This window comes from Rana temporaria, chromosome 12 (assembly GCF_905171775.1).
Source record: "Rana temporaria chromosome 12, aRanTem1.1, whole genome shotgun sequence".
Lineage (NCBI taxonomy): Eukaryota > Metazoa > Chordata > Amphibia > Anura > Ranidae > Rana > Rana temporaria.
Genome location: NC_053500.1, coordinates 489,692 through 550,639, shown reverse-complemented (window position 1 = coordinate 550,639; position 60,948 = coordinate 489,692). Strand labels below are relative to the sequence as shown.

The 60,948-nt window shown below is 48.4% G+C and overlaps 1 protein-coding gene across 2 annotated transcripts; it reads left to right on the top strand.

The window, feature by feature from the left end:
- Positions 1-2,301: 2,301 nt before the first annotated feature.
- On the top strand, positions 2,302-36,494 carry LOC120919416 (sterile alpha motif domain-containing protein 9-like). Of its 2 annotated transcripts, none has more exons than XM_040331580.1 (3): positions 2,302-2,427; positions 17,599-17,640; positions 31,641-36,494. In XM_040331580.1, the coding sequence occupies exons 2-3, from the start codon at positions 17,637-17,639 to the stop codon at positions 36,407-36,409; spliced, it is 4,773 nt and encodes a 1,590-aa protein (XP_040187514.1). In that variant the 5' UTR covers positions 2,302-2,427; positions 17,599-17,636; the 3' UTR covers positions 36,410-36,494. The 2 variants fall into 2 exon arrangements, with proteins under 2 accessions (XP_040187514.1, XP_040187512.1); XM_040331578.1 differs by having other exon boundaries at positions 2,302-2,463.
- The last annotated feature ends 24,454 nt before the right edge of the window (positions 36,495-60,948 follow it).

Sequence of the window (60,948 nt, the reverse complement as noted above, 5' to 3'; positions counted from 1 at the left end):
TCCAGCCCACTGTCTCCCAGACTTCAGGACTTCCTTCAGCCCCCTTGGACTTGCTAGTCACCTCAGGTCTACCAGCCTCCCAGTCCGTCAGGCACAAAGTCCCCCCCACACCAGGGATGTCGTCTCACACAGACAGCTTTCCACACCCAGGACTGTCTTCATACCGCTGCACACACGCCACCTTCCTCCACTCTCTGCTCTAACTAGCTCCTCGTTATTTGGGCTGTGTGCACCTGGGCACACAACCTGCTAGCTATTCATAAGACCTGGACACAGGGTTGGAGATCCCATCCCACCCAAGTCTCTGCAGGATCTCCAAACTACACAACCCCATCCGAACTTAGCAAAACCCGGAGAAAGCTGACAAAACAGTTTCCTCCGTTTCAAAGCTATGCCATGTAGTTCTGCATTCCGCTGACATGCAGACTCTGGGCCAGATTCTCAAAGAGAATCAGTCGCATAGATACGACCGGCCTAAGTCAGAGATACGACGGTGTATCAGGAGATATCAGGAGATACACCGTCGTATCTCTGACTTAGGCCGGTCGTATCTATGCGACTGATTCATAGAATCAGTTACGCATAGATATGCCTAAGATCCGACAGGTGTAACTGTGTTACACCGTCGGATCTTAACTGCAATTTTAAAATTGCCGATGGGGGCGTTCTCGCTGATTTACGGCGACGATATGTAAATCAGCGAGATACGCCAATTCACGAACGTACGCGGGCCCGACGCAGTCACTTTACGTCGTTTACGTAAGCGTTTTACCGGCGTATACTTACCCCTGCTTCTATGAGGCGCAGACAATGTTAAGTATAGCCATCGTTCCCGTGTCAAATTTTATTTTTTTTACGTCGTTTGCATACGTCGATTCACAAAACCGCTCTTCGCAAGTTAGGCTCACGCCGAAACCAATGACGTCCTAGCGACGTCATTGGGAGCATTGACGGCGAATGCGCAAGTAAATCGGCGCGGGGACGCGCCTGATTTAAATGCTACACTCCCCCTGCCCGCGGAATTTGAATTCCGCCGGGGGATTTAAGATACGCCGCCGCAAGTTTGGAGGTAAGTGTTTAGTGAATTACCCACTTGCCACTAAAACTTGCGGCGGCGGATCTTAAATCAGATAGATCAGCGGATCTATAGATCCGCGTAATCTATCTGAATCTAGCCCTCTGTGTCCATTTTTTGCTCCCTTTCCATAGGGACAGGGACTCTCACTATTACGTGTATATTAAAGCTACGTTTTTTTTTTAACATCTTTTTATTAATGTTTCAGAAAAATACAAAGAGAATAAAACAACACTAATGCCGCGTACACACGATCAGAATTTCCGACAACAAAAGTTCTTGTTGGAAATTCTGATCGTGTGTAGCCATTTCTGACGCACAAATATCCTATGCATGCTCGGAATCATTGTACTTCATTTTTCTCAGCTTGTCTTAGTGTTGTACTTCTCGGCGTTCTTGACCATTGGAATTTCCGAGCAACATTTGTGCGACGGTGTGTATGCAAGACAAATTTGAGCCAAAAGCTGTCGGAAAAAACCCCTCACTGTTTTGTGGTCGGAATGTCCAATTGTGTGTACGCAGCATAACATTCTCAAGCTCTTAGCCCACGCAGGGACATCATGTAAGTAAACAAGTGGCTCGAGGTGGCTGTGAGCTGCCATGAGTGAACAACACAACACTACAATAGTATAGGTGTGGCTTGTGTACAAATAAAGGGAAGTATAAGCATGGCATCACATTATATAACCAAAAAGAACCCAGGTACAGTATGTAATTGGTTGCATGAGGATCATCTGTTTATTCCTTATTGCTAATTTTTATTCACTTTATTATTAGCACTATTAGTTTGTTATTGATGCACTTTATCACGCATTATTGTGCTTATTAGCTAATTATTGCACTAAGTTAATGTTGTTATATTTATTAATTAATTTTAAGTAGTAAGCGCCCCAACACCCCCCATTCCACAAAACAAAAGAAAGTTCCATTTGTGGGAAAAATTGACATGAACGTTATTTGTGATCGGCATCGCACGACCGCACAATTGTCAGTTATAGTAACGCCGTGCCGTATCACAAAACATGGCCTGGTAAATCTTCCGGAGGTGGAGGGGTTAATATTGTGGGCAGTACACAGGCGGGAGGAATGCGAGGATATGAGACCCGTGATCAATACACACAGAATGGAGGAGACTTCTATATAAATAGAACACACACGCTGATCTACAGGAACCCATGGAGATGTTCTATCACTCCCCTCCCACGTCCTACAATCCCCTCCCATATCCTACAATCCCCTCCCCCTTCTCTGTCCACTCAGGCTGGGAAAACGAAACTAAGAGAGAACAAAACACCAACCGAGATCAGGAAATACTTCTTCATATCACAGAGAGGAGAGCAACTCTGCACAGGGTAAGGGGGAGAGATGATCTGCAGATCTGTAGACAGGTCAGTGATGAGATAATCTGCAGAATATATCAATATAGATCTGTCAGCAGGGGGAGGGAGCAATGCTCTGCAGAATATATCAATATGGATCTGTCAGGAGGGGGAGGGAGCAATGCTCTGCAGAATTCTTGGGGGGGGGGGGGGGTCAGTGATGGAATAATCTGCAGAATATATCAGTATGGATCTGTCAGGATCTTTATGGGTCAGCGATGGAATAATCACTATAGATGGTAATTGGAGTGACAATGGCCCAGCTTCGGGGTGCACTACAATAAGATAAGTTGGGGGGATTGTGTTTGCAGAAATTACATTTTGGCTGCCATTTATATTTGGGGCTGTATTATGGGGTGATGTCACCCCGCAGTCTCCTTGAGGGGGGGGGCCGTAGTCTCCTTGGGGTGAGATTCCTCCGTAGTCTCCTCGGGTTGAGATTCCTCCGTAGTCTCCTCGGGGTGAGATTCCTCCGCAGTCTCCTCGGGTTGAGATTCCTCCGTAGTCTCCTCGGGGTGAGATTCCTCCGTAGTCTCCTCGGGGTGAGATTCCTTCGTAGTCTCCTCGGGGTGAGATTCCACCTTTCTCTCCTGCACACAGTGTGACTGTTCTCATTCCTGGAGAGCGCTCCACACCCAGGTCACACCTTCGGTAACCAGAGTTCGGCTGCATGAAATGTCTTCTGTTAGTAGAATCGGGAGCCACTCTTCTTCTTCGCAGGTCAGATCTCGTGTACAGCGTGTGTGTGGTCACAGTGTGTGAGATCCCAGGATTCTGGTGTGGATGGAGCCGCTCTTCTTCGCAGGTCAGATCTCGTGTACAGCGGGTGTGTGGCCGCTCTCTTCGCAGGTCAGATCTCGTGTACAGCGGGTGTGTGGCCGCTCTTCTTCGCAGGTCAGATCTCGTGTACAGCGTGTGTGTGGTCACAGTGTGTGAGATCCCAGGATTCTGGTGTGGATGGAGCCGCTCTTCTTCGCAGGTCAGATCTCGTGTACAGCGTGTGTGTGGCCACAGTGTGTGAGATCCCAGGATTCTGGTGTGGATGGAGCCGCTCTTCTTCGCAGCTCAGATCTCGTGTACAGCGGGTGTGTGGCCACAGTGTGTGATATCCTGGGATTCTGGTGTGGATGGAGCCGCTCTTCTTCGCAGGTCAGATCTCGTGTACAGCGGGTGTGTGGTCACAGTGTGTGAGATCCCGGGATTCTGGTGTGGATGGAGCCGCTCTTCTTCGCAGGTCAGATCTCGTGTACAGCGTGTGTGTGGTCACAGTGTGTGAGATCCCAGGATTCTGGTGTGGATGGAGCCGCTCTTCTTCGCAGGTCAGATCTCGTGTACAGCGGGTGTGTGGCCACAGTGTGTGAGATCCCGGGATTCTGGTGTGGATGGAGCCGCTCTCTTTGCAGGTCAGATCCCGTGTACAGCGTGTGTGTGGCCACAGTGTGTGAGATCCCAGGATTCTGGTGTGGATGGAGCCGCTCTTCTTCGCAGGTCAGATCTCATGTACAGCGTGTGTGTGGTCACAGTGTGTGAGATCCCAGGATTCTGGTGTGGATGGAGCCGCTCTTCTTCGCAGGTCAGATCTCGTGTACAGCGTGTGTGTGGCCACAGTGTGTGAGATCCCAGGATTCTGGTGTGGATGGAGCCGCTCTTCTTCGCAGGTCAGATCTCGTGTACAGCGGGTGTGTGGTCACAGTGTGTGAGATCCCGGGATTCTGGTGTGGATGGAGCCGCTCTTCTTCTTCGCAGGTCAGATCTCGTGTACAGCGGGTGTGTGGCCACAGTGTGTGAGATCCCGGGATTCTGTTGTGGATGGAGCCGCTCTTCGTCGCAGGTCAGATCTCGTGTACAGCGGGTGTGTGGCCGCTCTTCGCAGCTCAGATCTCGTGTACAGCGTGTGTGTGGCCACAGTGTGTGAGATACCGGGATTCTGGTGTGGATGGAGCCGCTCTTCTTCGCAGGTCAGATCTCGTGTACAGCGGGTGTGTGGCCGCTCTTCTTCGCAGCTCAGATCTCGTGTACAGCGGGTGTGTGGCCGCAGTGTGTGAGATCCCGGGATTCTGGTGTGGATGGAGCCGCTCTTCTTCGCAGCTCAGATCTCGTGTACAGCGGGTGTGTGGCCGCTTTTCTTCGCAGGTCAGATCTCGTGTACAGCGGGTGTGTGGCCGCTCTTCTTCGCAGGTCAGATCTCGTGTACAACGTGTGTGTGGCCACAGTGTGTGAGATCCCGGGATTCTGGTGTGGATGGAGCCGCTCTTCTTCGCAGGTCAGATCTCGTGTACAGCGGGTGTGTGGCCACAGTGTGTGAGATACCGGGATTCTGGTGTGGATGGAGCCGCTCTTCTTCGCAGGTCAGATCTCGTGTACAGCGGGTGTGTGGCCGCTCTTCGCAGGTCAGATCTCGTGTACAGCGGGTGTGTGGCCACAGTGTGTGAGATACCGGGATTCTGGTGTGGATGGAGCCGCTCTTCTTCGCAGGTCAGATCTCGTGTACAGCGGGTGTGTGGCCACAGTGTGTGAGATACCGGGATTCTGGTGTGGATGGAGCCGCTCTTCTTCGCAGCTCAGATCTCGTGTACAGCGGGTGTGTGGCCGCTCTTCTTCGCAGGTCAGATCTCGTGTACAGCGGGTGTGTGGCCGCTCTTCTTCGCAGCTCAGATCTCGTGTACAGCGGGTGTGTGGCCACAGTGTGTGAGATCCCGGGATTCTGGTGTGGATGGAGCCGCTCTCTTTGCAGGTCAGATCCCGTGTACAGCGTGTGTGTGGCCACAGTGTGTGAGATCCCAGGATTCTGGTGTGGATGGAGCCGCTCTTCTTCGCAGGTCAGATCTCATGTACAGCGTGTGTGTGGTCACAGTGTGTGAGATCCCAGGATTCTGGTGTGGATGGAGCCGCTCTTCTTCGCAGGTCAGATCTCGTGTACAGCGGGTGTGTGGTCACAGTGTGTGAGATCCCGGGATTCTGGTGTGGATGGAGCCGCTCTTCTTCGCAGGTCAGATCTCGTGTACAGCGTGTGTGTGGTCACAGTGTGTGAGATCCCAGGATTCTGGTGTGGATGGAGCCGCTCTTCTTCGCAGGTCAGATCTCGTGTACAGCGGGTGTGTGGCCACAGTGTGTGAGATCCCGGGATTCTGGTGTGGATGGAGCCGCTCTCTTTGCAGGTCAGATCCCGTGTACAGCGTGTGTGTCGCCACAGTGTGTGAGATCCCAGGATTCTGGTGTGGATGGAGCCGCTCTTCTTCGCAGGTCAGATCTCGTGTACAGCGTGTGTGTGGCCACAGTGTGTGAGATCCCGGGATTCTGGTGTGGATGGAGCCGCTGTTCTTCTTCGCAGGTCAGATCTCGTGTACAGCGGGTGTGTGGCCACAGTGTGTGAGATCCCGGGATTGTGGTGTGGATGGAGCCGCTCTTCGTCGCAGGTCAGATCTCGTGTACAGCGGGTGTGTGGCCGCTCTTCGCAGCTCAGATCTCGTGTACAGCGTGTGTGTGGCCACAGTGTGTGAGATACCGGGATTCTGGTGTGGATGGAGCCGCTCTTCTTCGCAGGTCAGATCTCGTGTACAGCGGGTGTGTGGCCGCTCTTCTTCGCAGCTCAGATCTCGTGTACAGCGGGTGTGTGGCCGCAGTGTGTGAGATCCCGGGATTCTGGTGTGGATGGAGCCGCTCTTCTTCGCAGGTCAGATCTCGTGTACAGCGGGTGTGTGGCCACAGTGTGTGAGATACCGGGATTCTGGTGTGGATGGAGCCGCTCTTCTTCGCAGGTCAGATCTCGTGTACAGCGGGTGTGTGGCCGCTCTTCGCAGGTCAGATCTCGTGTACAGCGGGTGTGTGGCCACAGTGTGTGAGATACCGGGATTCTGGTGTGGATGGAGCCGCTCTTCTTCGCAGGTCAGATCTCGTGTACATCGGGTGTGTGGCCACAGTGTGTGAGATACCGGGATTCTGGTGTGGATGGAGCCGCTCTTCTTCGCAGCTCAGATCTCGTGTACAGCGGGTGTGTGGCCGCTCTTCTTCGCAGGTCAGATCTCGTGTACAGCGGGTGTGTGGCCGCTCTTCTTCGCAGGTCAGATCTCGTGTACAGCGTGTGTGTGTGGCCACAGTGTGTGAGATACCGGGATTCTGGTGTGGATGGAGCCGCTCTTCTTCGCAGGTCAGATCTCGTGTACAGCGGGTGTGTGGCCGCTCTTCGCAGGTCAGATCTCGTGTACAGCGGGTGTGTGGCCACAGTGTGTGAGATACCGGGATTCTGGTGTGGATGGAGCCGCTCTTCTTCGCAGGTCAGATCTCGTGTACAGCGGGTGTGTGGCCACAGTGTGTGAGATACCGGGATTCTGGTGTGGATGGAGCCGCTCTTCTTCGCAGGTCAGATCTCGTGTACAGCGGGTGTGTGGCCGCTCTTCTTCGCAGCTCAGATCTCGTGTACAGCGGGTGTGTGGCCACAGTGTGTGAGATCCTGGGATTCTGGTGTGGATGGAGCCGCTCTTCGCAGCTCAGATCTCGTGTACAGCGGGTGTGTGGCCGCTTTTCTTCGCAGGTCAGATCTCGTGTACAGCGGGTGTGTGGCCGCTCTTCTTCGCAGGTCAGATCTCGTGTACAACGTGTGTGTGGCCACAGTGTGTGAGATCCCGGGATTCTGGTGTGGATGGAGCCGCTCTTCTTCGCAGGTCAGATCTCGTGTACAGCGGGTGTGTGGCCACAGTGTGTGAGATACCGGGATTCTGGTGTGGATGGAGCCGCTCTTCTTCGCAGGTCAGATCTCGTGTACAGCGGGTGTGTGGCCACAGTGTGTGAGATCCCGGGATTCTGGTGTGGATGGAGCCGCTCTTCTTCGCAGCTCAGATCTCGTGTACAGCGGGTGTGTGGCCGCTCTTCTTCGCAGGTCAGATCTCGTGTACAGCGGGTGTGTGGCCGCTCTTCTTCGCAGGTCAGATCTCGTGTACAGCGGGTGTGTGGCCACAGTGTGTGAGATACCGGGATTCTGGTGTGGATGGAGCCGCTCTTCTTCGCAGGTCAGATCTCGTGTACAGCGGGTGTGTGGCCACAGTGTGTGAGATACCGGGATTCTGGTGTGGATGGAGCCGCTCTTCTTCGCAGCTCAGATCTCGTGTACAGCGGGTGTGTGGCCGCTCTTCTTCGCAGCTCAGATCTTGTGTACAGCGGGTGTGTGGCCGCAGTGTGTGAGATCCCGGGATTCTGGTGTGGATGGAGCCGCTCTTCTTCGCAGCTCAGATCTCGTGTACAGCGGGTGTGTGGCCGCTCTTCTTCGCAGGTCAGATCTCGTGTACAGCGGGTGTGTGGCCGCTCTTCTTCGCAGGTCAGATCTCGTGTACAGCGTGTGTGTGTGGCCACAGTGTGTGAGATACCGGGATTCTGGTGTGGATGGAGCCGCTCTTCTTCGCAGGTCAGATCTCGTGTACAGCGGGTGTGTGGCCACAGTGTGTGAGATCCCGGGATTCTGGTGTGGATGGAGGGGACGGTCCCGCTGCCGCAGCCTGGAGAACTCGGAGGCAGAAAGCTTCTGTGGTTGGATGGTGCCGGGGTGGTAATAACATTTAAGGCATTATGTACTGAGGACCAATGGCAGCAGTCCGTGTGGGTGCACACATCTCCATAGTACCACCCCGTGGCTCTCAGTGGAGTCTCTCTGGACATGTGATTGGTTAGAATGGGTTGGACTGGGTTTGATGGTCTTGCCATTTGTTTTATAACATTTCATTTGTGTATGAAGCTCACCATACACATCACAATCTGACCATACAATCTACTTTAGATTTACCAAACGATGTAATATGAGGGACCTCCCCAATATATTCAATCAATTTGTATCCAATCAGGCAGACCCTTCTACTACATAGTTGTCGATTTCTGATACCCCGTACACACGATCAGAATTTCCAACAAGAAAAGTCTGATGGGAGCTTTTGGTCGGAATTGTGTGTAGGCTCCATTGGACTTTTCCTGTCGGAATTTCCAACAACAAAAGTTTTAGAGCAGGTTCTCAAATTTTCTGCCGGAAAAAATTCCAATTGGAAATTCCGATCGTCTGTAGCAATTCCGACGTTCAAAATTCTGACGCATGCTCAGAAACAATTTGACGCATGCTGGGAAGCATTGAACTCCATTTTCGTGGCTCGTCGTAGTGTTGTACGTCACTAGCGTTCTTGACGGTCGTAAGTTCAGAGAAGTTTTGTGTGACCGTGTGTATGCAAGCTGAGCTTGAGCGGAATTCCGTCTGGAAAAGCATCCAAGGTTTTTCCAATGGAAATTCCAATCGTGTGTTCGCGGGATTAGGGTTCCAATCAGACTGATCGATCTATAATCAACAACCCCTCTGATCAATATCCCGCACACAGCAGAGTGGATTTTGATCAATAGTTAAGATCTGAATGTAACTTATCATCGATCACATCGCACATTTCCACCATCTCACAATCTGATCGATCAAAATACAATCGTATTCATAAACAAAGCATCTCATTGCTGCCAATCGACTGATCGGTTTCCACCTTGTTTGATTACTTCTGATCTAAATTGAGTGTAAATGAATTGAAAGGGAAGTTATGGCTCCTCGATTGTTTGCAGATTTGTTTGGATTGGCCGCCATAGAGGAGATCGTACGATCGGACTGTAAAGTGGTGAGATTGTTTGAGTTTTGGTTCTCGGTATGTAGAGTGGTGGTAGGTGGCCTAAGAGAAACCAAAGTCTAAATCTGGTCCTGTACACGGCGGTAGTAATAACGAGGCGCGTTCCTCGGTGGCGGAGGATGACCAATACGATCATTACTGGTTCTGGTCATAAGAATGCGTTCGATCTTCTAGAAGATTTGGTGATCGGAGGAGGCCACAATCATATCCTCATATAACACATCGTCCTATCGCCTAGAATTGTACTGGTTCCTTACCTGCACTCCTCACATCCAATCTACACCTCTGGGGGGCACCAGCCCAGTCCCAACATGGAGCCGCTTCCTCCCGTCCCATGATGCCCTGCAGATTGAGGAACAATACCAGAAAATTCAAACATTGTTTCTTATAGTCCTACAGTACAGGACACAGGATCTGTATTCATCACCATTGGGTTATATGTAGCTGCCTTCAGGTGATTGGACACTGGAAAAAGAGAATGATGCAGGGACATTCCCCTTCTATAACCCCTCCCATATTCCAAGCCAGGACATCGCCTTCTATAATCTCTCCCATTCCCAGCAGGTCATTCCTGCTATATAACTCCTCCCACACCCAGCAGGGACATCTCCCTACATGACACCTCCCATAACCAGCAGGGACATCTCCCTATAAAACTCCTCCCACGCCCAGCAGAGAAATCTCCCTATAAAACTCCTCCCACACCCAGCAGGGACATCTCCCTATAAAACTCCTCCCACACCCAGCAGGGACATCTCCCTATAGAACTCCTCCCACTCCCAGCAGGGACATCACCCTATATACCCCCTCCCACTCCCAGCAGGGACATCTCCCTATAAAACTCCTCCCACACCCAGCAGGGACATCTCCCTATAAAACTCATCCCACACCCAGCAGAGAAATCTCCCTATAAAACTCCTCCCACACCCAGCAGGGACATCTCCCTATAGAACTCCTCCCACTCCCAGCAGGGACATCACCCTATATACCCCCTCCCACTCCCAGCAGGGACATCTCCCTATAAAACTCCTCCCACACCCAGCAGGGACATCTCCCTATAAAACTCATCCCACACCCAGCAGAGAAATCTCCCTATAAAACTCCTCCCACACCCAGCAGGGACATCTCCCTATAAAACTCCTCCCACACCCAGCAGAAAAATCTCCCTATAAAACTCCTCCCACACCCAGCAGGGACATCTCCCTATAAAACTCATCCCACACCCAGCAGAGAAATCTCCCTATAAAACTCCTCCCACACCCAGCAGAAAAATCTCCCTATAAAACTCCTCCCACACCCAGCAGGGACATCTCCCTATAAAACTCATCCCACACCCAGCAGAAAAATCTCCCTATAAAACTCCTCCCACACCCAGCAGGGACATCTCCCTATAAAACTCCTCCCACACCCAGCAGGGACATCTCCCTATAAAACTCCTCCCACACCCAGCAGAAAAATCTCCCTATAAAACTCCTCCCACACCCAGCAGGGACATCTCCCTATAAAACTCCTCCCACACCCAGCAGAGAAATCTCCCTATAAAACTCCTCCCACACCCAGCAGGGACATCTCCCTATAAAACTCCTCCCACACCCAGCAGAGAAATCTCCCTATAAAACTCCTCCCACACCCAACAGGGACATCTCCCTATAAAACTCCTCCCACACCCAGCAGAAAAATCTCCCTATAAAACTCCTCCCACACCCAGCAGGGACATCTCCCTATAAAACTCCTCCCACTCCCAGCAGAGAAATCTCCCTATAAAACTCCTCCCACACCCAGCAGGGACATCTCCCTATAAAACTCCTCCCACACCCAGCAGAGAAATCTCCCTATAAAACTCCTCCCACACCCAGCAGGGACATCTCCCTATAAAACTCCTCCCACACCCAGCAGAAAAATCTCCCTATAAAACTCCTCCCACACCCAGCAGGGACATCTCCCTATAAAACTCCTCCCACACCCAGCAGAAAAATCTCCCTATAAAACTCCTCCCACACCCAGCAGGGACATCTCCCTATAAAACTCCTCCCACACCCAGCAGAGAAATCTCCCTATAAAACTCCTCCCACACCCAGCAGGGACATCTCCCTATAAAACTCCTCCCACACCCAGCAGAAAAATCTCCCTATAAAACTCCTCCCACACCCAGCAGGGACATCTCCCTATAAAACTCATCCCACACCCAGCAGAGAAATCTCCCTATAAAACTCCTACCACACCCAGCAGGGACATCTCCCTATAAAACTCCTCCCACTCCCAGCAGGGACATCTCCCTATAAAACTCCTCCCACACCCAGCAGGGACATCTCCCTATAAAACTCATCCCACACCCAGCAGAGAAATCTCCCTATAAAACTCCTACCACACCCAGCAGGGACATCTCCCTATAAAACTCCTCCCACTCCCAGCAGGGACATCTCCCTATAAAACTCCTCCCACACCCAGCAGGGACATCTCCCTATAAAACTCCTCCCACACCCAGCAGAAAAATCTCCCTATACAACTCCTCCCACACCCAGCAGGGACATCTCCCTATGAAACTCCTCCAACCCCCAGCAGGGACATCTCCCTATAAAACTCCTCCCACACCCAGCAGAGAAATCTCCCTATAAAACTCCTCCCACACCCAGCAGGGACATCTCCCTATAAAACTCCTCCCACACCCAGCAGGGACATCTCCCTATAGAACTCCTCCCACTCCCAGCAGGGACATCACCCTATATACCCCCTCCCACTCCCAGCAGGGACATCTCCCTATAAAACTCCTCCCACACCCAGCAGGGACATCTCCCTATAAAACTCCTCCCACACCCAGCAGAAAAATCTCCCTATAAAACTCCTCCCACACCCAGCAGGGACATCTCCCTATAAAACTCCTCCCACACCCAGCAGAGAAATCTCCCTATAAAACTCCTCCCACTCCCAGCAGGGACATCACCCTATATACCCCCTCCCACACCCAGCAGAGAAATCTCCCTATAAAACTCCTCCCACACCCAGCAGGGACATCTCCCTATAAAACTCCTCCCACACCCAGCAGAGAAATCTCCCTATAAAACTCCTCCCACTCCCAGCAGGGACATCACCCTATATACCCCCTCCCACTCCCAGCAGGGACATCTTTCTACATGACACCTCCCATAACCAGCAAGAAAATCTCCCTATTAAACTCCTCCCTATATGACACCTCCCAAACCCAGCAAGAATCCTCACCAATATAACTCCTCCCACACCGAGCAGGGGCATCTCCCTACATGACACCTCCCAAAACCAGCAGGGACATCTCCCTATAAAACTCATCCTACACCCAACAGGGGCATTCCCCTATAGAACTCCTCCTACAGGAAGCAAGTACATCCCCCTATATACCCCTCCCAGCAGGCACATCCCCCTTAATACCCCCTCCCAGATAGTGTTCTTAGGTGACTGACCTTCTTCCTATGGATGTTCCTCTCTATCGCTGGTGATTCTTTTATCAAGGTTTCTAACGCACCATAGCCGCTGCAGCTCCTACTGCATCTTCCAGATGGGCTAACTCCTTGACAGAGCCTTGGGGGGGATGGTATCCCAGCCCCCCTAGAGATTGAAGAAGCGGGGGGAGTTGTTGGAATACCTTGGATCCTTCTGTAGGGGCTCCTCTTGGCACATAGTACAAGGCATGTCGCTAACCACACGGTGCTATATTGGTTCAGGGGTGTGATGTGCCAGCAGCAGAGCTTTGTCCCTGAAGACCCCTGTAAGGATAAGTCCATAATGAAGGGTGGAGCTAAAAACCCTGTTTTTCAACACCATGCACAATGTGGATGCCCTTTAAAAATTCACGCCCAGAGTGCCTTTTATCTCCTTCACAAACCCTGGCACTCACTATACCCGCATGCTTCAGTCTCACTACTACAGCTGTGCAGCCTCTTCCACCTTCTGGGCACAGCTCCTGGCTCCCCTCCATTGGCACAGCATAGCGGTTTCTCCACACTACCTGGGTTCACCTTAGAGCCTGACACGGAGTACTTCCCCCGTCTGCACATCTACAGAGGTAGTGAGGACCCCTCTGGGGAGAACATTTCACAAAGCATGTCAGATTAAAAGTGGAAACGGGTCACATGGACTTGGTAGCCGGGACTCAAACTTATTGTCAGGTGGAGTTTCTTAGTCTTCAGCATCTGGGTCCCGGAGGAATGGAGTCCCCATCTGGAATTGTTTCAAGCCTTTTGCCACAGGCGGGGGGCGCCAGACGTGGATCTTTTTGTGCCCAGATTCACCAACTGGACAGATTTGTCACCAGGTCCAGGGACTCTTGAACCTTTACAGTGGATGACCAGGCGGGACCACTCTACCCCTGAAGCTTCTCAGAAGGATCGAGATGCAAGAAATTCTGGTGATTTTCATTGCAGCCGTTTGGCCCAAGAGGTCATGGTTGTTGAAGTCCTCAGAAATAGGGGCCTATCTGACTTGATTTTTCTATACAGTGAAGGCCAATAAAATAAGCTTCTGACAGAGTCTATAAACACACCTAGAAGGCCTATTCTTACTCTGTGTGACATATTCCGTCCTTCCCCCACGCTCAATCAGCATCTCGTTTAGAGTACCACGAAAGAACAAATCTCATCCTTGACACTTCTGTTTGAATAAACCCTTGGTCATCAAAATGGGACGCGTCTCAGAACTACTGATTGGTTCCTTCTTTAATCAGTAGTTCCGAAACGCGTCCCATTTTGATGACCAATTTCCTGTTTGCGGTCCACGCTGGTTGTTGCCCCCTTCCGCTGATGTCATTTCTGGGATCCTTGTTCCATTTTTGGGGATATTAAAAGTTTTTAATTCTGCACTTAGAGGCGCCTTTTTCTTTTACCTGTTTTCTATTAGAGATCGCTTTCCTCTTTGAGTGCGGCCTGAACTGTTTGAAGATCACATCCTCTCAATACCCTCATCCAATTCCGACATTATCTGCTAGGTCCTGACATTTCGCAGCGCTCTTGTTACATGTTTATCTGGATTTATCTTTAAATTCTTCATCAGGCATCCGTCTCTGAGATTTGCAAGGCTACCACCTGGGCTTCTGTCCGCACATTTGTATAGTTCTGCCGGTGGATGTACAGGCCTCCAGATGCCACGTTCAGGCATAAGGTGCCACAAGCTGCTCTCCAAGTCTATTGAGCCTTCTCGATCCATTTGTTATGTGGGCAGCTGCCCACCCCAGTTAGATATTTTTTGGGTGTTTTATTGGTAATGTTACATGTTCTGGAAAATGTATAGATAGGCAACTCCTATCCTCATATTGATCAATGGTTCCAAATAATTAAATTGTGCAGTAGGGAACAGACACAAAGATCCACGCCACATCTTTCCAATAATTGTTCTGTTTATTTGGCACAATTGAAGGTTTTTATACACGTGATTACATAGGGATCACAATATTACAATAGTACTTTTATGGTAACAAGGGGCGTAACATAGGCAGGCTAATTCTAACCAGAACTTCAAAGAATGTAAACATAATCTAAACATTGAGGGCTAGATTCAGAGAGGAGATACGCCGTCGTATCTGAGTGCGGGCCGTCGTATCTATGCGCCTGATTCATAGAATCAGTTAGGCATAGATTTCCCTAAGATACGACCGGCGTAAGTGTTTTACACCGTCGTGTCTTAGGCTGCATATTTACGCTGGCCGCTAGGTGGCGCTTCCGTATATTTAAGCGAGGAGTATGCAAATGAGCTAGATACGCCGATTCAGAAACGTACATCCGGCCGGCGCATTTTTTACGTTGTTTACGTTAGGCTTTTTTCGGCGTATAGTTACCCCTGCTATATGAGGCGTATCCTATGTTAAGTATGGCCGTCGTTCCCGTGTCAAGTTTTGAAAATTTTATGTCGTTTGCATAAGTCGTTCGCGAATAGGGATGTACGTAATTTACGTTCATGTCGAAAGCAATGACGTTTTGCGGCGGATTTTAGAGCATGCGCACTGGGATTTTTTCACGAAAGGCGCATGCGCCGTTCATAAAAAACATCAAATACGCGGGGTCACAGTTAATATACATAAAACACGCCCACATCATCCACATTTGAATTAAGCGGGCTTACGCCGACACAGATACGTTACGCCGCCATAACTAAGGGCGCAAGTTCTTTCTGAATACAGAACTTGCGCCCTAAATTACGGTGGCATAACGTATCTGAGATACGTTACGCCGGGCATAAAGATAGACAATTCTATCTGAATCTAGCCCTATTAGTGCAGAGTGCAATACATAGACAAACCATACAAAATAGAGATTTAGGCCCCTTTCACACGGACGGACTGTCAGTTTTGACGGCGGACCTGAACGGCCGCTCCATGCAGTCCTATGGAGAGTCGAATGTCAGTGGAGACATGTCCACTGACATCCGATCCGCCAAAATCTGACGTATGGCGATACATACATATCCATCCATGGCGGATTGGGTGAGATCTGATGAAAATAGACATGCTGTCTGTTTTCATCAGATCGCTCCATAGGAATCAGCGGCGCTACACAAGCCCCTCCCCGCTCAGTAAGCAGAGAGGAGCATGTCATCCGTCGGCTCAGCGGAGATCTGCGGACTGATCTCCCGCTGAGCTGGCCGGAGCAGGCGGACTCCGCCTCGTGTGTAACTGGCCTTATACAGAATTTACAAATATCTTTTACAATACAGATCTTGCGTCCCATACTGCGCTCCAAGAAACTAATTTCTTTAAGGCTGCTTGCACTTTTGTGTGTGGGTTTAACCCTTTCTCGACTGCTAGTGGGGGTTAAAACCACCCCGCTAGCGGCCGAAAATCGCGGCAAAAACGACAGTAAAGCACAGCTAAAAATAGTGGCACTTTACCACCGACGCACCCAGCGCTTCAGTGTGAAAGTACCCTAAGAAATCTTGGTTTTATCTTCGCTGGCCTACCTGATGTCAACTCTGCCACCTTGACCCTACAGGTCCATAAAAGAGTAATTATCATTCCCTATAGGCGTTCCCACCTCTCTGTCCTCGTTGTTATCGGTAACTGAACTCTAGATCTGCACTGTAAATACACAATTTGTTTTGCTGCAATACTCAGATGTCAATCTCGTAGCTTTTCCCTCCCTCTTTGGTAGCTAGCTATGTCCCACTGACATAAAGTAATCTGGCTGATCCTCATGTCAGTTCAGTTCCCCCCTGGGTGTCCCATACGGAGCGATTTGTCTATGTGGGGTGATAAACACTCTTCATAGACTACTTAAAGGGGTTGTAAAGGAATTTTTTTTTCATAATAATCATCCTTTACCTTCAGACATTCTTTTCACTTCCTCATTGTTGGTTTTTGCTCAGAAGTTGCTCTATTTCTTCTTTGTTCTGTTTACTTCCTGTTTGTCTGATTGTTACTGACCACCATGACGGGAGTGTTTACTGCGGTGGTCAGTGACGTGCTAACCCCTCCTGGGAACTACATCTGTGCGGCAGGACGCTCTCTACGACTTCAAGGAGGTGTGAATTACTGGGCGTGCCGCATTTCATACTGGGAAATGTAGTTCTTACATGAACGAGCGCCGCAAACTAGGAAGTGAATGAGAGAACAGAAACTAGAACACCGGAGGTGATATAGATGAAGGAATTTAATAACAGAATCATTACACTATTCTGTCTGTCTACCTTGCAGACATTCATTTTAGGCAAAAAAAAATTTCCTTTACAATTCCTTTAAGAGGAGGCAAAGGGCAGAGTTGACTCACCACATGCAGACATGAGGATCAGCCAGGAAAGGAGGATTTAAAAACATGCGAAAAAATTTCCATAAACGAGGGCCCAGACCGTACATTCCATAGACACTGTAATGAGCCTGCCGAAGAACGCGTCTCCTCTAGAGGATGAATCCCGATGACGGGCTTTCCATTGCTGTAATGAGAGGGAAGACATCTACAGCCAAAGGCAGGGATGGTCTCCTCAGTTACACTCCGTGCATTATCTGCTATCTCTGCATTCCAGGTTAGAAGGAAGCTGGAGAGTCAATCCTGACACCAAGAGATAAAAAAGGTAACAGGGTAGGGAGCTTCAGCACACCTGTGATTGACAGCCTCAGCTCTGTTCCTGTGTGCTGTGTGAAGGAGGGTGTGTCCCTTTCCTCCAATCAGCTCTCCACATTAAAGGGGTTGTAAAGGTAAATGTTTTTTCACTTTAACGCATCCTATGCAAGCTGTACACTCACTAGACACACCCCCCCCCCCCCGTGTACACCCCCCCCTTGTGTACACTCACTACACAACATTGTAGATACAAAGTATCATTTCTTCAGTGTTGTCACTGAAGATACAAGAAATGAATGAATAATATATTTACAAAGATGTGAGGGGTGTACTTACTTTTGTGAGACAATGTGTGTATACACCAGGTATATATACTGTAAATTATTATAGTGTATGTATATACAATATATATATATATCCACCTTAAATGCTTTGATTGCCTTTTATTTGATATAATAACGTGTTCTGTTTTGTTTTTATTGTTGCAGATTCTATAGAGAAGCGTGGATGATTTCCACAGATAACAATGGGTAAGTCACAGAGAATATTTTTTTTATTCCTATAATAGCTGGTTGGACCCCTTTCACACTCCCCCCGAAGCCCGCCTGCTCAGTGGGGAATGTGTCCGCTGACCCCAGATGAAGAGGCGGATGGTTTGTCCGTCTGTCTGCAGACACAGCGCACTGTCCTCTGTGGGCAGTCGGAGGTCAGTAAATGGGCCGCCTGTCTGTATCACCCGATTGGTCATCCCATTCAATAAACAGATGGGGAATGGATCCCGTTTGTGTTTTTTAGCAGATAGGATCAGATGCCAACGGACACGTCTCTCCTGACACCCGCAGCTCCATAGAGGGCAATAGATGGATGGTCCGATTGGGGCCACCAAAAAAAAGGGGCCTTACCCGTCCAGCAGGTTGTGAGTTCAAATTCAAGCTAAAAGAGGGGCTGCTACCCCATGCTTCCAGGTATGTCGCCCCGCTGTGCGCTCTGCCGCCCCCCACCCCACAATGTCAGAGAAAAGACCTTCTTCTCTTTCCGGTTTCCATTTTGGCTCTATACTTGAAAAAATATATACAACGCGTGTATGTACAGTGAGGTCCATATATATGTAGCACTTACCCCGGAGGAGCTGCTGGTTAGATTTGGGTCCTGCACGTTACCTCAACACTTGTCGTCTAGGGGAAGAGAGTCTGAAAGAATTCCAATGTCCACACAAGATGGAAAACCTCCAACTGTCCGGGTTTTATTCTTTTGCTGAAAACTTGTAGAGAAGAGGAAGGGAAGGTTCAGGTACTCGCTACAGATCACTGGGGAAAAACCCCTCAACTCCAAAGTCATTCACCACTCCCTCCTGAGTGGGTATTGCTCACCCTGATAGACCCCTCTCACCCGGATAGGCCCCTCTCACCCTGATAGACCCCTCTCACCCGGATAGGCCCCTCTCACCCGGATAGGCCCCTCTCACCCGGATAGGCCCCTCTCACCCGGATAGACCCCTCTCACCCAGATAGACCCCTCTCACCCAGATAGACCCCTCTCACCCGGATAGACCCCTCTCACCCGGATAGACCCCTCTCACCCGGATAGGCCCCTCTCACCCGGATAGGCCCCTCTCCCCTGGATAGGCCCCTCTCACCCGGATAGGCCCCTCTCACCCGGATTGACCCCTCTCACCCGGATTGACCCCTCTCACCCGGATAGGCCCCTCTCACCCGGATAGGCCCCTCTCACCCGGATAGGCCCCTCTCCCCTGGATAGGCCCCTCTCACCCGGATAGGCCCCTCTCACCCGGATAGGCCCCTCTCCCCTGGCCTAGCAGCTGGAATGAAGCATGAACCAGTTCACTAACAGTCTCTGCCACAGACTGATTGAGAACAAATTGAACAGTCCGGAATCCTCTACCACAGGATGTAACACCCGAACTTCCAGCCGTACAGTTGAAAAAGTCTTTAAGCCGACCCGGCAAACTGTAGGACGATTTGATATGTGGATCCCTCCTTAATAAAGTCACCAGGCCTATCCCGAGACATAAGCCTTCCGCTTGGTCTCCTCCAGGGCAGGTCCTCCCCTGGTTTCCTTCATTAAGTGTAGCTTCCTTCACTCAGATGGACAGCTTGGAATCCCCCTTGATTCGTAGACCCCAGCCAACATAACTGGGCCTACTAGTAGAGATGCAGCCAACGTGGTCCCGGGGCTGTAAATCACACAACACATACCTCAAGCCAGGAGGGCAACGAGGCAAAGGACCCCAAAACATGGCCTCTGCCCCTTAAGTATCCCTTCCCGTCATGCACAGCGGGGGGCACAACTCCCACTGGGCTACTCCTGAGAAAAGACACTCAATGACCTGTGGCTTACCTGGGTTGCAACACTGACCTGTGGGGGTATCGCCACCTACAGGTAACGGTGGGAAAATGCTACCAGGCACAACCACTGCCAAGACAGAGGCTAATTTAGAATAAAACATACAGTCTGAGCCATGTTATCGCTCAGACACCCACTAAATTTAACATGGTGCCCAGTCATTTGGGAGCCGGGCGCTACATATATTTGGACACAATTTTCAGACTTTGGCTCTGTATACCACCAGAATAATTAAAAAGAAACAATCCAAATTAATTTGAAGTGCAGACTTTCAACTTTCAAATAATGCTTTTCCAGAACTGCTCATCTAATCTGGCTTTTCTATTCTCCAGGCTTATGAATGGTTTGCACCTTGTGGTGAACCCTCTGCATTTGCTCTCCTCAAGTCTTCTTTGGATTGTAAACTTTGACAATGATACGCCTCCTGGAGAGTGTCCTTCACTTGTCTCCACCTCCTGAAGAGTGTCCTTCACTTGTCTCCGCCTCCTGGAGAGTGTCCTTCACTTGTCTCCGCCTCCTGGAGAGTGTCCTTCACTTGTCTCCACCTCCTGGAGAGTGTCCTTCACTTGTCTCCACCTCCTGGAGAGTGTCCTTCACTTGTCTCCGCCTCCTGGAGAGTGTCCTTCACTTGTCTCCGCCTCCTGGAGAGTGTCCTTCGCTTGTCTCCACCTCTTGGAGAGTGTCCTTTGCTTGTCTCCGCCTCCTGGAGAGTGTCCTTCACTTGTCTCCGCCTCCTGGAGAGTGTCCTTCACTTGTCTCCACCTCCTGGAGAGTGTCCTTCGCTTGTCTCCACCTCCTGGAGAGTGTCCTTCGCTTGTCTCCACCTCCTGGAGAGTGTCCTTCGCTTGTCTCCACCTCCTGGAGAGTGTCCTTCGCTTGTCTCCACCTCCTGGAGAGTGTCCTTCGCTTGTCTCCGCCTCCTGGAGAGTGTCCTTCGCTTGTCTCCACATCCTGGAGAGTGTCCTTCGCTTATCTCCACCTCCTGGAGAGTGTCCTTCGCTTGTCTCCACATCCTGGAGAGTGTCCTTCGCTTATCTCCATCTCCTGGAGAGTGTCCTTCACTTGTCTCCGCCTCCTGGAGAGTGTCCTTCGCTTGTCTCCACCCCCTGGAGAGTGTCCTTCGCTTGTCTCCACATCCTGGAGAGTGTCCTTCGCTTATCTCCACCTCCTGGAGAGTGTCCTTCACTTGTCTCCGCCTCCTGGAGAGTGTCCTTCACTTGTCTCCGCCTCCTGGAGAGTGTCCTTCGCTTGTCTCCACCTCTTGGAGAGTGTCCTTCGCTTGTCTCCGCCTCCTGGAGAGTGTCCTTCACTTGTCTCCGCCTCCTGGAGAGTGTCCTTCACTTGTCTCCACCTCCTGGAGAGTGTCCTTCGCTTGTCTCCACCTCCTGGAGAGTGTCCTTCACTTGTCTCCACCTCCTGGAGAGTGTCCTTCGCTTGTCTCCACCTCCTGGAGAGTGTCCTTCGCTTGTCTCCACCTCCTGGAGAGTGTCCTTCGCTTGTCTCCGCCTCCTGGAGAGTGTCCTTCGCTTGTCTCCACATCCTGGAGAGTGTCCTTCGCTTATCTCCACCTCCTGGAGAGTGTCCTTCGCTTGTCTCCACCCCCTGGAGAGTGTCCTTCGCTTGTCTCCACCTCCTGTAGAGTGTACTTCGCTTGTCTCCACCTCCTGGAGAGTGTCCTTTGCTTGTCTCCACCTCCTGGAGAGTGTCCTTCGCTTGTCTCCACCTCCTGGAGAGTGTCCTTCGCTTGTCTCCACCTCCTGGAGAGTGTCCTTCACTTGTCTGGATGTTGTGAATGGGTTTTTCTTTACCTTAGAGAGGATCCCGCTATCATCCACTACTGTTGTACTCCATGGACGTCCAGGACTTTTTATGTTGCTGAGCTTACCAGTGCGTTCTTTTTCCTCACAATGTACCAAACTGTTGATTTGGCCACTCCTAATGTTGCTGATATCTCTCTGATGGATTTGTTTAATTTTTGAGGCCTTACAAAGGCCTGTTGCACTAGCATGAACAGCTCCTTTGAAAGCATGATGAAGGTTCACAACAATAGATTTCAAATGCAAATACCACACTCAGGCCCCGTACACACCAGCGGATCTGTCCGATGAAAACGGTCCACAGACCGTTTTCATCGGACATGTCCGCTGCCGGATTTTGGTCTGATGGCTGTACACACCATCAGACCAAAATCCCAGCGGAAAACAAACGCGGTGACGTGTCGCGACGATGACGCGTCGACGCGCGACCCTGGAAGGTCAATGCTTCTACGCATGCGTCAAATCACTTCGACGCATGCGAGGGATGGCGGCCGATCGGACGTGTCTGGTGAGTCTGTACAGACGACCGAACACGTCCGACGGACAGGCTTCCAGCGGACAGATTTCTTAGCATGCTAAGAAATTTTTGTCCGCTGGAAAACGGTCGGCTGGACAAATGTCCGCTGGAAACCTGTCCGGTCGGCCGTACACACGAACGAACTTGTCTGCTGAAACTGGTCCGTGGACAGATCCGGTCGTGTGTACAAGGCCTAAGAATCAACTCCAGACCTTTTACCTGCTTTTGTTTATTGATTTTCTGCAAATAAAATTATCAATAAGGCTCATAAATGGTTATATCACGTGTATAGATCAGTGCAGAAGAATATCACAGCAGGGTTATATGATATCCTGAGACCATTTTAAACCCAGGATTCTCAACGGAGGAAACACAAAACAACCAGTGAGACAGGGTAGCCGAAGTGGACCACAGTAAGTCATAGCATAATAGGCAGTAGAGATACATAGCAGTTACAGTCTTACACACGACCGTTTTTCGGGTTGTAAAAAATTACGTTTTTAATGGTCTAGAAAAAAATAAGTTTTTCTCAACACGATAATTAAAACGGCCTTGCCTACACACGATTGTAAAAAAAATGTTTTAGCAAAGCGCGGTGACGTACAACAGCACTATAAAAGGGAAGTTCCATGCGGATGGCGCCACCCTTTGGGCTGCTTTTGCTGATTTCGTGTTAGTAAAAGACGATTCACGCTTTTCAGTCGGTTACAGCATGATGAATGTGCTTACTCCATTACGAACGCTAGTTTTACCAGAACGAGCGCTCCCGTCTCATAACTTGCTTCTGAGGATGCACGTTTTTTTCATGTCGTTAAAGCCCACACACCACCATCCGCTTAGAGGAAAACCATCGGGCATTTAGGAAAAAACTAAAGACCCACCTCTTCTGAAAGACCACGACGCTGGATTCTAATCGCCTTGAGGCGATTAAGTTCGCATTTGCTGCGCTATACAAGTTACTCACTCACTCACACGACCATCTTTTACGACGTAAAAAAACACAACGTTAAAAACGACGTGAAAAATTAGAGCATGTTAGAAATTTTTAATGCCAAAAAGCCTTTACAGGTCACGGGATGACGTGGTGCACGTGAAGCACGCACGTCGGAGGGAGGAGCTGCAAGCGCCACGGATCTGACCCAGGAAAGGCTGCGAGGGATGGAGGGACCTCGACCCGGCGGTGTTCCAGCGACGGCGGATGCGTCGCAGGGAGGGTGGTCACCGAGCGGTTAGTCCGTTCACCCCGTAGACCACGCCAACTCCCTCCGCTCTCCGGGAATTTCTCATCCTCCGCCCCCCCCCCCCCGTCCCCCCCCGGCAGCAGGTGAAGCTCACCATGAGGAAATAGCTGGGAGGCTTCCTTTTGGGGCACGCTGGTTGGCCGCCCGCCCCCCCCCCTCCTTGCTCGGATTAATGCCCTGGAAATCCTGGCACTAGGAGGAAAAAGGAAATGGGGAAAAAACAAATCTTCTTTTGCAAGAAGACCAGCGAACGAGGTAATATTAACCCTTTTGTTATTGGTATAAAACCTTATGATTGCAGTGTGTGGATCTGGAGACCTAGTCCAAGCAGCGGAGACAGGGTGAGAAAGTGGAGCCTATCTATTCATTTTATCTGTTACACTTCAAACGTCATAAAGGTGCCTTGCAAAAAAAATTTGGTTTTTCTATATCTCTTCTCAATATATTCCCTAAGAGTTTAAACGCTGATGGTCTACAAATACAGCCCTGTTTGTTATGGACTTTAATGTGGACACTTAGTGTATAAATATCAGACACCCTGGAGTCACCGTACCTACCTCTGTTAAAAAAAAAAAAAAATATATAGGTAAATTAAGGAGGGGGGTTCTGTATTGGAAACAGCAGGCAAACATCAGAGGCATACACTAAATACACTAAATACGCACTACTCTTTTGATTAAGTTTGGCTGTCTACCAAAAATAATAGAATAAGGAAAAGTTAATTTGCTATACTCAAGGAGTATAAGTATGTATGGTCTTTAGGTTTTTAGACCACACGCACTGCAGGAACCACCACTGAGGTGTAGCTGGCAAGTACCAGTCACCTAGGAGATACTTTACTTACCTCCGCAGAGCTCTGTGAAATTACCGGGGGACTTGATCGGCATACTAGAGACAACGTCAGAGAATTTTTTACCCCCCCATCGGGCCTGGCCCGGAGTGCTGGATGGACGTGTTGGAAAGCCCTCGGGGCATCTAGAAACCCAAGAGCAGAGGTAAATAACAGGGCACAGGGCGTAACAGCCCAATTGGTTTTGAGGTTATCTGGTTATCACAGAGGGGGAAAGGAGGGGTTGTATAAGAGAGGAGAAAAGAGGAAAAGAAGAAGGAAATAAGCGGCATATAAGGGCCTCCCCCTTATATACAGCCCCCCTACCCGGCCCGTTGTTGCGGGAAGATTACTGGACCCCCATTGTAGACGACCCCCCAAGAAGGCTGGTTCAAACGGGGTGGTATCACCTTTGATGTAAAACGTATGCAACCCTTCTCCTATGAGTTCACCCTAACGCTTGGGGTAATTTATAGAAATATTCAACTTTTAAGGTCGTCCGGAAATACCCGGTGCAAAACATCCTTTCTTTCCTTCTTTTTTTTTTTTTTTTTTTTTTTCTTCCTTGCCTTTTTTCTTCAAACTGGGGAAACGCATCAGACAGACAAAAAAATATAATATGAACAGGTCTACTAGGGGGGCGGCCCCGAAAATCCCTAAAGAGACTTCCTCTACAAGCACGATCAGACACTATATGACCCCGGACGGGAGTACCAAGAGCCCAGGTCAGATAAAAAAAGTGGAAAAACCGGGGACATTGAAAAAGGGAGCGGGGGAGGTGGCCACCCCAATTGCTGACATTTCAATAGAATCCGAACACGCAGCCAGTCAAATGCACGACATTAGCCGGGAGTCCCACGTTCCCACTATGGGAGAAATGGAGGCCATGTTAAAGAGGTTGGAGAATGTAATAAGAGAGGAAATCGGCACATTAAGAACGGACTTACATCACGTGTTAGAACGAGTAGAGGAAGCCGAGAAAAAGATTGAAAAGCAGGACCTTGACCTCACTGAAATAAAAAACCAACATCTGTCGTTGAAACAAAACCAGAGGTGGTTGCAATATCGAATAGAAGATCAAGAGAACCGTAACAGAAGGCAAAACTTAAGAATACGTTCAATTAAGGAGGAAAAGGGTGAAGACTTGAGAAAAATTCTCGATGACCTGTTCCTCCCCCTCCTTGAAAAAGCCTCGGAAGGTCCCCTCAAATTAGAACGGGTCCATAGGGTGGGAAAGATCAGAGAGGGAGGAGGCAATTGGCATAGGGATATTATTGCTAGGTTCAGACATTTTGAACATAAAGAGGAGATCTGGCGAAAACTGAGAAAAAAGTCGCCGCTATCCTATGCCGGGACAGAGATTCAGATTTTCACGGACCTGGCCTGGGAAACCCTGGCCAGAAGAAGACACCAAAAACCCTTATTGGAACAGATGCGTTTACTTAATATAAATTACCAGTGGGGATTCCCGGCCTGTTTGATAGGCCACAAGGAAGGGGTGTCAGCAAAATTAATATTTCCCGAGGACCTGGTGGGATTTTGCCGCAAATTCGATATGCCTGTGGTGGACTTACCCGGATGGGTGGAATAGCTAGTGGAAAGGTGCATGACCCCCAGGGTGGTCCCGGGGGATAGGTCCCGGGGGATACTATCCGGTATTGGGGGGATGGGACGAGGGAGGGGGGGATGAGTGGAGGGAGGAGGGCAGATCTGTTACCCCACCCACTTAAGATCAAGTCCCCGGAATTTCTGGGGAAAAAAGGGTGGGAGGGGCGTGGAGGAGCTCCACCTCAGCCATAAGAACCGATGGGTAGGGGGTACCAAGGATCCCTACGGTTCAGAGGCGATGTATTGGCCTGGGCAGGGGGGGAGGGAGAGGGGGAGAGGAGGGTGGGGGGCTGTGGAAGGGGAAGGGAAAAGGGAACTTGGCTCCCAAGGAATCTCGTGGACAGTTCATTACAACATGATCTAGTTATAGAATAATGACTGAAGTAAAATTTCTATCTTACAATGTTAAGGGTCTGAATTCAGCCGTTAAAAGACTCAAGGTCCTTGCAGAGATTGAACAACTTAGAGCGGATGTCGTGTTTATTCAGGAATCCCATTTAACCATAGATGCGAATATTAAGCTTTTTTCCCCTGCATACCCCACTTGGTTTTATGGGGATTCTATCTCGAAACGCGCTAGGGGCGTGGCAATTGGGTTCACAAGGGGGTTTGGATTTACCCTAGAGGCAAGGATGACAGACCCAGAAGGGAGATTTATATTCCTTAGGGTAAGGATTGACAACATTGTCTATACCTTAGCAAATATCTACGCCCCAAATGTTCATCAAACCCAATATTTAGGGAAAATTCTGGGAAAGTTAAATGATTTCGCCGAGGGATATACGATCCTGATGGGGGACTTAAATTTCGTCCTTGATCCGAAAGAAGATAGTACGTTCCGTGGGAGGGAGACAAAAAATGGGCTTTTACAAAGGATTAAACAAAAGATTCATGACCACCAACTAGTCGATGCCTGGCGGATTCTCCATCCTAAGGAACATGACTACACGTTTTACTCCCCCCCCCACGGAACATACTCCAGAATCGACTACATCTTGGCGGACCACAGGCTTCTGGACTCTATAACGGAAACGGACATAGGAATTATGACGGTGTCAGACCACGCACCAATCTCTATGAAAATTAAATTGTCCACACAAAAGAGACAGAGGCCGGTGTGGCGCCTGGATGATAGCCTGATACGCGATGAAGGAGGGGCAAGTAGGGTGGAGGAGGAATTAAAACAATTCTTCCTCATCAACGATACAGAAGGGATAACCAGCGCAACCCTTTGGGAGACACACAAAGCCTACATCAGAGGAATTCTAATCGCGGAGGGCGTTAAAAAAAAAAAAGAGATGAAAAGTAAAGCAAACACCCTGACTAAAGAGATAGAGACCCTAGTACGCGAACATAAAGCGCAGGGATTAAAAGAAACATACCTTAATTTAACTATAAAGAGAGACGCTCTCAAGGAGATCATGGAACAGGAAGTGAGAAATAAACTTAACTGTATCTCTAAAGAGAGATACGTATGGGGTAACAAACCAAGCAAGCTACTAGCTAAAATGGCTCAAAAAAAGAAAGCTAGAAACTATATCGAAAAAATTAAAAGGAAAGACGGGAACATGGTTTATGCAAATAGAGAAATAGCGGATACATTTAAAAATTATTACGAGGAACTCTATACATTAAAAAATCCAGGGTGGCAGGCAGGGGAAAGGGAGGGGAAGATCCGAGATTTCCTAGACAGGGCAGGACTTCCTAGTTTAGAGGAGATGGAAAGTTTAAATATGGACCGCCCCATAACTGAAGAAGAAATAAAAGAAGCTCTAAATACCACCACGGGCGGTAAAAGCCCGGGGCCGGATGGGTTTCCCTCCCTGTATTATAAGAGATTTAGCAACATTTTGATTCCGAGGATGTGCAAATACTTCAATGGGCTAGGGTCTGAATTTGAAATCAGCAGGGAAGCTACTGCGGCTACGGTCGCAATAATTCTGAAGGAAGGGAAAGATAGCTCTCTCTGTTCGGTATACAGACCTATTTCTCTGTTAAATACAGATACTAAGCTCTTTGCCAAGATTCTTGCGGGGCGACTGAAAGGGGCTATGCACGTTTTGATTCACCCCGACCAGGTAGGCTTTGTGCCCAACAGAGAGGGCAAAGATAATAGTCTAAGGGCAATTCTCCTGCTACAGACCATAAGGCAGAATGAGCCCCCAGGTCTTTTCCTGTCAGTTGATGCTGAAAAAGCTTTCGACAGGGTAGACTGGGGGCTCATGATGGAGACTCTCAACGCCATGGGAATAGGAAATAGGATGTCCCGCTGGATTAAAACACTCTACCACCACCCTACAGCAAAAATAAAAATTAATGGAACACTATCGGACCCCTTCGAGATGAAAAATGGGACAAGGCAGGGATGTCCCCTGTCCCCCCTTCTTTTCATTCTTTCCTTAGAGCCTCTGCTGTCTACCATACGTAACGACCCCGACATTAATGGAGTTAGAGTAGAAGGGGAGGAACATAAATTATCGGCTTTCGCCGATGATATTTTCTTTTACCTAACCAACCTGGCCAAATCTATCCCAAAGCTCTCCAAAGTGTTGCAACAATATGGTGCCATTTCAAATTTTAAAATTAACGAAACTAAATCTGAAATTCTGAATATTAATTTAAACAAAAAGGAGGCGGGTCGGGTCAAGGAGATCTGTGTGTTCCCCTGGACCAAAGAATTAAAGTATCTAGGAGTCAAACTGGCCAACACAGTCCAGAAGATGTATAAAATAAATTATGTTCCCTTACTAAATGAGATCAAGAGCGAATTAAAAAGAACTGTTAATAAACCCATATCATGGACCGGACGCATTAATATGCTGAAGATGGTTGTAATCCCAAAAATTCTTTATAAATTTTTATTAGTCCCCATAGCCCTCCCTCAGCAATTTTTGAGAATCCTTAATTCCTTGTTACTAAACTATGTCTGGAAAAATAAGAAGCACAGAATATCCCTCTCCACCCTAAAACAGGGTAAGCCACTCGGCGGTCTGGCAGTTCCGGATATCAAAAGCTATTATAAGGCAGCGGTCTTAGCACGTGTGGTAGAATGGGCACGGGATAGGATGGACAAAAGGTGGGTGCAAATTGAGAAAGCACTAACAAATAAATATTTAAATAATATTATTTGGATCCCTGCACAACACAGAGTACTAGACCACAAAACACATGATTTAACACGGGACACTTTAAGAATGTGGGACAAGACCCTGACACAATTAGAGGGTAAATTTAATTCCCCATTAATGAACCTAAAAGAAAATCCTTATTTTGCACCAGGGGAAAATAAAATTGGAGGGAATTGGATCAAGGCAGACACTGTTCACTTAGGGGATATTATTAAAGAGGGAGAGATAATGACCTACGAAGATTTGAGATCCAAAACGGATTTTTGGAACCTGGATAGGTGGCATTACTCCCAGTTGCATCACTTTGTGCGGCACCTCCCCCGTCCACTACGGACGGAGGCGGAGCTAACTCCACTCGAGAAGATTTGCAAATCTAAGAATACAAAGGGCACTATCACTAAATTATATGGGTTATTGGTAAAGATAGGTTCACGGAGCGAAGCACCCTTTATAGGTAAATGGGAAAGAGAGTTAGGAACCACAAGAGGGACAAACAGTTTTAAGAGGATTATGCACCTTACCCATTCATCCGCAATCGACGTACGAACTGCCGAAACAAATTATAAGTGTATCTCAGGGTGGTATATTACCCCGGACAAAGCAAACAAATATAAAGCAGATCAGACCGCAGAGTGTTGGCGGGGCTGCTCAGAAAGAGGCACGATGGCCCACCTTTGGTGGTTATGCCCAAAAATACAAACTTACTGGGACATAATTCTGAGTCAAATTAAAGTTATTACGGGCGAAGATTTAAAGAAAGACCCCTGGGTCGTGCTCTTTCATTGCAGCCAAGAGGGGAAAAAAATATAAGCAGTCTTTACTTCCTCATCTCCTAAATGCCGCTAAGAAACTTATACCCAAAAAGTGGCAGGAGACGGAAAGTCCACACGTTTGGAACTGGATAGACGAAGTGGAGGAAACGTACAGGCTGGAAGAGTTAAAGGATAGTCACCTAGAGACGATCGGTGGACATAGGGAGAAATGGGAAAAATGGAGGGATTACAAAAAAACATGGAGTTATGCAGAAAGAGTTAGGGTATGCTACTAACAAGCCATATGTTAACAACAAGGAAATTATAGCTTCCCCGGTTATGGTCATTTCCTAGAGCGAGTCACACACTATTCATGATCGAGGAACGTTTGAGACTGTTTTAGTTTGCGAGGGAAAAGTTAGGAGATTCCGGGGAGCCAAGAGGGGGGGGGGGGGCGTTAATAATATAGAGCCACAATGGCAAGCTATTGTAATAAGCTATTGTCGCTTTTGTATTAGTGTTGGCCTATATTTAAAAAAAAAAAAAAAAAAAAAACATAAGGAGCATAGTATATAAACCACATATGATGCAAACCACAAAATGAGACGTAAGAAGCATCAAACCATGAGCTGGTCTCTAGGATTTGGTAAAAGCTGAGGTGGTTTAAAAAAAATAAAAAATAAAAAATAAAATAAAAAAAATAAATTTTTAATGCCCATTTTTTACATCGTGAAAAATGCTCTGGAACCCACACACGATAATTTTTAATGACATTAAAAAAAACTTCATTTTTTTCAACCCGAAAAACGGTCGTGTGTACGCGGCATCAGTCTAACACACACACATGCACACAACCAGTCTCAACTAACAGCCCACCCACACACCCAACTAGATTCAAAACACACCAAACCAACCACCCCACCACCCATCAACCCACAGACGTACCAGTTCAACTCATGACGATAGCCCGCTATGGCTGGGAGAGCGGGGTGTCTTTCCAAAAGGAATTTGCAATATCAAGCCAGGGTTGCCAAATCTTAGTAAACTTTTTCGGACAGGTCCTTCCCTTATAAATGCGTTTAAAGATGTGTATAACCTTATTCGCCATACGTTACAACATTTGAATATCTGGAATGAATTTCCTAGCATAAAACAAAACAGTGTGTATCAGAGTTCAAGCATAAAGTCATTGAGCACTCCCAGCAGCCCGACCTCCAGTGTGTGAGGAATGGGTAAATGTAAGGTGTCCTTAAAGAAAGAAAACAAGTCCTTCCAAAATGTTGATAGAGCGGGACAAGACCAAAACATATGTATGTAACCGGCCTCAGTGAAGCCACACCTAGAGCAAGAAGCAGCAGAATCAAATCCCATGTGGGCCAGCCTGGCAGGAGTATAGTGCAACTGGTGTATAAATTTAAATTGTACAAAATGATCATTAGACCCGATAAGATTGAGGAAGCAGACCTCCGAGGCCTCCTCTCACCCTTCCTCGGACAGCCCCGGGAAATGTCCACCTCTCATTGCTGAGCAATCTGAAAGGGTTTGACCCCCACAGACTGCAGGCGGGAATAAATAGTCGTAACCAGCTTTTCAATATCCGGGAACGACATTAGCACCTCCAAAGGTGATTCAGTGAGCTCCTGGGTCAGACCACCAAACTGCGCCCGAACGGCATGGCGTAATAATAGATACTTGTATAAAAATGTATGCGTCACTCCACACCGTACCTTTTAAATCCTCAAAGGAGATAAACGTATCGTTAACAAAGATGTGGGAGACGTGTGTGACCCCCCAGTCACGTCCGACCTTTTACCTGCTTAATTGATGAAGACATAACGAAAGGAGTAGCCCACACCTGACCATGAAACAGCTTTTCATTTACTTTTTCATTTACTTTTAGTCCCTTTAAAAAAGGGGGGGTGGCTAATCTTAAGAGCTGTCATTTCTAAACCCTTCCTCCAATTTGGATGTACATACCCTCAACTTAAACAAGAGAGTGTGGCCTTTCGACCCATATCCATTATATAATTATAGCTTGAATATGTTTTGGTAAATACCTGAATAATCTAAAGTTGTGCCTGTGTCCAAATATAAATGGACCCAACTGTAACTTAGTATTATGTGAGGCAGATCAATATTTTTTCAATGTAATGTTTTCACGCTGGCAGTTGTTCAATGCAAGATGTAAGCTGGGGGAGGGGTATATAAATAAACGTTCCTTTCATGGTGGGTTCAAGCCTTTACTGAAGATCGTGTCTTTTGTTTTCTTCTTAGATTACATGACCGTATCTGTGGATGACTGGACGGAGGACCATGTTCGATCGTGGCTCCACTCCATACGAATAAAGCCTGTGCATATTGATAAGTTATATGATGAAGAAGTAACCGGACCAGTTCTAAAAGAAATCAAAGATGACTTTCTTAAAACAATTGGAATGAAGCAAGGGCAGATTCAGCTGCTAATCCAAAAGAGAAATGAGCTTATAAAAGATCAAAAACGAAGCAAAGATGACTCGGGGGCTGGAAATAATACATCCAGTTCACCACCCTTGAATGTCCCCGGCAGGGTAAAAGACTCAGATGATGTTCAGCACTCAGGTAAAACCAACGCTGAAGCTGCTTCCACAGAAGTTCAAAGTGCCACCCAACCAGAAGCAGTCCAATCTTCTACTGATGATGAACTTGTACAACCCATGCAATCCTTGACACTGGGGAACCAGACACTGGCTGAGAATCCACCAAATCCATCCAAACCGGACAAGAAGAAATGCATACAACAATCAGAACCTATAACCATGGCTATTTTCCGACCATTTGATAAACAAGTTGAAGGTTTCAAATACCTTAAAAACCAGGTTCTTCCACCAGAAACAGGAGTCGATGATCTCATTACACCTTGTCATGAATACAAGTCACTTGTTATTGCAGCAAAGTTGGATCGAGTCAGACTACAGGCAAAATTTGCCTACGAAGTTCTCCGATTTGCTTGTGCCTGCATGAACATGCGTACGAATGGCACAATACATTTTGGTGTGATGGACAGTGTAGAAGACAAGACTTACAAACATGGGCAAATAGCTGGCATTCCTGTAAAAGACCCAGACTGGTACATTGATGCCTTGGATTGTATCGAGAAGTGTTTCCCTAAAGTAACAAGTGATGCAGCAAGATATTGCATTCGCCCTCCAAAATTTATTGAGGTTGTCGATAGAGGCTCAAACGAACAGAAATTTGTAGTGGAAGTTGACATTGTGCCTGAAACAAAGAAGGTAAAAGGAAAAGTGTTTGAGGTGACTTTGCCAAAATTCAATGAAAAATCCAATAAAACGATTCAGGAAAAGAAAGCGATGTACCAAAGGATTGGTGCCAAGTCTGAACCTGTGGCAGACGATGATAAGGTCGCCTTTATTCAGGGACTCAGAAATGTCGATGAAATTAGAGAGAGAGCAGAACTGAATGTGAGCGGTGACACATCGATAACAGAAGATTTAGGGAGAAAACTATCAGTTCTGTTGACTGATGGGAAAAAATACCTCAACGAGTCTCTCAGATACATACTAGTCACCAATCAATGCAGTGAGGCTCTCCTACCTCACATCACATTTCTGACACGTTTAAAAATTTTGTGTGTTTTTGACTTTGACCCAAATTCTGACAGCAATGGACTATGTGCTAAATATAAGGAGCACCACGCCATAAACATCCATTCCTTAAAGAGCTATTCCAATGAAAGTGGGGTGAGCACAAGTGACCTCAAGAAAAATCTCTCCCTCTTCAATCAAACCAGCTGGATATTTTGTAATGGAAGAAGCAACTACAGGGGGGAAGATGAGGCCTGTGACGAAAACACTTGGATTACAACAAAGAGGAAACTTCTAAAAAAAGCTGTTTCTTTTTTATGTGATGAAATTCTTCCAAAGGGATACTTTATTGTCATCTTCTTGTTGTTTTCCCCCGTAGAAAAGCCCATTGTAAATACATTTCATGAATTCTACACAGAATTAAATGGGATGGAGTATGTACTATGCATTTCAGAAAGCAAAGACAATTACAAGATGTGGACCAGCCAGGCACAGGCTTCTTGTACAATGGAGATTCTAGAGCAGAGAAGCATTGTGGGCATGAAGCTAAGTCATGTTGATGCAACAGTCCAAAGCCTTCTACCTTCATCATCTTCTCCTAGACAGTTATGTGTTTCTACAAAGGGAGTGTGTATCCTTGCCAGACCAGATGAAGAGAAGATGCATTCATTGGAGGTGCTGTGTGAAAACCAATGTGACAGTACAGGGCTGCAGGACCTGACCAAGGAGGAAATCGATGAAATCGAGACTACCTTCTATCGAGGCGGAAAAGTCTGCTGGAATCACCTCTGGCTTGCAGAAAAAAATCTCTGTGAAAACTTTATTGAAAGAGAAGCTTGTAAGGAAGTTGAAACCTTATTAAATAATATTGGCAATCCTGTAAGACTTCCTGTTGCCCGGATAAAAATTGTTCACCAACCAGGCAGTGGTGGCAGCACGGTTGCACGGCAAATTCTTTGGAAAAAACGTAAAGAATTGCGATGTGCTGTAGTGAAGTCATCATTTCCAGTAATGACTGTATGTGAACATGCTGTCAATTTAAGACAATATGATGAAAAGGATATGAACCAATGTCTCCCCGTCCTCCTCCTCATTGAAGACTGCGATGATGAGTACATTGATGACTTGAGGGATGAACTAATGAAAGCAATGACATCTATGAAAATTCTCTCCCTGAAACCATGCTTTATTCTACTCAGTTGTAAAAGAGATAATGCCCCTGAAAATCTTCTAAGGTTTTCAATGCACGAAACTGTCGCCATCACCCACAAACTGAGCGAAGAAGAAAAGATGAAATTCGCAACGAAAGTTGAAAAGCTTCAGAAGCAATTCTCACCAGAATCCATCATCATATTTATTTTAATGAGCCAAGAATTTGTTAAAGAATATGTGGAAAACTTTGTACATAACATCATGCTTAATGTTGACCACTCTTCAAATGTGACACGTCTAATGCGTTATGTAGCTTTGTTAAATTGCTACATTCAAAATTCCTACATATCCTTTTCGCACTGCGAGGCCTTCCTAGGCCTTGAACCATATACAACACAATCAAGTCCATTGAGGAAATTCAACTTCAACAGTTGCTTAAATGAACAAGCAAGGCTAATATTCATTGAACAAGTGGATCTCGTTACTTCCATTAACTGCATTCATATCATACATTTTCGAGTTGCGGAGGAAATCTTAAAACAGCTTCCTGAATATCCACAAAGTCAAATAGCCATGGACCTCCTTCAGGAAAATGTCCTGTTCAAGCACAGATTTGGCAGAGATGAATTTCTTGGATTTGTTAGGGACTTGCTTTTCCGGCGGCGTAAAATAAGTAGAGGTGACGGTGTGGACTCGTATTTGTCCCCTCTTATTGAACATGTTTGTAACGTTGAAAAACAACAAGAGAAAGCCGTGAAACTTCTGGAAGCGGCCTACGAACGGTTTGATAAAGATCCCTTTCTAGCACAGCAGCTTGCAAGGTTGCATTACAAGTATGAGAAATTTGAAGAGGCCAAACATTGGGCTGAAACCGCTAGATCTCAGCTTCCGAAAGATTCATTTATTCTGGACACAGAAGGCCAAGTGTATAAAAAGTGGTTTTTTTCTTTATTAGATAAGAAAAATAATGCTGAACCTCTACATAACACTAAACCTTTAGATAGTGCTGAACCTATAGATAAAGTAGCAGACTACCTAGAATATGCAATAAAAGCTATGCAGTGTTTTCAGGCAGCTCAAAAAGCCGCAAAAGCAGAAATGGACACGATGAACAATGCTGGATATTTCGGAGAAGTGGAAGTCGGATGCCGTTTGCTGCACCTGTTATCGACAATTGAAATCTTTCCAAAAGACCAAAAAGGTGAGAGCTGCGAACTCGTACATTATCTCTTGACGGATTATATTCCAGAGCCCATCAAGAAACCATGGTCCAAATATCACAGCCATTTAAAAGGCCTGCACAGAAACCTTTACAATGCTCTAGACTGGATAGCTGAAGAATTGAATTACTTTCAGACTGATAAAATTGATGGAGGGCAACATAACAGCGAAGTGAAAGAAAGGGAAGTGGAAGAAAGGGTGTTCACCCCTCGAAAATGGCTGATGAGGAAAATAGAAGCATTTGCCAAGTTTTTTAGTTACCAGCTATCGCCGTCTGAAACCGATACAGAAAATTCAATCAACAAACTACTTCAAAAGATGAACATTTACAGACTGGGAGGTGGAAGCACTACAACAATCCTTTCCATACTATCCGATAACAAGGATAATAGGTCGAAAGGTAAACTTTCTGAAATTGTAGATCTGTACAAGAAATGCATAGAAAATGAAATACTGGATGATATTGATTTAATCAACTACATTATGAGTCATATAGCTTTGGGTTGTGTAGACCCAAGTTCTCCTAAACTTCTCTCGTTTCCGGAGTTAAGGCAACTGAGCAAGAAATTTCAAACACAGAGGAAGTCTTTTCCGCCAAGTGCCTATCTGCTGCTGTTGCTGCTCTACTGGCCTGATGAGATCATCGATAGAGAGCCAGATGATAAAAAGGATGGCATCCTAAACTATGCTCTTCAGTCTGTCCGGAGACTACATGGAATCAGGATCAAAAATGTCTCCGTTCGGAAGAAAAGAAGCAATGTACTATTTTTCTTGGGACAAGGCTTTGGTCTTCAGAAATTTCTGCACCGTAGCACTGTAGAAAAACACATGGAAGGACCGGTAAATGAATGGAGATTAAAGTGGGATGATGGAGAGGTGGGAAAGTTAGAAAGTGTGCAGAGACTGCTTAAAACTGTGCCGGGATTTGCTGAAAATGGGAGGATTTACGCCAAAGGACACTGCAAAAAAGAAAGATTTGAAATTATTCCCATAAACTATTCTTCTGTACCCAGCGGAAATGAAAATGTAACCTTCTACCTCGGCTTTACATATACAGGATTAGTCGCATACAATATAAAAGTGCAGTAGCCCAGCTTGACTATAAAGCCTCGTACACACGACCGGTTTTCTCGGCAAAAAACAGCAAGAAAACTGCTTCTTCCTGAGAAAACCGGTCGCGTATACGAGGCTTTCAGGTTTCTCGTCTGGAAATCTGGCCAGAATCTCGACGAAAAAAAACAGAGAACCTGCTCTCTTTTTTTCTCGTCAAGAGTCTTGTCGGCCCGTTTCCCGACGAGAAATACGAAAGTGTGTATACTTACCTGTCGCTGTGGAAACCCGCGCATGCTCGAAATAACTTTGACGCATGCGCGGTAGCTTCCACGGCATAGGTAGGGTGAAGCAAGATGGCGGCGACGGCATCGATTGTGACGAGCGCATGCTTGTCGTACGCAATGACGTCACCGCGTTCTTGCCTTTCAAGAGAACCGCAGTTCTTTTGAAAGGTCAGTGCGTCCACTCGGGCGGCAAGAGATTCTTGCCAAGAATCTCGTCAGGGAAAACTACGGGTTTTTCCTGACGAGATTATTGCCTGTGTGTACAGGGCCTAAGCCTCTATACCCTTTTCCTGTATCCACTACTTCTTATATGAACCTTTTTGTTATCAATGTGTTATGGCGTTTTCATGCTGACAGCTAAATATCTAACATTTTCAGGAGGACAGGTAACAGCAGCCTCCGCGATTCCCTTACCGGTAGGCAGACAAGCGCCTATTTTTTTTGGTGAAACAATTTTGAGAGCTTAACCCCATTATAATATTGCATGCAACTTCAGATCACGTTCTATTTGTAATAAACTTCCTGTGTATACAACTTCCTGTGTAATGACTCCGACTGTGTGTTGTGGTCTCATGTACCAAGTGTAGGTCAGAAGAGAGCTTTTTCATCAGAGATAAAAAAGAGTAACAAATAGGGTTGTCCAGATACCGATACCAGTATCGGTATCGATACCGAGTATTTGCAGGAGTACTAGTACTCGCGCAAATACCCCCGATACCTAAATAGAATACTTCCCCCCCCGCCGCTCCTGCCGCATCGTGCCGCCGCATCGAGGGACATGGCTAGAGGGACATTGCTGCATATGTGAGGGACATGGCTAGAGGGACATTGCTGCATATGTGAGGGACATGGCTAGAGGGACATTGCTGCATATGTGAGGGACATGGCTGCATATGTGAGGGACATGGCTAGAGGGACATTGCTGCATATGTGAGGGACATGGCTGCATATGTGGGGGACATGGCTGCATATGGGGGGGACATGGCTGCATTTGGGGACACATTTAAAAAAAGTATCGGTATTCGGTATCGGCGACTACTTGAAAAAAAGTATCGGTACTTGTACTCAGTCCTAAAAAAGTGATATCGGGACAACCCTAGTAACAAACATACAATATCTGACAAAAGTAAGTACATCCCACAGTCACATTTGTGTAAATCTTTTCATGTGACAACACTGAAGAAATTACACTTATAGCTGGATTCAGGTAGGGTTACGGTAGATACGCCCTCATAACTCTGAATCTACGCCGGCGTAAATTTAAGCGTATTCTGGAAACCAGATACGCTTAAATTAGGCTAAGATACGAGCGGCGTAAGTCTCCTACGCCGTCGTATCTTAGGGTGCAATTTTTCCGCTGGCCGCTAGGTGGCGCTTCTGTTGAGTTCGGCGTAGAATATGTAAATGACTCACTAACGTACACGCGCATTTTTTTTACGTCGTTTACATAAGGCTTTTTCCGGCGTAAAGTTAGTCGAACAAATAGCTGGCCTAGTCAATGTTAAGTATGGCCGTCGTTCCCACGTCAAAATTTGAAAATTTTACGTCGTTTGCGTAAGTCGTCCGTGAATGAGGCTGGCCGTAATTTACGTTCACGTCGAAACCAATACGTCCTTGCGGCATACTTTGGAGCAATGCACACTGGGATATGTACACGGACGGCGCATGCGCCGTTCGTAAAAAACGTCAATCACGTCGGGTCACCATCCATTTACATAATACACGCCCCCCCATCCTCATTTGAATTAGGCGCGCTTACGCCGGCCCCATTTACGCTACGCCGCCGTAACTTAGGAGGCAAGTGCTTTGTGAATACAGCACTTGCCTCTCTAACTTACGGCGGCGTAGCGTATATGCCATACGCTACGCCTGCCTAACGTTGCGCCCGCCTACGTGAATCTGGCTATTTGTATCTAGAAAGTTGTGTAGTGAGTGTACAGCTTGTATAACAAATAACTCAACACACAGCCATTAATGTCTAAACCGCTGGCAACAAAAGTCAGGACACCCCTAAGTGAAAATCTTCAAATTGGGCCCAATTAGCCATTTTCCCCCCCGGTGTCATGTGACTCGTTAGTGTTACAAGGTCTCAGTTAGAGCTGCATGATTCTGGGCAAAATGAGATTCGCGATTCTTTTGCTTAGAATAAAGATCACGATTCTCAAAAACTGAATGCCAGAACCCCCCCCCCCCCCTAAATAAATAAACAAACCTGTGATATATCTTAAAATTTGAATGTATAAAAAACAGACCAGTGATAGGTCTATAATGTTAAAGACCATATAACTCCTATGAAAAAAGCAGAATCATATAGTCTGTTTTTTATACATTCATTGATAACGTCCATTAGTGACGAAACGCGTCTGGGAGGCTGCGTCAGTGACGTCACCACGCCAAGGAGGAGGGCTCCTCAAGCCGGCCGGCTTATACTTATTCGTTTGCTACACGCCGTTTTTATCTGTATTTGTGTAAGTACACTACTGTTTTAAATAAATCTTTATACCCTACGGTATCACGCTATTGCGTCCCTCTCTATCTCCCGATACATGTATTGTGGACCGCTTGACTGCTGTCGTTTTGCTGATGGGTTGTAATTGCGGCTGAACCGCAATCCTTTACCACTAACACCTGAGCCTGGGATCCTGCCGTTAATAACGAAGTGTCTTAACCAAGTGTCCAGGGGATTGAAAGGCCGTGGCTGGGCTATAGCCAACTGTGTTAAAGGCTTGCCATCTGGTAAGCTGCTTATGCTTATGGTGGAGGGATGGCACAGATTGCATGCATGTCACCTGGTGGTTTGAAGTTCTGACCAGTCATTGTCTCAACATACAAATCAACTCTGAAGGCTCCACCTGAAATATTTGATTGATGCTACACAGGATTTAATCATTCCTTTCATCTGCTGAATATTATAGACTTTGTAATTTTGGGCGCGGCTTTTTTTATATTATACATTCAGATATATCACGGGTTTGTTTTACACAATCATACATTTGTTGACCGTTTATACATTGATAGTATTTGCTTTCTCCCCCCACACTCACTGATTGCATTCAGCTGGATTTTATACAAGCAGCGCCAACATCCCAATTTTTAAATCTATCAGAAGCAGTACCGCCGGCAACCACTAGAGACATGAAAAGATACAAGAAAAGATTGGGGTGTACTCACTCACTAGAACTGCTTCTTGTAGTTCTACACTGACTCCCGCTCTTTCACTAGATCCTCCGATTGAATCCCTTGAGCTCCTCCAATCCTTGCAGTGGTATCTCCCTCAAGCGTCTGGTGAGGATGGGTACTGCGCTTGGTCTTGGTCTTTTTGCCGAGTTCTAGTCTGGCCTTCTGGCTGGCTGGTGTAAGTGCTATCTCTGTCAGCGATCCGGTTGGAGGAGCTGGTAATGCCCTGTGGTAAGACGGGGTAGAGCCATGCAAATCCGCTGGGTTGACGGAGGGTCTGGAGGGGCTAGTATTGGTGGAGGCTGTTACCTGAGCGGCAGTTCTCCCCAAGAAAACCTTGAAGGGCTCTCTAGCTGGCAGGGGTGGAGGGCTGCACTGGCCGGTCGGGGGGTCGGATATGGAAGAAAAAGCCTATGGTGCATGTGCCCCTGGAGTGGCAGTCCAGGGGTATCTGAAGATCACTGTGTGTGAGGGACACATTGATTGAAGGATACCACGGTCACTGCACCAGATACACACTTTTTTTAGCACCTGCCTCCTGGGCCGGGCCTTTTGGCTAGGACCGGAGGAATTTTTTTATTTCTGGCCGGAGGGCCTGGTCATTGTTTCACCACAATGGCCACTTCTTTCACTCTCCTCTCCACTATCCCTTCCCCCACTTTATTTTATTTAAGCCTGTGTTTGTCACCTTTTTGTCTTTTTTTGTTGTGCACGTTTTGTCACTGTGTGATTAGTAGGGTGCGGGTCCTCGGGCCAGCCCTGAACGTCTTGGGAGTGGGTGGACATGGCCTTCTGGCTTAGTTCGCCTGCTCTCATGGGGTCTCCCTTCGGGGGAGCCCCACCTAGTACTGGGAGGGTTCTGTTTCGGCAGTCCCTCCGAGGAAGTTGGGTCCGTGTCGGCTTCGGTTGCTCGGACCACAGTACCTCAGTCCCCGTCTGGAGCCTAACGCCCCGGGGGATCAGACTCCAAGGGTAGATGCGTTTTTCAGTGAGACGCCAATCCCATACTGAGTTTAAGGGCTGGCAGCCCACTTTTATTTAAAAGTAAGGTTCAAAGAAAAGAAAAGTAGCCCTCGCAGGGGGTTTTCATCATTCCTGTATCTTGGAAATACATCAACAATTCAGCCCCCCGGCTTTCACATTTGCCATCCGGCTGTTCAGGCCTTTAGCTTAGGCCCCACGTTCTGCTCCTCAGAACTACCAGCGTCTTAGACATAAGCACACGTCTAGCTTACGTCCTGCTGCAGCTAAGCACACGTCTAGCTTACGTCCTGCTGCAGCTAAGCACACACCTAGCTTACGTCCTGCTGCAGCTAAGCACACGTCTAGCTTCCGTCCTGCTGCAGCTAAGCACACGTCTAGCTTACGTCCTGCTGCAGCTAAGCACACGTCTAGCTTACGTCCTGCTGCAGCTAAGCACACGTCTAGCTTACGTCCTGCTGCAGCTAAGCACACGTCTAGCTTACGTCCTGCTGCAGCTAAGCACACGTCTAGCTTCCGTCCTGCTGCAGCTAAGCACACGTCTAGCTTCCGTCCTGCTGCAGCTAAGCACACGTCTAGCTTCCGTCCTGCTGCAGCTAAGCACACGTCTAGCTTCCGTCCTGCTGCAGCTAAGCACACGTCTAGCTTCCGTCCTGCTGCAGCTAAGCACACGTCTAGCTTCCGTCCTGCTGCAGCTAAGCACACGTCTAGCTTACCTCCTGCTGCAGCTAAGCACACGTCTAGCTTACGTCCTGCTGCAGCTAAGCACACGTCTAGCTTCCGTCCTGCTGCAGCTAAGCACACGTCTAGCTTACGTCCTGCTGCAGCTAAGCACACGTCTAGCTTACGTCCTGCTGCAGCTAAGCACACACCTAGCTTACGTCCTGCTGCAGCTAAGCACACGTCTAGCTTACGTCCTGCTGCAGATAAGCACACGTCTAGCTTACGTCCTGCTGCAGCTAAGCACACACCTAGCTTCCGTCCTGCTGCAGCTAAGCACACGTCTAGCTTACGTCCTGCTGCAGCTAAGCACACGTCTAGCTTACGTCCTGCTGCAGCTAAGCACACGTCTAGCTTACGTCCTGCTGCAGCTAAGCACACGTCTAGCTTACGTCCTGCTGCAGCTAAGCACACGTCTAGCTTACGTCCTGCTGCAGCTAAGCACACGTCTAGCTTACGTCCTGCTGCAGCTAAGCACACACCTAGCTTCCGTCCTGCTGCAGCTAAGCACACGTCTAGCTTCCGTCCTGCTGCAGCTAAGCACACGTCTAGCTTCCGTCCTGCTGCAGCTAAGCACACGTCTAGCTTACGTCCTGCTGCAGCTAAGCACACGTCTAGCTTACGTCCTGCTGCAGCTAAGCACACGTCTAGCTTACGTCCTGCTGCAGCTAAGCACACGTCTAGCTTCCGTCCTGCTGCAGCTAAGCACACACCTAGCTTACGTCCTGCTGCAGCTAAGCACACGTCTAGCTTCCGTCCTGCTGCAGCTAAGCACACGTCTAGCTTCCGTCCTGCTGCAGCTAAGCACACGTCTAGCTTACGTCCTGCTGTAGCTAAGCACACGTCTAGCTTACGTCCTGCTGTAGCTAAGCACACGTCTAGCTTACGTCCTGCTGCAGCTAAGCACACGTCTAGCTTCCGTCCTGCTGCAGCTAAGCACACGTCTAGCTTCCGTCCTGCTGCAGCTAAGCACACGTCTAGCTTACGTCCTGCTGCAGCTAAGCACACGTCTAGCTTACGTCCTGCTGCAGCTAAGCACACGTCTAGCTTCCGTCCTGCTGCAGCTAAGCACACGTCTAGCTTCCGTCCTGCTGCAGCTAAGCACACGTCTAGCTTCCGTCCTGCTGCAGCTAAGCACACGTCTAGCTTCCGTCCTGCTGCAGCTAAGCACACGTCTAGCTTACGTCCTGCTGCAGCTAAGCACACGTCTAGCTTACGTCCTGCTGCAGCTAAGCACACGTCTAGCTTACGTCCTGCTGCAGCTAAGCACACGTCTAGCTTACGTCCTGCTGCAGCTAAGCACACACCTAGCTTCCGTCCTGCTGCAGCTAAGCACACGTCTAGCTTCCGTCCTGCTGCAGCTAAGCACACGTCTAGCTTCCGTCCTGCTGCAGCTAAGCACACACCTAGCTTACGTCCTGCTGCAGCTAAGCACACGCCTAGCTTACGTCCTGCTGCAGCTAAGCACACGTCTAGCTTACGTCCTGCTGCAGCTAAGCACACACCTAGCTTACGTCCTGCTGCAGCTAAGCACACATCTAGCTTACGTCCTGCTGCAGCTAAGCACACGTCTAGCTTCCGTCCTGCTGCAGCTAAGCACACACCTAGCTTCCGTCCTGCTGCAGCTAAGCACACGTCTAGCTTCCGTCCTGCTGCAGCTAAGCACACACCTAGCTTACGTCCTGCTGCAGCTAAGCACACGTCTAGCTTCCGTCCTGCTGCAGCTAAGCACACACCTAGCTTTACGTCCTGCTGCAGCTAAGCACACACCTAGCTTACGTCCTGCTGCAGCTAAGCACACGTCTAGCTTCCGTCCTGCTGCAGCTAAGCACACGTCTAGCTTCCGTCCTGCTGCAGCTAAGCACACGTCTAGCTTCCGTCCTGCTGCAGCCAAGCACACACCTAGCTTACGTCCTGCTGCAGCTAAGCACATGTCTAGCTTCCGTCCTGCTGCAGCTAAGCACACACCTAGCTTACGTCCTGCTGCAGCTAAGCACACGTCTAGCTTACGTCCTGCTGCAGCTAAGCACACGTCTAGCTTACGTCCTGCTGCAGCTAAGCACACGTCTAGCTTACGTCCTGCTGCAGCTAAGCACACACCTAGCTTCCGTCCTGCTGCAGCTAAGCACACGTCTAGCTTACGTCCTGCTGCAGCTAAGCACACGTCTAGCTTACGTCCTGCTGCAGCTAAGCACACGTCTAGCTTACGTCCTGCTGCAGCTAAGCACACACCTAGCTTACGTCCTGCTGCAGCTAAGCACACACCTAGCTTACGTCCTGCTGCAGCTAAGCACACGTCTAGCTTACGTCCTGCTGCAGCTAAGCACACGTCTAGCTTACGTCCTGCTGCAGCTAAGCACACACCTAGCTTACGTCCTGCTGCAGCTAAGCACACACCTAGCTTACGTCCTGCTGCAGCTAAGCACACGTCTAGCTTACGTCCTGCTGCAGCTAAGCACACGTCTAGCTTACGTCCTGCTGCAGCTAAGCACACACCTAGCTTACGTCCTGCTGCAGCTAAGCACACACCTAGCTTACGTCCTGCTGCAGCTAAGCACACGTCTAGCTTACGTCCTGCTGCAGCTAAGCACACGTCTAGCTTACGTCCTGCTGCTCCAACAGTAACGACCTCTGCCTCCTGCAGAGATGCATCCACTCTGTCTTCTCTCACAGAGCTTTTGGGAGTCACCTGACTCCTTAGCACAGACCTCCTGTCTGTGGGGTGGGGCCCTGAATGCTGCTCAGATCAGCCTTTAAAAACCCAAAACACAGCTGACCAATTAACATGTGTTTCTTTACAGAATCTGGCGTAAAACAGCCCTTTCTCACCCAGCACAAGGTCCCATCCTCACACACCCTAGAGAATAAAATGGCGATCGTTGCAATATTTTCTGTCACACCATATTTGCGCAGCGGTCTTACAAGCGCACTTTTTTTAAAACATAAGTAAAGTTACCCCAATTTTTTATATATTTTTATATTATGAAAGATAATGTTACACTGAGTAAATTGATACCCAACATGTCACGCTTCAAAATTGCGCCCGCTCGTGAAATGGCGACAAACTTTTACCAAAAATCTCCATAGGAGTTGTCTAAAAAATTCTACAGGTTGCATGTTTTGAGTTACAGAGGAGGTCTAGGGCTAGAATTATCACTCTCGCTCTATTGATCGCGGCGAAACCTCAAATGTTTCGGTTTGAACATCGTTTTTAATATGCGGGCGCTGCTCACGTATGCGTTCGCTTCTGCACGTGAGTTTGGCGGGACGGGGCGCGTTTAAAATTATTTGGAAGTGAAAGGGTTAAAAAAAAATTGGTTTGGCGCTGAAAGGGTTAAAAACGGGGAGGGGTTATAAAAATAATAATAATTTGGTTTTGGCACTGAAAGGGTTAAAAAAATGAAAGGATTAAAAATAAATAATCCTTTCATTTTCAAAATAAATAAATAAATGGTTCATAAATGAAAGAAAAACATTCCACCTGGCAGTGAAAGGGTTAAAACTGGGGAAAAATATGATTCGGCAGTGAAAGGGTTAAAAAAACGAGGAGGGTTAAAAAAATTGGTTTGGCGCTGAAAGGGTTAAAAAAGATGAAAGGATTAAATTAAAAAAATACTGGTTTGGCAGTTAAAGGGTTAAAAATGGGGGAGGGGTTAGAAAAAATAATAAGAATTTGGTTTTGTTAAATCGGTGGTTCCCCTAAAAATAAAGTTTTGACATTGCATTTGCTATAATAATTACAGTTAGAATCGGCTGGTTTTATGTAAAAAATACCTCCGTACGTAGCGTTTGTATTATTCGTTCCCACCGCCACTTCCGGGTACGATGCTGGCGGTGGGCGTTCCTTATTGATGGACAGGCATCCGACCGACGCATACATCGCGTCACGAGATGCCGAAAGAAGCCGAACGTCAGTGCGGCTCTATACGGCGCATGCGCAACGACGTTCGGCTTCTTTCGGCATCTCGTGACGCGATGGATGCGTCGGTCGGATGCCTGTCCATCAATAAGGAACGCCCACCGCCAGCATCGTACCCGGAAGTGGCGGTGGGAATGAATAATACAAACGCTACGTACGGAGGTATTTTTTACATAAAACCAGCCGATTCTAACTGTAATTATTATAGCAAATGCAATGTCAGAAGTTTATTTTTAGGGGAACCACCCCTTTAATTAAAGGGTTAAAAAAAAATAAAGGATTAAAATAAATCTTGGTTTGGCAAAGAAAGGGTTCGTATATGAAAGGGGAAACATTCCACCTGGCAATGAAAGGGTCAAAAAAACGAGGAGGGTTAAAAAAAAATGGCGCTGAAAGTGTTAAAAACGAAAGGAAAAACATTGTGATTTGGCGGTGAAAGGGTTACAAATGTAGAAATAATTGGGGTGTAATAATAAGGGTGCATTCACACCACGATTTTATCATCCTACTTGTTCTCACGATTCTTAGGTTTGAAATCGTACAAATCTGTATGGCAAAACGTATCCATTCATTAATGTAGGTCGCCAAGTGCATCCGATTTGATCCGCATCAGATTTGATACGATTTAAAATCGCATCAAAAATAGTGTTTGACCACGATTTTTGGTCCTGATTTGAAATCGTATTAAAATCGTGTCCGATTTTTTTTATATTGTGGTCAATCTAAATCGTAATAAATCGGATGACTGTGCGTTTTTATCCGATAAATCGTACCCGATTTTTTATTACGCATGCGCACTAGACACTGGAACGAGCTAGAAACTTCAAGAATCTTCTTTTTCCCAGACATTATTTAAAATCAGGATCCGATTCTTTAGTGAAAATCGGATGGAAAATTTAGCTGTGCGATTTATGAATCCGAGTTAAAAAATACATTTTGACATACGATTCCATCCGATTTAACGGTCCGATTATCGGATGTAAAAATCGTGATGTGAACCTAGCCTTATGAAAAGATTTGATGTTCCGGGAGGATTTCTCATAAGAATAGAGATCTGGGACTGAAAGGGTTAAATCTCATCCACAAGAACATCTTCTTAAAGGAGCCGCGTCCCTATTAGATCCGTATTCTGATCCTACAGCCTGAATTCACAAAGTTCACAAATAAGGACGTGGCCCCTTTAAGAAATATCGGCAGTTATTTTCATCATGAGATAAAAAAAAAGGAAGGAGGTCACATGACTCTGTGCCGTGATGTCATATAATGTGGTGCAGACAGTGCGTCTGTTGCCATGGTTACCATTGATGTCATCGTCTGAGCGAATATAAGGCGGTGCGGAGGGGAGGCGGCAGAAGACGACTGATCACTGACCAGTGAAGACGTGTTTCTAATCTCTCCTGAGATTTTTCTTGCGATTTCATTCGATTTGATTTCATTGCGATTTCTAGTTCTCGTACATTTAAAGCGCGTTTCTTTATTCTTAATAATGAGACAACTTAAATGTAAAAAGCTTTTTTCTCTGAAAAACACCAAAGAGAAGCCCAGCGAAGGAAGGGCGGCTGTGGAAGGAGGAGGTATCAGTCACCAGCCTGCAGATACCCCCAAAAAGCCCTCCAAAATGAAGAGGAGCCGGGCGCTTGTACGCGGCTGTATCAGAGCCGTCGTTGGATGTCTCGGTCTCGGCTGTAAAGCCAAAAGACATCACCGGAATACCGACACCGAGATTGGTAAGTACTATGGATAGTGATCGATACAAAATGTACTGTACAGGGAGGAGGAGGGGGAGGAGACATGTACAGGGAGGAGGAGGGGTCATGTACAGGGAGGGGGAGGGGTCATGTACAGGGAGGAGGAGGGGTCATGTACAAGGAGGGGGAGGAGTCATGTACAGGGAGAGGGAGGAGACATGTACAGGGAGGAGGAGACATGTACAAGGAGGGGGAGGAGTCATGTACGGGGAGGAGGAGACATGTACATGGAGGGGGAGGAGACATGTACAGGGAGGGGGAGGGGTCATGTACAAGGAGGAGGAGGGGGAGGAGTCATGTACAGGGAGGGGGAGGAGACATGTACAGGGATGGGGAGGAGTCATGTACAGGGAGGAGGAGGGGTCATGTACGGGGAGGAGGAGGGGGAGGAGTCATGTACAGGGAGGAGGAGGGGTCATGTACAGGGAGGGGGAGGGGTCATGTACAGGAAGGAGGAGGGGGAGGAGATATGTACAGGGAGGGGGAGGGGTCATGTACAGGGAGGAGGAGGGGGAGGAGACATGTACAGGGAGGGGAAGGAGACATGTACAGGGAGGAGGGGGAGGAGACATGTACAGGGAGGGGGAGGAGTCATGTACAGGGAGGGGGAGGAGTCTTGTACAGGGAGGGGGAGGAGTCTTGTACAGGGAGGGGGGAGTCATGTACAGGGGGGGAGACATGTACAGGGAGGAAGAGACATGTACAGGGAGGGGGAGGAGTCATGTACAGGGAGGGGGAGGAGTCATGTACAGGGAGGACGAGGGGTCATGTACAGGGAGGACGAGGGGTCATGTACAGGGAGGGGGAGGAGACATGTACAGGGAGGGGGAGGGGTCATGTACAGGGAGGGGGAGGGGTCATGTACAGGGAGGGGGAGGGGTCATGTACAGGGAGGACGAGGGGGAGGAGACATGTACAGGGAGGGGGAGGAGTCATGTACAGGGAGGGGGAGGGGTCATGTACAGGGAGGGGGAGGGGTCATGTACAGGGAGGACGAGGGGGAGGAGACATGTACAGGGAGGGGGAGGAGTCATGTACAGGGAGGGGGAGGGGTCATGTACAGGGAGGGGAGGGGGATGAGTCATGAACAGGGAGGGGGAGGGGTCATGTACAGGGAGAGGGAGGAGTTAAGCCTCTATGTGATCTTTATACCCTCCCCTCTGTCACATACAAAGCTCCTCCCAGTGTCTGTGGGTTATTTATAAAGAAACGGTTTCTAGCGGAATAAAGAGGAAGGAAATCCATCGATTGAACAAAAATCTTTTCTATTCCCGGCATGCTGGGAGAGCCAACTGTCACACTGGTTGTGCTCTCAACCCAACTGTCATTACGGATCACATGGGCAGCATTATGACAGTTGGAGAGACCAAGATGGATACATTGTAATACAAGGAGAAATGTCTGATTGTTGTTTATAGCACAGGCACTGGGATGGAGATTATTATGTGACAGAGCAGAAGATATACAGATCAGGGAGAGTGAGAGGTGACAGAGGGGGAGGAGACATAGAGGGGGAGGAGACATGTACAGGGAGGGGGAGGAGACATGGAGGGGGAGGGGTGAGGAGGAGACATGTACAGGGAGGGGGAGGAGACACAGGGAGAGCTGCAGATAGCAGCGTATGATGGAGCCACGTACTGACTCCAGGGCCAGGACTCATAAAACATAAAACTCCCCTTTATACAGAGAGCCCCCTCCCCTTTATACAGAGAGCCCCCCTCCCCTTTATACAGAGAGCCCCCTCCCCTTTATACAGAGAGCCCCCCCTCCCCTTTATACAGAGAGCCCCACCTCCCCTTTATACAGGGAGCCCCCCTCCCCTTTATACAGAGAGCCCCCTCCCCTTTATACAGAGAGCCCCCCTCCCCTTTATACAGAGAGTCCCCCCTCCCCTTTATATAGAGAGCCCCCTCCCCTTTATACGGGGAGCCCCCCCTCCCCTTTATACAGAGAGCCCCCCTCCCCTTTATACAGAGAGCTCCCTCCCCCCACCTGTCGGCTCCTAACTGACTTTTTTTGAACCAGCTTTGCATTCCCCTCATTACAGGCTGGGCTGATCCCCTCAGTGCCAACCAACTGCCAGAAATTGCCAACATGGACATTGTAGCCAACATAAAATAAAATGGTAAGGTCTTTAGGGTGCAGGTGGTGTGATCTGCAGAGCTGCGCTCCCCAACAATTACAGTCCAGGCCTGTCCCTGATTGGTTGATATAGAAGAGGCCAGAACTTAAATGTAATTATTGGGAACTGCAGTGCAGAAGATCACTCCGTCTGCACCCCAAAGGCATTAAATAGACCCTTTATGCCCCTCCCCCCTGCTGAACAAATGGGGCCCCTAGTAGGTCCCTGCAGGGCTGTGCTGTAAAGCAGCTCCCACAGACAGTATCTATTTCATCATTTGCCTGGAATTCTGCCTGACACTCCGCCCACACTGGCTGATTTGGAATGGCCGGTAGAAGTGCTCTGATTCCAAATCATGGGAAAGGGGGGAGCAAGAATTCGGATTACATTATTCTTAATGGCACCCCAAACATGGCAAGATCTTGTCACCATTGTCACATGACAGAATCGCATGGAAAATAGATCCAAAATGTGCAGGGGACTATTTCTTCACTTTGGGGTGCGGCGGAGTAATCTGCACTACATCAGTTCCCGGTCCCCGGCCTCTTCTATATCAATCCACCGCAACAATTCGAGGGATTACAATAAAAGAGGCCGAGTGTTTAATAATCAGAAACAGAAGCCCTGCAGATTACTCCCCCGCACCCGGAAGTGAGGAATCAGTTCCCTTTCTGACTCCATTCATTTTACTGGGTCGGCATGAAGGCCAGGCAACCAACATTTTTATATGAAGGCCAACATTAGTCATCCCTGTGTCCCTGTCATGTCTGGTTTATTTATTGCCCCTGACACTGGGATTTGGAACTTTTCTCTCTATAATTTGATGTTGTATAAAAAATATATAAAATGTACATGAAGTGAAGTGAAGGTGCTAAATCCGATTCTTCTTTTTATTGCAGATGTACGCAGTATTTACTGCACAGACAGCTCACAAGGCAGGACTGCCCCAGTGAGCGAGACAGAATATGAAAGCTACATTGAGACTCCACCAGCATGTGACGTTCACACGGAGACATCAACAGCATGCGATGTTCACACAGAGACTCCACCAGCATGTGACATTCACATGGAGACATCAACAGCATGTGACGTTCACACAGAGGCATCAACAGCATGCGACGTTCACACAGAGACATCAACAGCATGTGACATTCACATGGAGACATCAACAGCATGTGACGTTCACACGGAGACTCCACCAGCATGTGACGTTCACACGGAGACTCCACCAGCATGTGACGTTCCCACGGAGGCATCAACAGCATGTGACGTTCACACGGAGGTGCCACAAGAATATGGCGTTTACACGGAGACTTTGCCAGAATGTGACGTTCACGCAGAGACTCCAAGGAACCAAGGTACGGATGTACCAATACAGGTCCACACAGCGGTGGCGGAAGCCACTCCAGCAACGGGAGGGTCATCCCATCAGCCCTCCCAGGGACCAGGTACAGCTTTACCAACAGAGGTCCCCACACTGGTGGCAGCGGCCACTGCAGAAACCAGAGGATCTTCTAATCAGTCCTCCCAGGGGCCTGATTTGGCTGTAACATGGGTTTCTACACTGATGGCGGCGGCCACTGCAGTAACCGGAGGGTCTTCGCCCTCTATGTCTCTTTCTGCAGCTTCTGAATCACCAACTGTCAATGTGGTTGGACTAACAAGACAATTAGCTGTTCCTAGAAGAAGACTCAACAAAAAGTCTGAGGAACCCTCCCAGGGACCAGGTACGGCTGTACCAACACAGGTCCCTACACTGGTGGCGGCTGCCACTCCAGTAACCGGAGGGTCTTCCCATCAGCCCTCCCTTTTTGACGCTTCTGAATCACCAACTATCGATGTAGTTGGTCAAACAAGACGATTGGCTGTTCCTAGAAGAAGACTCAACAAAATGTCTGAGGAACCGTCCCAAGGACCAGACACAGATTTACCAACACAGGTCCCTACACTGGTGGCGGCGGACACTCCAGTAACCGGAGGGTCTTCCCATCAGCCCTCCATTGTTGATTTTGGAGCTTCTGAATCACCAACTATCAATGTAGTTGGTCAAACAAGACGATTGGCTGTTCCTAGAAGAAGACTCAACAAAATGTCTGAGGAACCCTCCCAGGGACCAGGTACGGCTGTACCAACACAGGTCCCTACACTGGTGGCGGCTGCCACTCCAGTAACCGAAGGGTCTTCCCATCAGCCCTCCCTTTTTGATGCTTCTGAATCACCAACTATAAATGTTGTTGGTCAAAGACCATTGGCTGTTCCTAGAAGAAGACTCAGCAAAAAGTCTGAGGAACCCTCCCAGGGACCAGGTACGGCTGTACCAACACAGGTCCCTACACTGGTGGCGGCTGCCACTCCAGTAAGCGGAGGGTCTTCCCATCAGCCCTCCCTTTTCGATGCTTCTGAATCACCAACTATCAATGAAGTTGGTCAAACAAGACGATTGGCTGTTCCTAGAAGAAGACTCAACAAAATGTCTGAGGAACCCTCCCAGGGACCAGGTACGGCTGTACCAACACAGGTCCCTACACTGGTGGCGGCTGCCACTCCAGTAACCGAAGGGTCTTCCCATCAGCCCTCCCTTTTCGTTTTTGGAGCTTCTGAATCACCAACTATCAATGAAGTTGGTCAAAAAAGACGATTGGCTGTTCCTAGAAGAAGACTCAACAAAAAGTCTGAGGAACCCTCCCAGGGACCAGGTACGGCTGTACCAACACAGGTCCCTACACTGGTGGCGGCTGCCACTCCAGTAACCGAAGGGTCTTCCCATCAGTCTTCCCTTTTCGACGCTTCTGAATCACCAACTATCAATGAAGTTGGTCAAAGACCATTGGCTGTTCCTAGAAGAAGACTTAACAAAAAGTCCGAGGAACCCTCCCAGGGACCAGGTACGGCCGTACCAACACAGGTCCCTACACTGGTGGCGGCTGCCACTCCAGTAACCGAAGGGTCTTCCCATCAGCCCTCCCTTTTTGATGCTTCTGAATCACCAACTATCAATGAAGTTGGTCAAAGACCATTGGCTGTTCCTAGAAGAAGACTCAACAAAAAGTCTGAGGAACCCTCCCAGGGACCAGGTACGGCTGTACCAACACAGGTCCCTACACTGGTGGCGGCTGCCACTCCAGTAACCGAAGGGTCTTCCCATCAGCCCTCCCTTTTTGATGCTTCTGAATCACCAACTATCAATGTTGTTGGTCAAAGACCATTGTCTGTTCCTAGAAGAAGACTCAACAAAAAGTCTGAGGAACCCTCCCAGGGACCAGGTACGGCTGTACCAACACAGGTCCCTACACTGGTGGTGGCTGCCACTCCAGTAACCGGAGGGTCTTCCCATCAGCCCTCCCTTTTCGACGCTTCTGATTCACTAACTATCAATGAAGTTGGTCAAACAAGACGATTGGCTGTTCCTAGAAGAAGACTCAACAAAATGTCTGAGGAACCATCCCAAGGACCAGGCACGGATTTACCAACACAGGTCCCTACACTGGTGGCGGCGGACACTGCAGTAACCGGAGGGTCTTCCCATCAGCCCTCCATTGTTGATTTTGGAGCTTCTGAATCACCAACTATGAATGTAGTTGGTCAAACAAGACGATTGGCTGTTCCTAGAAGAAGACTCAACAAAAAGTCTGAGGAACCCTCCCAGGGATCAGGTACAGCTGTACCAACACAAGTCCCTACACTGGTGGCGGCTGCCACTCCAGTAACCGAAGGGTCTTCCCATCAGCCCTCCCTTTTCGTTTTTGATGCTTCTGAATCACTAACTGAGGTCAAACCTGCAAAAATAAGACGATTGGCTGTTCCTAGAAGAAGAATCAACAAAATGTCTGAGGAACCCTCCCAGGGACCAGGTACGGCTGTACCAACACAGGTCCCTACACTGGTGGCGGCTGCCACTCCAGTAACCGAAGGGTCTTCCCATCAGCCCTCCCTTTTCGTTTTTGGAGCTTCTGAATCACCAACTATCAATGAAGTTGGTCAAAAAAGACGATTGGCTGTTCCTAGAAGAAGACTCAACAAAAAGTCTGAGGAACCCTCCCAGGGACCAGGTACGGCTGTACCAACACAGGTCCCTACACTGGTGGCGGCTGCCACTCCAGTAACCGAAGGGTCTTCCCATCAGTCTTCCCTTTTCGACGCTTCTGAATCACCAACTATCAATGAAGTTGGTCAAAGACCATTGGCTGTTCCTAGAAGAAGACTTAACAAAAAGTCTGAGGAACCCTCCCAGGGACCAGGTACGGCTGTACCAACACAGGTCCCTACACTGGTGGCGGCTGCCACTCCAGTAACCGAAGGGTCTTCCCATCAGCCCTCCCTTTTTGATGCTTCTGAATCACCAACTATCAATGTTGTTGGTCAAAGACCATTGTCTGTTCCTAGAAGAAGACTCAACAAAAAGTCTGAGGAACCCTCCCAGGGACCAGGTACGGCTGTACCAACACAGGTCCCTACACTGGTGGCGGCTGCCACTCCAGTAACCGAAGGGTCTTCCCATCAGCCCTCCCTTTTTGATGCTTCTGAATCACCAACTATCAATGTTGTTGGTCAAAGACCATTGTCTGTTCCTAGAAGAAGACTCAACAAAAAGTCTGAGGAACCCTCCCAGGGACCAGGTACGGCTGTACCAACACAGGTCCCTACACTGGTGGTGGCTGCCACTCCAGTAACCGGAGGGTCTTCCCATCAGCCCTCCCTTTTCGACGCTTCTGATTCACTAACTATCAATGAAGTTGGTCAAACAAGACGATTGGCTGTTCCTAGAAGAAGACTCAACAAAATGTCTGAGGAACCATCCCAAGGACCAGGCACGGATTTACCAACACAGGTCCCTACACTGGTGGCGGCGGACACTGCAGTAACCGGAGGGTCTTCCCATCAGCCCTCCATTGTTGATTTTGGAGCTTCTGAATCACCAACTATGAATGTAGTTGGTCAAACAAGACGATTGGCTGTTCCTAGAAGAAGACTCAACAAAAAGTCTGAGGAACCCTCCCAGGGATCAGGTACAGCTGTACCAACACAAGTCCCTACACTGGTGGCGGCTGCCACTCCAGTAACCGAAGGGTCTTCCCATCAGCCCTCCCTTTTCGTTTTTGATGCTTCTGAATCACTAACTGAGGTCAAACCTGCAAAAATAAGACGATTGGCTGTTCCTAGAAGAAGAATCAACAAAATGTCTGAGGAACCCTCCCAGGGACCAGGTACGGCTGTACCAACACAGGTCCCTACACTGGTGGCGGCTGCCACTCCAGTAACCGAAGGGTCTTCCCATCAGCCCTCCCTTTTCGTTTTTGGAGCTTCTGAATCACCAACTATCAATGAAGTTGGTCAAAAAAGACGATTGGCTGTTCCTAGAAGAAGACTCAACAAAAAGTCTGAGGAACCCTCCCAGGGACCAGGTACGGCTGTACCAACACAGGTCCCTACACTGGTGGCGGCTGCCACTCCAGTAACCGAAGGGTCTTCCCATCAGTCTTCCCTTTTCGACGCTTCTGAATCACCAACTATCAATGAAGTTGGTCAAAGACCATTGGCTGTTCCTAGAAGAAGACTTAACAAAAAGTCCGAGGAACCCTCCCAGGGACCAGGTACGGCCGTACCAACACAGGTCCCTACACTGGTGGCGGCTGCCACTCCAGTAACCGAAGGGTCTTCCCATCAGCCCTCCCTTTTTGATGCTTCTGAATCAGCAACTTTCAATGTTGTTGGTCAAAGACCATTGGCTGTTCCTAGAAGAAGACTCAACAAAAAGTCTGAGGAACCCTCCCAGGGACCAGGTACGGCTGTACCAACACAGGTCCCTACACTGGTGGCGGCTGCCACTCCAGTAACCGGAGGGTCTTCCCATCAGCCCTCCCTTTTCGATGCTTCTGATTCACTAACTATCAATGAAGTTGGTCAAACAAGACGATTGGCTGTTCCTAGAAGAAGACTCAACAAAATGTCTGAGGAACCCTCCCAGGGACCAGGTACGGCCGTACCAACACAGGTCCCTACACTGGTGGCGGCAGCCACTCCAGTAACCGAAGGGTCTTCCCATCAGCCCTCCCTTTTTGATGCTTCTGAATCACCAACTATCAATGAAGTTGGTCAAAGACCATTGGCTGTTCCTAGAAGAAGACTCAACAAAAAGTCTGAGGAACCCTCCCAGGGACCAGGTACGGCTGTACCAACACAGGTCCCTACACTGGTGGCGGCTGCCACTCCAGTAACCGAAGGGTCTTCCCATCAGCCCTCCCTTTTTGATGCTTCTGAATCACCAACTATCAATGTTGTTGGTCAAAGACCATTGTCTGTTCCTAGAAGAAGACTCAACAAAAAGTCTGAGGAACCCTCCCAGGGACCAGGTACGGCTGTACCAACACAGGTCCCTACACTGGTGGTGGCTGCCACTCCAGTAACCGGAGGGTCTTCCCATCAGCCCTCCCTTTTCGACGCTTCTGATTCACTAACTATCAATGAAGTTGGTCAAACAAGACGATTGGCTGTTCCTAGAAGAAGACTCAACAAAATGTCTGAGGAACCATCCCAAGGACCAGGCACGGATTTACCAACACAGGTCCCTACACTGGGGGCGGCGGACACTGCAGTAACCGGAGGGTCTTCCCATCAGCCCTCCATTGTTGATTTTGGAGCTTCTGAATCACCAACTATGAATGTAGTTGGTCAAACAAGACGATTGGCTGTTCCTAGAAGAAGACTCAACAAAAAGTCTGAGGAACCCTCCCAGGGATCAGGTACAGCTGTACCAACACAAGTCCCTACACTGGTGGCGGCTGCCACTCCAGTAACCGAAGGGTCTTCCCATCAGCCCTCCCTTTTCGTTTTTGATGCTTCTGAATCACTAACTGAGGTCAAACCTGCAAAAATAAGACGATTGGCTGTTCCTAGAAGAAGAATCAACAAAAAGTCTAAGAAACCCTCCCGGGGACCAGGTACGGCTGTACCAACACAGGTCCCTACACTGGTGGCGGCTGCCACTCCAGTAACCGGAGGGTCTTCTCATCAGCCCTCCCTTTTCGACGCTTCTGAATCACCAACTATGAATGTAGTTGGTCAAACAAGACGATTGGCTGTTCCTAGAAGAAGACTCAACAAAAAGTCTGAGGAACCCTCCCAAGGACCAAGTACAGCTGTACCAACACAAGTCCCTACACTGGTGGCGGCTGCCACTCCAGTAACCGAAGGGTCTTCCCATCAGCCCTCCCTTTTCGTTTTTGATGCTTCTGAATCACTAACTGAGGTCAAACCTGCAAAAATAAGACGATTGGCTGTTCCTAGAAGAAGAATCAACAAAAAGTCTAAGAAACCCTCCCGGGGACCAGGTACGGCTGTACCAACACAGGTCCCTACACTAGTGGCGACTGCCACTCCAGAAACTGGAGGGTCCTTTCATCAGCCCTCCATTTTTGGAACTCCTGAATCACCAACTATATCTGTAGTTGGTCAAACAAGACGATTGGCTGTTCCTAGAAGAAGACTCAACAAAATGTCTGAGGAACCCTCCCAGGCACCAGGTACGGCTGTACCAACACAGGTCCCTACACTGGTGGCGGCTGCCACTCCAGTAACTGAAGGATCTTCCCATCAGCCCTCCATTTTTGTTTTTGGAGCTTCTGAATCACTAACTGAGGCCAAACCTGCAAAAATAAGACGAATGGATGTTCCTAGAAGAAGATTCAACAAAAAGTCTAAGAAACCCTCCCGAGGACCAGGTACGGCTGTACCAACACAGGTCCCTACACTAGTGGCGGCTGCCAATCCAGAAACTGGAGGGTCTTCCCATGAGCCCTCCATTATTGTTTTTGGAGCTTCTGAATCACCAACTATCAATGTAAATGGACAAATGAGACGATTGGCTGTTCCTAGAAAAAGACTCAACAAAAAGTCTGAGGAACCCTCCCAGGCACCAGGTACGGCTGTACCAACACAGGTCCCTACACTGGTGGCGGCTGCCACTCCAGTAACTGAAGGATCTCCCCATCAGCCCTCCATTTTCGTTTTTGGAGCTTCTGAATCACTAACTGAGGTCAAACCTGCAAAAATAAGACAATTAGCTGTTCCTAGAAAAAGATTCAACAAAAAGTCTAAGAAACCCTCCCGGGGACCAGGTACGGCTGTACCAACACAGGTCCCTACACTAGTGGCGACTGCCACTCCAGAAACTGGAGGGTCCTTTCATCAGCCCTCCATTGTTGGAACTTCTGAATCACCAACTACATCTGTAGTTGGTCAAACAAGACGATTGGCTGTTCCTAGAAAAAGACTAAACAAAGAGTCTGAGGAACCTTCTCAGGGACCAGGTACGGCTGTACCAACACAGGTCCCTACACTAATGGTGGCAGCAAATCCAGAAACTGGAGGGTCTTCACATCAGCCCTCCATTGTTAATTTTGGAGCTTCTGAATCACCAACTATCAATGTAGTTGGTCAAACAAGACAATTGGCTGTTCCTAGAAGAAGACTCAACAAAAAGTCTGAGGAACTCTCCCAGGGACCAGGTACGGCTGTACCAACACAGGTCTCTACAATGGTAGTGGCTGCCACTCCAGTAACTGGAGGATCTTCCCATCAGCCCTCCATTTTCATTTTTGGAGCTTCTGAATCACTAACTGAGGCCAAACCTGCAAAAAGAAGACGAATGGATGGTCTTAGAAGGAGATTCAACAAAAAGTATAAGGAACTCTCCCGGGGACCAGGTACGGCTGTACCAACACAGGTCCCTACACTGGTGGCGGCTGCCACTCCAGTAACCGGAGGGTCTTCCCATCAGCCCTCCATTGTTTTTGGAGCGTCTGAATCACCAACTATCAATGTAGTTTGTCAAACAAGAGGATTAGCTGTTCCTAGAAAAAGACTCATCATAAAGTCTGAGGAACCCTCCCGGGGACCAGGTACGGCTGTACCAACACAGGTCCCTACACTGGTGGCGGCTGCCACTCCAGTAAGCGGAGGGTCCTCCCATCAGCCCTCCACTGTTGTTTTTGGAGCTTCTGAATCACCAACTATCAATGTAAATGGACAAATAAGACGATTGGCTGTTCCTAAAAGACTCAACAAGGAGTCTGAGGAACCCTCTCAGGGACCAGGTACGGCTGCCACTCCAGTAACCAGAGGATCTTCCCATCAGCCCTCCATTTTCATTTTTGGAGCTTCTGAATCACTAACTGAGGCCAAACCTGCAAAAATAAGACGAATGGATGTTCCTAAAAGTACGAATGTACCAAAAGAGGTTATTAAATGGAGAGCCTTCTAATCAGTCCCCCCAGGGGCCCGATATGACTGTAACAACACAGGACCCTACACTGGTGGCGGCTGCCACTTCAGCAACCGAAGAGTCTTCCCAGGAACCAGATAAGGCCGTACCAAGACAGCTCTCTGCATCAACGATTCATCTACTGCGCTCACCTAAAAGTTATTTCCAATTTTTCAGCCACATTTTTTACACCTTCTTTATATTTGTTACGTGTTCCCATTCACATAGCAAAGCTTTAAGAAGAATATAAAATATGCTGCTCACCATTAAAGGAGGAACCCCATGGAAAAAATTCATGAATAAATAAAAATAAACATGGCCACCCAAAATCCAGACCCTTACTGAGCATGCATCCTGGCAGGCCAGGAAAGGGGGGGAGGGGGGTGAGCATGCACCGCCCTCTTCTCTTCACCCATACCAGGTCACATGCCCTCGACATGGGGAGGTGCCTTGTCATGGGGGAGGGGGGTCCCCCTTTGCAAGGACACTCCCCATGTTGGGGGCATGTGGTCTAGTATGGCTCAGTGGAGGGGGGTGCACGCTCATCCCCCCCTTTCCTAATCTGCCAGGCTGCATGCTCGGTTGGGGTTCTGGTATCAGATTTGGGGGTGCCATGTATTTTTGTTGTTTTTCCCACGCGATTCCTTCCTTAAAGGTGAGCAGAAAACATTATAATCTTTATGAAGTTTTACTCTGTGATGAGAACATGTAAGAGATATAAAGTAGGTGTCGTCCCAATATGGCTGCAAACGCGGAAATACCTTTTAGGTGAGCGTCAAAGAATTAGCGCTGGTGCCCCATTCAAACGGTCACCCTTCAGACGCCCATAAAACCAGCAGAGGCCGGCCAGCAGACCTGGGCGCGGGAGGTGGAGCTGGTAGCGGCTCCACAGACAATCATAGACACAGGTCCCTACACTAATGGTGGCAGCAAATCCAGAAACTGGAGGGTCTTCCCATGAGCCCTCCATTGTTCATTTTGGAGCTTCTGAATCACCAACTATCAATGTAGTTGGTCAAACAAGACGATTGGCTGTTCCTAGAAGAAGACTCAACAAAAAGTCTGAGGAACTCTCCCAGGGACCAGGTACGGCTGTACCAACACAGGTCCCTACACTGGTGGCGGCTGCCACTCCAGTAACTGGAGGATCTTCCCATCAGCCCTCCATTTTCGTTTTTGGAGCTTCTGAATCACTAACTGAGGCCAAACCTGCAAAAATAAGACGAATGGATGTTCCTAGAAGAAGACTCAACAAAAAGTCTAAGAAACCCTCCCGGGGACCAGGTAAGGCTGTACCAACACAGGTCCCTACTGGAGGGTCCTTTTATCAGCCCTCCATTTAAGTTTTTGGAACTTCTGAATCACCAACTATAACTGTAGTTGGTCAAAGACCATTGGCTGTTCCTAGAAAAAGACTCAACAAAGAGTCTGAGGAACCTTCTCAGGGACCAGGTACGGCTGTACCAGCACAGGTCCCTACACTAGTGGTGTCAGCCAATCCAGAATCACCAACTATCAATGTAGTTGGTCAAACAAGACGATTGGCTGTTCCTAGAAAAAGACTCAACAAAGAGTCTGAGGAACCCTCCCAGGCACCAGGTACGGCTGTACCAACACAGGTCCCTACACTAGTGGTGGCTGCCACTCCAGTAACTGAAGGATCTTCCCATCAGCCCTCCAGTTTCGTTTTTGGAGCTTCTGAATCACTAACTGAGGCCAAACCTGCAAAAAGAATACGAATGGATGGTCTTAGAAGAAGATTCAACAAAAAGTATAAGGGACAGGGTGGGATGAGCACAGGGTGGGATGAGCACAGGGTGGGATGGGGACAGGGTGGGATGGGGACAGGGTGGGATGGGCACAGGGTGGGATGGGGACAGGGTGGGATGAGCACAGGGTGGGATGAGCACAGGGTGGGATGGGGACAGGGTGGGATGGGGACAGGGTGGGATGAGCACAGGGTGGGATGGGGGCAGGGTGGGATGAGCACAGGGTGGGATGGGGACAGGGTGGGATGGGGACAGGGTGGGATAAGCACATGGTGAGATGGGGACAGGGTGGGATGAGCACAGGGTGGGATGGGGACAGGGTGGGATGGGGACAGGGTGGGATGAGCACAGGGTGGGATGGGGACAGGGTGGGATGAGCACAGGGTGGGATAAGCACAGGGTGGGATGGGGACAGGGTGGGATGAGGACAGGGTGGGATGGGGACAGGGTGGGATGAGCACAGGGTGGGATGAGGACAGGGTGGGATGGGGACAGGGTGGGATGAGCACAGGGTGGGATGAGGACAGGGTGGGATGGGGACAGGGTGGGATGGGCACAGGGGAACAGAGCATCTTAATTTGGGGGGGGGGTAGAGG